At 40.1% G+C, this 72089-nt stretch overlaps 1 protein-coding gene and 5 long non-coding RNA genes across 6 annotated transcripts in view; 1 reads left to right on the top strand and 5 right to left on the bottom strand.

The window, feature by feature from the left end:
* LOC134062530 (organic cation/carnitine transporter 2-like) overlaps nucleotides 1–19328 on the bottom strand; it is a 49979-nt gene extending 30651 nt beyond the window's left edge. Inside the window, exon 1 of the mRNA XM_062518560.1 lies at nucleotides 18936–19328. Coding sequence (XP_062374544.1) covers nucleotides 18936–19328 — 393 coding nt within the window. The remainder of the gene's footprint in view (nucleotides 1–18935) is intronic.
* A 10349-nt stretch (nucleotides 19329–29677) lies between these two features.
* LOC134061740 (uncharacterized) lies at nucleotides 29678–32675 on the bottom strand. Its single transcript, XR_009935384.1, has 4 exons — nucleotides 32632–32675; nucleotides 31716–31889; nucleotides 31265–31453; nucleotides 29678–29732 (listed from the first exon to the last, which is right to left on the bottom strand). It is a non-coding gene; the product is annotated as an uncharacterized LOC134061740 (long non-coding RNA).
* Nucleotides 32676–45333: 12658 nt separating this feature from the next.
* Nucleotides 45334–45791, top strand: LOC134062388 (uncharacterized). Its single transcript, XR_009935450.1, has 3 exons — nucleotides 45334–45431; nucleotides 45540–45597; nucleotides 45724–45791. It is a non-coding gene; the product is annotated as an uncharacterized LOC134062388 (long non-coding RNA).
* Nucleotides 45792–53383: 7592 nt separating this feature from the next.
* LOC134062249 (uncharacterized) lies at nucleotides 53384–54073 on the bottom strand. The gene is made up of 3 exons (XR_009935421.1): nucleotides 54003–54073; nucleotides 53719–53789; nucleotides 53384–53505 (listed from the first exon to the last, which is right to left on the bottom strand). It is a non-coding gene; the product is annotated as an uncharacterized LOC134062249 (long non-coding RNA).
* Nucleotides 54074–55374: 1301 nt separating this feature from the next.
* On the bottom strand, nucleotides 55375–57143 carry LOC134062248 (uncharacterized). Its single transcript, XR_009935420.1, has 3 exons — nucleotides 56984–57143; nucleotides 55721–55772; nucleotides 55375–55516 (listed from the first exon to the last, which is right to left on the bottom strand). It is a non-coding gene; the product is annotated as an uncharacterized LOC134062248 (long non-coding RNA).
* An 8979-nt stretch (nucleotides 57144–66122) lies between these two features.
* Nucleotides 66123–71553, bottom strand: LOC134062420 (uncharacterized). The gene is made up of 3 exons (XR_009935456.1): nucleotides 71444–71553; nucleotides 70750–70854; nucleotides 66123–66270 (listed from the first exon to the last, which is right to left on the bottom strand). It is a non-coding gene; the product is annotated as an uncharacterized LOC134062420 (long non-coding RNA).
* Between the last annotated feature and the right edge of the window lie 536 nt (nucleotides 71554–72089).

The raw sequence follows: 72089 nt of genomic DNA, 5'->3' as shown, positions 1-72089 counted from the left end.
GGTTGCTGATACAATTAAATCTGATACAATGAATGTGAAATCCAGGTATATTGCTGTCATTAGTGTCAAAATTCAACATTTTCAATATTAATGAAATGCTGACAGCCTACTAAATTTTTACTTCAGCGGACCTCCTTGTCTTCAAGTAAATCAGAAAAGAAGTTATTTAGACAAGTGTGTGCTAGACTGCTCCTGTAGCCAACAATCCCCTCTCTACCCTTTGGGAATTGAACTGTTATATGATCCTTGGTGATGTAAATTATGAAAGCCCCTTTCTTTGGTTGGTCTTGATGCGGCCTTGACTCCTTTAAGACTCAGACTTGCTTCCTAAAAGACTCGGTTGTTGTCACTCGGTCTCGGCTGCAGTTAAAACAACGGTCTCGACTCGACCCCCCCCCCGCCCCCCCTCCCCATCGTAGGGCAGTGGCGGCGATACAGCGGGGACGCTACGGCGACGCCCCCTTCCCCTGGACAGACACCACCTTAACTAACAAATTTTCTGGGGGAAACCCTGGAATGTTACCCCAGCTGGTCAGCCACCTGGGCACCAACTGTCAGTTTCTCTCAGGCTCCTCTCTGAAGACTACATATTCTTTTCCCCTGTATCCTCTGCGCACAACAGTATCAAAATAAGTCCTCCTAATTCCATCCAACTTTATATCCATTCATCTTCTTCAAACCATTCACTCATCCACCCATTCTAAACAGTCTGCCTATCAACAACATCAATTAGACGCTCTACATTGAACTTTTAAACAATCTACTCTGTCTCAGGCTGGCTCTCTTAAGACTAGCCAGTTAAATTGATTACACCTGTATCTGTATCCACTACTCTCAGTAGAGAGCTGTGTCTCTCCATTCTACAAGAATATAAGGCACATTCCATCCAACATTCTATCCATTCATCTTCTTCAGACCATTCACTCATCCACCCATTAAACTGTCTATCAACATCTATTAAACAATCTGTCTATCAACATCCATTAAACTCTCTGTCTATCAACATTAATTAGACTATCTACATTCAACTTTTAAATTATTTACTCTGTCTCAGGCTTTAAGATACTCTGGCTCTCTTAAGACTAGCCAGTTAAATTGATTACACCTGTGTCAACTACTCTCAGAGAGCTGTATCAGTGTCTCTCTTAACAAGAATATAAGGCACATTCCATCCAACCTTCTATCCATTCATCTTCTTCAGACCATTCACTCATCCACCCATTAAACTGTCAATCAATATCTATTAAACAATCTGCCTATCAACATCCATTAAACATTCTATCTATCAACATTAATTAGACTATCTACATACAACTTTTAAAGTATTTACTGTGGGTCCCTCTCAAGCAGCGTTTATATGTCCTCCCTCGCTCCTCGATCCTCAATGATCTACATAAAGAAAGATAGAAGAAGGGCTAGACTATCCCATTGTTGCCGCTCCATCATTCTTTATGTAGATCAGTGAGGAGCGAGAGAGGACGCGTAAACGCTATGAGAAGCACCTTCTGTCTCAGGCTTTAAGCACACAATCTCATTAAGACTACAGATCCTGTTTTACTACTTCCTCTGTCCACAACTGTTTGAAAATAAAGGTCCTCACTGCAATAATACACTATTAAATCATTTAACCATTGAAACTACTCAACTATTGAACTGTTCAACCATTCCAACTGTCAGTTATCATCCACTATGCCTCCAGTCAACTACATGAAACCTCCATGTACCTAGCAACCAACATAGCAACCATTAAAACGTGTTTATGACCGTTTCCATAGCAACCAACATGATTATACTGCAGTAACTTCTTGTTTCCTGATAGTGGCCACCATGGATACCCTAGCAACAAATGTTTCAAAATAAAAGTCCTCACTAGCAAGTTAGCTAGTTACCATGGTTAGCATAGTTAGCATTGTTAGCATAGTTAGCATTTTTAGCATTTTTAGCATAACTGCAAAAAATCATCAACTAAGTTAGATAATCAACCTGGTTAGCATTGTTAGCAAATTTAGCATTGTTAGCATAGTTAGCATTTTTAGCATTACTGCTAGAAATCATCGGTTAAGTTAGCTAATCAACCTGGTTAGCATTGTTAGCATTGCTAGCATAGTAAGCATTTTTAGCGTAACTGCTAGAAATCATTAGCTAAGTTAGCTAATCAACATTTTAACATGAATAGAAATCATTAGTTAAGTTAGAACTGGAACGTTTCATCCTTAAACTGTCTACCTTCACACTATCAACTCTCTGTAAACTATGCAACCACCATGTTTACCCTAGCTACACCTTAGTAACCATATCTACATTATCTATCTATTTTTGCATTTTCATGCACTGGTAATTCCTTGGAATTGCATTTCTAGTTCTTCTTCTAACGCACGCAATTCAGCTTGAACCGTTTAACGTAGAAACTTCATTCAAACTGTGTTACGTAGATCTTACTTACGCGATGTGGGCTTTGTATATGTCAACTTTGTAACTTTTATACTTTTTAAACTATTAGTTAAAAACTATTACAATTTCCCCCATAGACTTAACATTGCTCATTATGACATCACAGCAGCAATTAGAATCTTACGCCAGGTGGCCGGCCACCTGGGCACCAACTGTCAGTTTCTCTGACTTTAAGCATACAGTCTCTCAGAAGACTACATATCCTGTTAACTGTTTCCTCTGTCCACAACTGTTTCAAAATAAAAGTCCTCACTGCAATAATACACTATTAAATCATTTAACCATTGAAACTACTCAACTATTGAACTGTTCAACCATTCCAACTGTCAGTTATCATCCACTATGCCTCCAGTCAACTACATGAAACCTCCATGTACCTAGCAACCAACATACCAACCATTAAAATTAAGCGTTTATGACCGTTTCCATAGCAACCAACATGATTATGCTGCAGTAACTTCTTGTTTCCTGATAGTGGCCACCATGGATACCCTAGCAACAAATGTTTCAAAATAAAAGTCCTCACTAGCAAGTTAGCTAGTTAGCATAGTTAGCATTGTTAGCATAGTTAGCATTGCTAGCATAGTTGCCATTTTTAGCATAACTGCAAAAACATCAACTAAGTTAGCTAATCAACCTGGTTAGCATTGTTAGCAATTTTAGCATTTTTAGCATTATTGCTAGAAATCATCAGTTAAGTTAGCTAATCAACCTGGTTAGCATTGTTAGTTTAAGTTAGCATTGTTACCATAGTTAGCACTGCTAGCATAGTTAGCAATTTTAGCACAACTGCTAGAAATCATTCGCTAAGTTAGCGAATCAACCTGGTTAGCACTGTGAGCATAGTTAGCATAGTTAACATTTTTACCATTACTGCATCAAATCAGTAGCTAAGTTAACCAATCAACCTGGTTATCATTGTTACCATAGTTAACATTTTAACATGAATAGAAATCATTAGTTAAGTTAGAACTGGAATGTTTCAGCTTTAAACTGTCTACCTTCACACTATCAACTCTCTGTAAACTATGCAACCACCATGTTTACCCTAGCTACACTTTAGTAACCATATCTACATTATCTATCTATTTTTGCATTTCATGCACTGGTAATTCCTTGGAATTGCATTTCTAGTTATTCTTCTAACGCACGCAAATCAGCTTGAACCGTTTAACATAGAAACTTCATTCAAACTGCGTTACGTAGGTCTTACTTAGGACATGTGTGCTATGACTTTTCAACTTTGTAACTTTTATACTTTTTAAACTATTAATTAAAAAACGATTTCCCCATAGATTTAACATTGAGCTATTTCCCCATAGACTTAACATTACCCTTTATGACATCACGGCAGCAATTAGAATGTTACGCCAGGTGGCCAGTCCAGGTGCAGCAGCTCTCTCTCAGGCATACACTGACTCTCTTGAGACTACATTTTCTGTTCCCCTGTATCAACTGTATCAACATAAGTCTTCCTAATTCCATCCAACTTTCTATCCATTCATCTTCTTCAAACCATTCACTCATCCACCCATTCTAAACAGTCTGCCTATCAACATCAATTAGACGATCTACATTCAACTTTTAAACAATCTACTCTGTCTCAGGCTTTAAGAGCACACCCTGGCTCTCTTAAGACTAGCCAGTTAAATTGATTACACCTGTATCTGTATCCACTACTCTCAGTAGAGCTGTGTCTCTCCATTCTAGAAGAATATAAGGCACATTCCATCCAACTTTCTATCCATTCATCTTCTTCAGACCATTCACTCATCCACCCATTAAACTGTCTATCAACATCCATTAAACTCTCTGTCTATCAACATTAATTAGACTACATTCAACTTTTAAATTATTTACTCTGTCTCAGGCTTCAAGCATATACACTCTGGCTCTTAAATTAAATTGATTACACCTGTATCAACTGTCAGTTTCTCTGGCTATAAGCATACAATCTCTCTGAAGACTACATATCCTGTTAACTGTTTCCTCTGTCCACAACTGTTTCAAAATAAAAGTCCTCACTGCAATAATACACCATTAAATCATTTAACCATTGAAACTACTCAACTATTTAACTGTTCAACCATTCCAACTGTCAGTTATCATCCACTATGCCTCCAGTCAACTACATGAAACCTCCATGTACCTAGCAACCAACATACCAACCATTAAAATTAAGCGTTTATGACCGTTTCCATAGCAACCAACATGATTACACTGCAGTAACTTCTTGTTTCCTGATAGTGGCCACAATGAATACCCTTGCAACAAATGTTTAAAAATAAAATCCGCACTAGCAAGTTAGCTAGTTAGCATGGTTAGCATAGTTAGCATTTTTAGCATAACTGCTAGAAATGATTGGCTAAGTTAGCTAATCAACCTGGTTAGCATGTTTAGCATAGTTAGCATTTTTAGCATAACTGCAAAAAATCATCAACTAAGTTAGCTAATCAACCTGGTTAGCATTGTTAGCATATTTAACATTGTTAGCATAGTTAGCATTTTTAGCATTATTGCTAGAAATCATCAGTTAAGTTAGCTAATCAACCTGGTAAGCAATGTTAGTTTAAGTTAAAATTGTTACCATAGTTAGCATTGCTAGCATAGTTAGCATTTTTAGCATAACAGTTAGAAATCATTAGCTAAGTTAGCTAATCAACCTGGTTAGAACTGTGAGCATAGTTAGCATAGTTAACATTTTTACCATAACTGCATGAAATCAGTAGCTAAGTTAACCAATCAACCTGGTTATCATTGTTACCATAGTTAACATTTTAACATGAATAGAAATCATTAGTTAAATTAGAACTGGAATGTTTCAGCTTTAAACTGTCTACCTTCACACTATCAACTCTCTGTAAACTATGCAACTACCATGTTTACCCTAGCTACACCTTAGTAACCATATCTACATTATCTATGTATTTTTGCATTTTCATGCACTGGTAATTCCTTGGAATTGCATTTCTAGTTCTTCTTCTAACGTACGCAATTCAGCTTGAACCGTTTAACGTAGAAACTTCATTCAACCTTTGTTGCGTAGGTCTCGCTTATGCCATGTGTGCTTTGTATTTTTCAACTTTGTAACTTTTATACTTTTTAAACTATGAATTAAAAAACGATTTCCCCATAGATTTAACATTGAGCTATTTCCCCATAGACTTAACATTGCTCATTATGACATCACGGCAGCAATTAGAATGTTACGCCAGGTGGCCAGTCCAGGTGCAGCAGCGCTCTCTCTCTCTCTCAGGCTTTAAACATTGCTCTCTTGAGACTACATTTTCTGTTCCCCTGTATCAACTGTATCAGCATAAGTCTTCCTAATTCCATCCAACTTTCTATCCATTCATCTTCTTCAAACCATTCACTCATCCACCCATTCTAAACAGTCTGCCTATCAACATCAATTAGACGATCTACATTCAACTTTTAAACAATCTACTCTGTCTCAGGCTTTAAGGACACACTCTGGGTCTCTTAAGACTAGCCAGTTAAATTGATTACACCTGTATCTGTATCCACTACTCTCAGTAGAGAGCTGTGTCTCTCCATTCTACAAGAATATAAGGCACATTCCATCCAACTTTCTATCCATTCATCTTCTTCAGACCATTCACTCATCCACCCATTAAACTGTCTATCAACATCCATTAAACTCTCTGTCTATCAACATTAATTAGACTACATTCAACTTTTAAATTATTTACTCTGTCTCAGTCTTCAAGCACTCTGGCTATCTTAAGACTAGCCAGTTAAATTGATTACACCTGTATCAACTGTCAGTTTCTCTGGCTATAAGCATACAATCTCTGAAGACTACATATCCTGTTAACTGTTCCCTCTGTCCACAACTGTTTCAAAATAAAAGTCCTCACTGCAATAATACACCATTAAATCATTTAACCATTGAAACTACTCAACTATTTAACTGTTCAACCATTCCAACTGTCAGTTATCATCAACTATGCCTCCAGTCAACTACATGAAACCTCCGTGTACCTAGCAACCAACATAGCAACCATTAAAATTAAGCGTTTATGACCGTTTCCATAGCAACCAACATGATTATACTGCAGTAACTTCTTGTTTCCTGATAGTGGCCACAATGGATACCCTTGCAACAAATGTTTAAAAATAAAAGTCCTCACTAGCAAGTTATCTAGTTAGCATGGTTAGCATAGTTAGCATTTTTAGCATAACTGCTAGAAATGATTGGCTAAGTTAGCTAATCAACCTGGTTAGCATGTTTAGCATAGTTAGCGTTTTTAGCATAACTGTAAAAAATCATCAACTAAGTTAGCTAATCAACCTGGTTAGCATTTTTAACATTGTTAGCATAGTTAGCATTTTTAGCATTATTACTAGAAATCATCAGTTAAGTTAGCTAATCAACCTGGTTAGCAATGTTAGTTTAAGTTAGCATTGTTACCATAGTTAGCATTGCTAGCATAGTTAGCTAATCAACCTGGTTAGAACTGTGAGCATAGTTAGCATAGTTAACATTTTTACCATAACTGCATGAAATCAGTAGCTAACTTAACCAATCAACCTGGTTATCATTGTTACCATAGACATTTTAACATGAATAGAAATCATTAGTTAAGTTAGAACTGGAATGTTTCAGCTTTAAACTGTCTACCTTCACACTATGAACTCTCTGTAAACTATGCAACCACCATGTTTACCCTAGCTACACCTTAGTAACCATATCTACATTATCTATCTATTTTTGCATTTTCATGCACTGGTAATTCCTTGGAATTGCATTTCTAGTTATTCTTCTTCTAACGCACGCAAATCAGCTAGAACCGTTTAACGTAGAAACTTCATTCAAACTGCGTTACGTAGGTCTTACTTAGGACATGTGTGCTATGACTTTTCAACTTTGTAACTTTTATACTTTTTAAACTATTAGTTAAAAACTATTACAATTTCCCCCATAGACTTAACATTGCTCATTATGACATCACGGCAGCAATTAGAATCTTACTCCAGCTGGTCAGCCACCTGGGCACCAACTGTCAGTTTCTCTCAGGCTTTACAATCTCTATGAAGACTACATATTCTGTTCCCCTGTATCCTCTGCGCACAACAGTATCAAAATAAGTCCTCCTAATTCCATCCAACTTTATATCCATTCATCTTCTTCAAACCATTCACTCATCCACCCATTCTAAACAGTCTGCCTATCAACATCAATTAGACGCTCTACATTCAACTTTTAAACAATCTACTCTGTCTCAGGCTGGCTCTCTTAAGACTAGCCAGTTAAATTGATTACACCTGTATCTGTATCCACTACTCTCAGTAGAGAGCTGTCTCTCCATTCTACAAGAATATAAGGCACATTCCATCCAACATTCTATCCATTCATTTTCTTCAGACCATTCACTCATCCACCCATTAAACTGTCTATCAACATCTATTAAACAATCTGTCTATCAACATCCATTAAACTCTCTGTCTATCAAAATTAATTAGACTATCTACATTCAACTTTTAAATTATTTACTCTGTCTCAGGCTTTAAGAGTACACTCTGGCTCTCTTAAGACTAGCCAGTTAAATTGATTACACCTGTATCTGTATCCACTACTCTCAGTAGAGAGCTGTCTCTCCATTCTACAAGAATATAAGGCACATTCCATCCAACATTCTATCCATTCATTTTCTTCAGACCATTCACTCATCCACCCATTAAACTGTCTATCAACATCTATTAAACAATCTGTCTATCAACATCCATTAAACTCTCTGTCTATCAAAATTAATTAGACTATCTACATTCAACTTTTAAATTATTTACTCTGTCTCAGGCTTTAAGAGTACACTCTGGCTCTCTTAAGACTAGCCAGTTAAATTGATTACACCTGTATCAACTACTCTCAGATAGCTGTATCAGTGTCTCTCTTAACAAGAATATAAGGCACATTCCATCCAACCTTCTATCCATTCATCTTCTTCAGACCATTCACTCATCCACCCATTAAACTGTCAATCAATATCTATTAAACAATCTGCCTATCAACATCCATTAAACATTCTGTCTATCAACATTAATTAGACTATCTACATACAACTTTTAAAGTATTTACTGTGGGTCCCTCTCAAGCAGCGTTTATATGTCCTCCCTCGCTCCTCGATCCTCAATGATCTACATAAAGAAAGATAGAAGAAGGGCTAGACTATCCCATTGTTGCCGCTCCATCATTCTTTATGTAGATCAGTGAGGAGCGAGAGAGGACGCGTAAACGCTATATGAGAGGCACCTTCTGTCTCAGGCTTTAAGCATACAATCTCATTAAGACTACAGATCCTGTTTCACTACTTCCTCTGTCCACAACTGTTTCAAAATAAAGGTCCTCACTGCAATAATACACTATTAAATCATTTAACCACTGAAACTACTCAACTATTGAACTGTTCAACCATTCCAACTGTCAGTTATCATCCACTATGCCTCCAGTCAACTACATGAAACCTCCATGTACCTAGCAACCAACATAGCCACCATTAAAATTAAGTGTTTATGACCGTTTCCATAGCAACCAACATGATTATACTGCAGTAACTTCTTGTTTCCTGATAGTGGCCACCATGGATACCCTAGCAACAAATGTTTCAAAATAAAAGTCCTCACTAGCAAGTTAGCTAGTTAGCATGGTTAGCATTGTTAGCATAGTTAGCATTTTTAGCATAACTGCAAAAAATCATCAACTAAGTTAGCTAATCAACCTGGTTAGCATTGTTAGCAAATTTAGCATCGTTAGCATAGTTGGCATTTTTAGCATTACTGCTAGAAATCATCGGTTAAGTTAGCTAATCAACCTGGTTAGCATTGTTAGTAAAGTTAGCATTGCTAGCATAATAAACATTTTTAGCGTAACTGCTAGAAATCATTAGCTAATTTAGCTAATCAACATTTTAACATGAATAGAAATCATTAGTTAAGTTAGAACTGGAACGTTTCATCTTTAAACTGTCTACCTTCACACTATCAACTCTCTGTAAACTATGCAACCACCATGTTTACCCTAGCTACACCTTATAGACAGGGAAAAATCCAGAACGATCTAATAAAGGTCACTACCAAACTTTTCTCAACTGATTCTATAGTACTTTTCCGCGTAGAATCCATTTCTGCTTGGGACATTTTTATATCACGCATAGTTAATGAGATAATTTGCATATTTGAATACATTAGGGCAATTCCATATCAGTTGGAACAGGTCCGACACCATGGTCCTCAGTTTTTCCTGATTTTTGGTCCAAATGTTCCTCCATGTCTCATTAGAAGAAAACCAAAATTTTAGCTGGGTATCTTGTTTAGTTTCTGAGATATGGCTCTTCAAATGTGGTTAGACGTGTCCTAAAAAAAAGGCTGAAAATTCCTGTATTTAATGAGCACCACTTTTTTTTAAACCCCTCTCCTCTCTTAAGGCTACCATATTATTTTCTAAAAATTTGAACACTGGGGCAGTACCCTGTGTTGTTGTCCAAAATCACAAAGGAATTACAGTCCTTCCCACCATTGGAGACTTATTCATCGAAACAAACCCATATTTTTTTTGAAAGCAATGAAAAAAAAGCCTGTTTTTGTTCTCTTATGGTCATGAATGCCTAGCACTCACATTTTTAAAACTCTGCATATATATAGTCCATGAGTAAGAGAACATGTTGACAAAAAAATGAGATGTTTTTTTTTTCTTATTTCGAGGCTATGAGCCTTCAAAGTTGGCCAAAATGGCGTTTTTCCTAAAAATGCCACTTTTATTGCCTTTTTCCAAGGACAAGATGAAATGCAAATCCAACATTTCTTTTTTTCTGCAATAGTGTGGCACTTTGTAGATCATGTGAATGTGGTAGATCCGACCTGTCCATTTTAATATCCCCACAGCACATGTCTGAAGCTAGAAAAAATGAAAAAATGTCTTGGCTGAAGGAGGTGTTGGATTGATTTGTATGAACCTCTTAGAAGGACAATATGGGATGTAAACCCATTTTATCTTTTTGAGGGATCAGAATGCCATCCTGTAAACAGGATAAAAATGTTATATCCCATTTTTACTCTTTAGTGATCCCTTAAAATATGTCCAAAAGTTGTCATAAATGGGGGAAAAAAAGGTGACTAAATTGAGGGGCTTAAATGGCCAAGTGGATCAAGTCACAAGGCTAAAAATGAAATATAAGACAGAAGAGATACTGAGGGAGAACACTGTTAAATGTATAATCCCTGCTATGATGGCCTTTGAACCCACTGTGTCCCTAACTGAGGTTCATTCTCATTAAACAAATTTCTTCTGCATGAAGCATATTGTCTCCTGGTTGCTGTTGGAGTTACCGTTGGATGCAGCATGCATTGTGATTTGTTCTAATGGTATCCCTGGACAGTTAACCTGAGATCCACTTAAGCCTACCTTACATTGCCAGACTTTGCAAAGATTTGGAAAAGATTTTTGAAAAACTACAGTCTCAGACCCTCTCACATCTAAAGACAATTCATTGAGGTTTTAGTCACAGTCTAGTCACAGGCCAGTCTCAGATTAGGATTTTGCAAAGACTGTGGGTCACTATTTACAAGACTGCTGCTAGATTCCTTCAAATTATTTCCATCGTGCAATAGGCTACACGTCATCATTCACAGGAAATCACATGATAGCCTACTCATATCAAAGTATTTTTTTCGCGTTTCTGCAGCATTGTTTGATGTGTGACATCACTAACAGATATAGAGCTGTTCTGTCACGTAGAACAACCGACTAATAAATTATAAGAAATGAAATAACAAATAATCATAAAGGCTACAGCTGTCGCCTATTTTGCCCCTTCCTGTTTCATGTTCGCGCAAGGTTACTATTGGTTTTTAATGTTCACGTCACTATTTGCATGAGCCACGACTGAAAAGACTTCCGATAATATCAAACATGTTTGATATTGTCGTAACGGCAAAACTAGAAAAAGACTGCCTCCGACGGACTTAAAACCGCTAAGATTGGCACCTTACACTAAACGATTTAGATGACGGGAGCGCGCTGCGATTTCAGTACAACTCCCAAGATTTCCGCCCGATTTTGGAAATTTAGTCGCCGACTGTTAAAACAGACCAAAATCGTGCAATGTAAGCCAGCCTTTAGATAAACATAACCTAGGACCAGTGAAAATCCTACACTTTTTGGTCATCCATATCCATCCATAAGTTAAATTAATAATATTTTTTTTATGTCACACAAAGTGGGTACCGATCAACTCCAAATGGTCTGAAACATACTCCTACACAGTATCTCAACTGCCCATGATTTTGGCCTCAACACTTACAGTTTTTTGTTTTTTTTCCCCATTCATTTCAATGGGAAATAGTTTTTTGCGAACAACTATTGAACGGAAGGTCGTAGACTCAATCTGATTTGCTCCATCAGACATAATTCGCCCATGAGGATCAAGCAAGAAGTGAGTGTTTATTTCTATGACCTTCCGTTCTCTAGATATAGCCTTTTTAAAGTTTATTTCCTGTTTTAAACCAACTTCCGGTTATCACAGGATATTAGGGACACAGTGGGTTCAAAGGCCATCGTAACAGGGTTAAACATTTCACAGTGTTCTCCCTCAGTTTCTCATCTGTCTTATATTACATTTTTAACCTTGTGTGACTTGATCCACTTGGCCATTTTTGACAACTTTTGGACATATTTTAAGGGATCATTAAAGAGTAGAAATGGGATACAACATTTTTATCCTATTTACAAGATGCCATTCTGATCCCTCAAACAGAAAAAATGGGTTTACACCCCATATTGTCCTTCTAAGAGGTTCATACAAATCAAACCAACACCTCCTTCAGCCAAGACTATTTTTCATTTTTTTCTAACTTCAGACATGTGCTGTGGGGATATTAGAATGGACAGGTCGGATCTACCACATTCACATGGTCTACGAAGTGCCACACTATTGCAGAAAAAAAGAAATGTTGGATTTGCATTTCATCTTGTCCTTGGAAAAAGGCAATAAAAGTGGCATTTTTAGGAAAAAACGCCATTTTGGCCAACTTTGAAGGCTCATAGCCTCGAAATAAGAAAAAAAAACATCTCAATTTTCTCATCTCAAACCATCTCAACATGTTCTCTTACTCATGGACTATATATATGCAGAGTTTTAAAAATGTGAGTGCTAGGCATTCATGACCATAAGAGAACAAAAACAGGCTTTTTTTTCATTGCTTTCAAAAAAAATATGGGTTTGTTTCGATGAATAAGTCTCCAATGGTGGGAAGGACTGTAATTCCTTTGTGATTTTGGACAACAACACAGGGTACTGCCCCAGTGTTCAAATTTTTAGAAAATAATATGGTAGCCTTAAGAGAGGAGAGGGGTTTTAGGACACGTCTAACCACATTTGAAGAGCCATATCTCAGAAACTAAACAAGATACCCAGCTAAAATTTTGGTTTTCTTCCAATGAGACATGGAGGAACATTTGGACCAAAAATCAGGAAAAACTGAGGACCATGGTGTCGGACCTGTTCCAACTGATATGGAATTGCCCTAATGTATTCAAATATGCAAATTATCTCATTAACTATGCGTGATATAAAAATGTCCCAAGCAGAAATGGATTCTACGCGGAAAAGTACTATAGAATCAATTGAGAAAAGTTTGGTAGTGACCTTTATTAGATCGTTCTGGATTTTTCCCTGTCTATTAGTAACCATATCTACATTATCTATCTATTTTTGCATTTTCATGCACTGGTAATTCCTTGGAATTGCATTTCTAGTTAAACTTCTTCTTCTAACGCTCGCAATTCAGCTTCAACCGTTTAACGTAGAAACTTCATTCAAACTTTGTTGCGTAGGTCTTGCTTATGCCATATGTGCTTTGTATTTTTCAACTTTGTAACTTTTATACTTTTTAAACTATTAGTTAAAAACTATTACCATTTCCCCCATAGACTTAACATTAATCATTATGACATCACGGCAGCAATTAGAATGTTACCCCAGCTGGTTAGCCACCTGGGCACCAACTGTCAGTTTCTCTCAGGCTTTAAGCATACAATCTCTCTGAAGACTACACATATCATGTTAAACTGTTTCCTCTGTCCACAACTGTTTCAAAATAAAAGTCCTCACTGCAATAATACACTATTAAATCATTTAACCATTGAAACTATTCAACTATTGAACTGTTCAACCATTCCAACTGTCAGTTATCATCCACTATGCCTCCAGTCAACTACATGAAACCTCCATGTACCTAGCAACCAACATAGCAACCATTAAAATTAAGTGTTTATGACCGTTTCCATAGCAACCAACATGATTATACTGCAGTAACTTCTTGTTTCCTGATAGTGGCCACCATGGATACCCTAGCAACAAATGTTTCAAAATAAAAGTTCTCACTAGCAAGTTAGCTAGTTAGCATATTTAGCATTGTTAGCATTTTTAGCATAACTGCAAAAAATCATCAACTAAGTTAGCTAATCAACCTGGTTAGCATTGTTAGCAAATTTAGCATTGTTAGCATAGTTAGCATTTTTAGCATTACTGCTAGAAATCATCGGTTAAGTTAGCTTATCAACCTGGTTAGCATTGTTAGTAAAGTAAGCATTGCTAGCATAATTAGTTATTTTTAGCGTAACTGTTAGAAATCATCAGCTAAGTTAGCTAATCAACATTTTAACATGAATAGAAATCATTAGTTAAGTTAGAACTGGAATGTTTCATCTTTAAACTGTCTACCTTCACACTATCAACTCTCTGTAAACTATGCAACCACCATGTTTACCCTAGCTACACCTTAGTAACCATATCTACATTATCTACCTATTTTTGCATTTTCATGCACTGGTAATTCCTTGGAATTGCATTTCTAGTTCTTCTTCTAACGCACGCAATTCAGCTTGAACCGTTTAACGTAGAAACTTCATTCAAACTTTGTTGCGTAGGTCTCGCTTATGCCATGTGTGCTTTGTATTTTTCAACTTTGTAACTTTTATACTTTTTAAACTATGAATTAAAAAACGATTTCCCCATAGATTTAACATTGAGCTATTTCCCCATAGACTTAACATTGCTCATTATGACATCATGGCAGCAATTAGAATGTTACGCCAGGTGGCCAGTCCAGGTGCAGCAGCTCTCTCTCTCTCTCAGGCACACTGGCTCTCTTGAGACTACATTTTCTGTTCCCCTGTCAACTGTATCAATAAGTCTTCCTAATTCCATCCAACTTTCTATCCATTCATCTTCTTCAAACCATTCACTCACCCACCCATTCTAAACAGTCTGCCTATCAACATCAATTATACGATCTACATTCAACTTTTAAACAATCTACTCTGTCTCAGGCTTTAAGGACACACTCTGGCTCTTAAGACTAGCCAGTTAAATTGATTTCACCTGTATCTCTATCCACTACTCTCAGTAGAGAGCTGTGTCTCTCCACTCTACAAGAATATAAGGCACATTCCATCCAACATTCTATCCATTCATCTTCTTCAGACCATTCACTCATCCACCCATTAAACTGTCTATCAACATCTATTAAACAATCTGTCTATCAACATCCATTAAACTCTCTGTCTATCAACATTAATTAGACTATCTACATTCAACTTTTAAATTATTTACTCTGTCTCAGGCTTTAAGAGTACACTCTGGCTCTCTTAAGACTAGCCAGTTAAATTGATTACACCTGTGTCAACTACTCTCAGAGAGCTGTATCAGTGTCTCTCTTAACAAGAATATAAGGCACATTCCATCCAACCTTCTATCCATTCATCTTCTTCAGACCATTCACTCATCCACCCATTAAACTGTCAATCAATATCTATTAAACAATCTGCCTATCAACATCCATTAAACATTCTGTCTAACATTAATTAGACTATATACAACTTTTAAAGTATTTACTGTGGGTCCCTCTCAAGCAGTGTTTATATGTCCTGTTTCACTACTTCCTCTGTCCACAACTGTTTCAAAATAAAGGTCCTCACTGCAATAATACACTATTAAATCATTTAACCACTGAAACTACTCAACTATTGAACTGTTCAACCATTCTAACTGTCAGTTATCATCCACTATGCCTCCAGTCAACTACATGAAACCTCCATGTACCTAACAACCAACATAGCAACTATTAAAATTAAGTGTTTATGACCGTTTCCATAGCAACCAACATGATTATACTGCAGTAACTTCTTGTTTCCTGATAGTGGCCACCAAGGATACCCTAGCAACAAATGTTTCAAAATAAAAGTCCTCACTAGCAAGTTAGCATGGTTAGCATAGTTAGCATTGTTAGCATTTTTAGCATAACTGCAAAAAATCATCAACTAAGTTAGCTAATCAACCTGGTTAGCATTGTTAGCAAATTTAGCATTGTTAGCATAGTTAGCATTTTTAGCATTACTGCTAGAAATCATTGGTTAAGTTAGCTAATCAACCTGGTTACCATTGTTAGTAAAGTTAGCATTGCTAGCATAATAAGCATTTTTAACGTAACTGCTAGAAATCATTAGCTAAGTTAGCTAATCAACATTTTAACATGAATAGAAATCATTAGTTAAGTTAGAACTGGAACGTTTCATCTTTAAACTGTCTACCTTCACACTATCAACTCTCTGTAAACTATGCAACCACCATGTTTACCCTAGCTACACCTTAGTAACCATATCTACATTATCTATCTATTTTTGCATTTTCATGCACTGGTAATTCCTTGGAATTGCATTTCTAGTTCTATTTGTGGTGGTAGTGTGTTTGTGCGCAAATTTTAAACAAATTTGCGCAACGTACTTATAATGCTAGCTCTCATGACTAACTGAAGGTTTAACACTCTGTAAAGCGCCATGAGACATGTGTAATGTTTTGGCGCTCTATAGATAAAATAAAAAAGTGGATTGAAACTGGATTTAATTGCGATTTAGCCAGTCTTCAACAACAGTCAACAACAACAATCCTTGCCGGATTTTTTTTAATGTAATCTTTAAACATGCATGCTTGTTTGTTGAGGGACAGAGAGGCTGCACAAAGGTGTACATAGCTCTACAATGAAAGGAGTTCATCTAGTTTAAGTAGTACAACATAAAATCATTGTGTGGTGGTCAGTGTTGATATTGTGGTGGGCCGCCACAAATAAGTCAATGTATGGGAAACACTGGGAGTGATCTGTGTCACCGCCTGGATCCAGGAGGCGGTTATGTTTTCGCTTGGCAGAGGTTTGCGCTCTCTGTGTGCTTTTCATTTGTTAAATGTGAATACAGACTGCGACAACACATTGCCCCCTAGGAACAATACAGTATGAGTCTGAAACAAAAAGTATTTGTAATTGTAAAGAATGGGTGTTTGTGCAGTGTAATAATAGTGTAGTAGCCTACACTATTCGCCTGTGATGAGGCTGAATATAGTTCCAAGTAAATATCTGCCCAGGTAATAGCCTCGTTCGATTTTACATTATGATTTGTACTCGTTCTGAACACACGTCTCACAAGATATATTTAGAAAAAAAATGAGATGTCTCGGTCACTTTTTTGGAGGACGGGCTAACTGACACCCTTCATTTACAGCAACTGTGCTAAGCTAAAGCTAAAAACGCTGCTCCCAAAGCAGGACAATGCCCGGACGGATTTTAGCCGTTTTTTTTCCACTGTTCTAACTCTGGGGGTGACCGAGACTGGCTTAATTTCATTTTTGGGTGGCGTATTCCTTTAAAAGTAGTGTTTTCATCCAATCCAGAGGATATTCAAGCCAGGCTTGGCCAGGCACAGTTTTGCTGCATTCATATTGGCAGAGGTGGAACAATCCAGTTTCAAAAAGTAAAAGTCCTACCACATATCTGTGCCAACCATTCATATAGACCATCTGATTCTAATTAGCACAACTCTTCAGCCAGGTAGAGCAGCTAATTGATGAGATCACCTGCGCTAAGTGCACAGTTAGAACCAATAAATGATATGCACAACAGGCGAAGGAACTGACAATTTCACTGCATTCTTTACTTTACCCTTAGATGCATAGGCTACCAATACCTACACTCTTCCATGAGTGGGGTCAAAAATGACCCCAATTAGAATGCATGCGTTTTTTGCTTTAAACTCAAATAATGTCTTTCATTTTGGTTAAAGATGATGATTTTTATTATATATTTGTCAAAAAAATTATTATTTCATGTTGGAAATATGATGTATCACTTTTTATTAACATTTTATTACAAAACAGCTTTTAGAAAGGCAAAAAAGGTAAACATCCTTAAATGATCTCAACATAGGTGAATAGGGTAACATTTTTAACTTAGAGATATCTTCATGAAACTTTACCAGTTGAATACTCACATAAATAGGAGAAAAAAACGTATTGCAAGTTTTCTGTATTTATGTTTAAATATGCTAATTAGGTCATGTCTAATTAAATATGCGCTAATTTGCATATGCTTTGATGCGAAGAATCTGACCATTGGAAAAAGCAAGGTTGAAAATTGTTTTTTTGTAGTGTTAATATATCAAATAAAAAAACATTTACAGAGGTGATTATGAATATCTTCTTTTGTTATCCAGTAAATCAGAAAATACTGCCAATTGGCTTAAAAAGTGAATTTTCGGCCTATTTTTAGGCATAACAAGTCATACAAATCAGGCCAAGAACGCTATATCAACAAATCCCTCTGTAAATATCGCTTGGTGAATTCTGCTTCACAATGATAGGAAGAGTGGACATTGAAGGATCAAAAAGCGACGTCGCTATGAACGCTTGGCCGCCACATTATATGATGATACTTAGATTTATGTTGTTGTGTAAAAATAGCCTTCAGGATGGTGAGACTGCTGACATGAGATGTGATAATCAACAGTAAATGTATACCTTACTACCACACTTGATAAGAATCAAAAGATCCTAGGGTTAACTTTTGAAATTCCATAGAAAATGCTTGGGGTCATTTTTGACCCCACGTATGCGGATCGGTGGTATTGATACAAAACATGAAATTACTTTAAAAATATAATAATTAGACACAAATCCAAATGGCCTCATGTCAAAGACAACCTATTTGAGGAATACATGGAAGGTTAAATGAAAAAAAAATAAAATTAAGAAGATACTGCAAGAAAACAACCTCTGGGGTCATTTTTGACCCCACTTATGCATCTAAGGGTTTAGCAATCATATACGATGATCACACTTTTACTCACTGAAGCTGGAGTTTTCCACCTCTACTAATTGGAGCCCCAACATACGTCATAGTCCGTTTCCGACAATAAGTGGCACAGATAAACACAATATTTGCAGGTTGTAAATTGTCGTTACCCGCCAAAAATTAGAGAGGTTTACGAGAGTTTACAGGGATGGAGATCCCACTGTTCACACTTCTGATGCCTGAATAAAATGAACAGAACCAAAGTCCAGTTGACTTCCTTTATTGCAGTCATCAGTGTCATTAGTGTGTGTGTGTGTGTGTGTGTGTGTGTGTGTGTGCATGCTCACCTCAGTGACGATAGTGGACTGGTAGATCTCCTTACTGTACTTCCATCCATCCAGACAGCTCTCCTGCTGAATCTGGCTGACGTTGACGTCCACGTCGGGGACGTAGTTGAGCAGGGAGAAGTTCCTCAGGTGCTCCAGGCTGTACCTGCTGCAGGAGCTGCGCTTCACCTGTCCGTCCTGCTCCACCAGAGGAATGCTCACATTCCTCCAGCTCTCACTGATGTTGCTCTCCTCCGGGATCAAACACTCGTGGGGCGGCGTGTCGGCCACAAACACAATGTAAATACCAACCAGACCATTAGGTAGGATGCTGAAGGCCAGCGAGAAGAAGACCATCTGCTGGAAACGTCCCCATGTTCCCAGGAAGGAGGTGATCTCATCATACTCTCTCATACTCTCTCCTGTCTTCAAACTGTCACGTTTACACTTGGAGGAGCTGCTTTTGGCCCCACTCTACACCCAGGCCTACTTTCTTGTAAGATTATAGGCTATATGGCTGATCATTTACCACCCTGCCCCCACCCTCTCCCTATGAGTGGGTGGAGCATTTGAGAGGGTGAGTGAACACACAGCATGCATAACCAGGCGCACCAGCCGCTCAGTTTTGACCTCTGCCCCATCTTTTTTTCCTGTTCTTTTCTCTTTTTTTGTTGACAACCACCGGTTTTTGGTATGGCAGGCATGTAAAATTGAGGAATTCACTTGGTCACTTACTTGGTCGACGTCATACCATTGAAAATCCCTGATCATTTTGATGTCTCTGGATAGGAGGAGTGTGGTCTAGTTGTTGGTGATGTTGTGGATGCTCTGAAAAATGGCTTTAGAGGTCTCGTGATTATTGGATTTGCTTTTGATCTAATTTCTTGATAAGGATCAGCGCGTTGAACATAACTGGTTTAAGCTGTTGGCATGTGGCACTTTTTGGCAAAAAGGTCCAAAGTGCATAAATTCACCAAGGTCATGTCTGGTTTTATTACACCTCTTTGTGCATATGTTTTATTATTTGCTTGTGTTGATTATCTTGTTGACTTCCTGGAAAAGTATGCAGACAAGATGCTAATGTTCCAACTGATCCAGATAGCCTATACACTTTACTGAAGAGTTGTCTTCAACAAAGACTAAATAACAAAAGAGAATCCCTGTTGAGTAGAAAAGTACAGGGCAGAACATTAAAATGGGGGTTCAAACTGTGCTTACATACTTTTGCGTTTCTTTTCAGAGGTAACTGCAAGAGGTTCTTGAAAATCTGAAAGGGTGGCATCCTTGCTGTGGCAATTCTGAAAGGTTTAGAATCCCCCCACCCCCCCAAAAAAAAAAAAAAATGCCTTAGCATACAAGCTGCAATGGTTGCTTAAGATTCAGACCAAGCCCTTGTGGGCCCCTAAGCAGAATTTGAGTTGTGTGTGTGTGTGTGTGTGTGTGTGTGTGTGTGTGTGTGTGTGTGTGTGTGTGTGTGTGTGTGTGTGTGTGTGTGTGTGTGTGTGTGTGTGTGTGTGTGTGTGTGTGTGTGTCGTACATAAGCAACCTTGAGGTCGGGCTTGGCTAGGCATTGGTAATTCATCCCCGAACCCCTATTGTTGAAAAACAATGTGTTGTGTATGTGCGGGTTGGAGTTTGGGTAGGGGGCCCTGGCTTGTCTTAGACAAGCTAATAAAGTTAAGGTAATTAATTCATTCCTGTGTAACCGGTTGAGTCAGAATGTAGTTATCGCAGTATTATTTTAATGAACGTTACGATTGGTTTAGGCTACTTTACATTATGGTAAAGTTAACGCCATGTCAACATTGATAGTTTTGTAGCACAACCATTGAAACAAATGGTAATTCAGAGTAAAGTGAACAAATGTAGAACCATTAAGGCGATAACCTAACCTACATTTAAATGTATTTGAAGCACATAACTTTTCTGATTAATAACATGTATTTTTGTTTAGGGACTGATGAGGACGTTAGTCGCCTCATCAATTTGAAGAGGAGTAAGGAGAGGCTCTTCTCTGGAAAGAGAAATGCTGCCCAGCATGGACGGGAGTAAGTTGTTGTAGATACATCAAATACATAATTAAACCCACACAAAAAAGACAAGAATTTTAATCAAGTGATATTGACATTATGGTAAATTTGTTCTTGAAGGGTTATCCTGAAGGAGATGGGTCTGGAGGCAGTGGTCTCCCAGCTAGCAAAAAATTTGATGACGGTAAAAACGTCATGTTGTGAAATCGGGTCTTTGTTAGAGACAGAATTAATTATTTTATTTGAAATTAATGTATTCCTTAATTTAATTGCTTACATTCGGTTTTACGATGCTTTGAAGATGGTAAAAATGTGTAAAACAAGGTAATTTGTAAGTTATCACAAAACTTTTAAGTAGTAGTGTATATTCTGGCGCATTTCAACCTAAAGCCTTGTCGTTCGTCTTAAATCAAAGAGCGGATTTAAGATTGGGTCAGGGGACTGATTGGGTCAGGGGAAAATGGGTCATTCCACGTCAGTTCAACCAAAGCGCACGCACTTGCGTCTCAAAAACATTTTTTTCAGATTTCTTTTGAGACGCAAGTGCGTGCGCTCTGGTTGAACTGACCTGGAATGACCCAAAGGCGTCCTTGCCCCAACTGGTTGGCTTCAACTGTCATTTCGTTATTTGGTGCAGTACCAAACTGTATTGTTCTTGAGGACCATGATCTCTGTTCAGAGGAGGGAGATAACAGATTTCCTCCAGCTAGAGCTATATTGACATTTTAAAGGAACACTTCACCGTTTTTTCAAATTAGACTACGTTATTCCCTTAAACGGACACTGTGTAAGCCTGAGGAAATTTCATTGTGAAATTCTCCCATCTAGCGGTTAGGGATTATATCGCAGTCTATAGAGACTACGGTAGCCATCTCAAGTCAAACACATAACTCAAAGATGTGCGACGAGACAAAACTGTTGCAGAGGTGTGAATTAAATGAAATGATCTTTTACTGTCTATGATTAAACGTTGCACATCGTTGCCAGCATTTGCAAGCCGTTGCAAAGCATTCAGGTAGTAGCCATCTCGTGAATCTACCAAGACAATTTCCCCTTGGGGATCAATAAAGTATCTATCTATCAATGGCCCTAGTTCCAGTCTCCTAGTTTTCTCCTACTTTTCTCTATTGTCGTTGCTTGTGTGTGATGCCAATAAAGCACACTTTCGGACACGTAAATTATTTCACTTTGCCTGTTGCTAACCGAGCTATAGCTAGCTAGCAGTAGCACAGTACATAGAAAGTTAATGTGAAGGGCTAGTCAGGCTGGCTAGCTAGGTAGCTAAGGACTGTGGTTAAACTTGTTGTTGCAAACTAACCTGAAATAACATAAAATCGAAACTTCCCCATTGTCGTTACTTGTGTGTGATACCAATAAAACACACTTTCAGACACAATAAACCATTTTATTTAGCCTGTTAACCGAGCTAGCTAGCTAACGTTTGCACCAAAGGCGTTAGCAGCTAATGGGTAGGGATGTTCGCCAGCTAAGCTAGCGGTTTTGTACACGCAACCTTACAAGTTGGTTACAGCTCCTCGAGTCACGGTAAAATGTCATGTTTGATACATAGCTAATTTAGATACACTTATGATGTGGGTGCTTGCGTTTCTTTACGAATCTGCAGTCTTAATTTGTATAGAAATGGCCGTCTTCACGCTGCTTCTCTGTGCAACGTGAAACGCGTTTTTCCCAGCGGTATTAACAGGTAGTGTGTCCCTCTCGGCCGTTCATACACCGGAAAGACATGGAAGTCTTCCGGTAACGTCCCTTTCAATGTAAATGCCGGGAAGTGATTCTTCGGCCAGGAGGACAAGTCAGATCATTGGCATATATTATTTTACACCAAAGAGGATCTATTTATGAATGAAGACGTTGATTTCAGGTACTAAAACACTTAAAATCCTACATAATGTACCTTTAACTACGGGAAAACATGGAGATGCTTGGTCGCTTCTAACTTCGTCTCTGTTTGGATCCTAATGAATGAACTGGGCTAGCTAGGTAAGTGCTATCAAAGTAGCACAGCGCACGAGAACCAGTGAGTGCACGCATTGAGACGTGAGAGGTATGCATCAACTCGTCTTAGTTAAGGGAATAACATAGTTCAATATGAAAAAAAAAAAACGGTGAAGTATTCCTTTAACATTACTTTCATTCATTCAGACACCTTTGCAAAGATGAATGAAAGTAATTGTGCAAAAATGACTGCAGTCCAATAAGTCCAGTAATTTTCCCAAGAATTCACAGTGTAAGCACAGGTGTTATTAATGACTTCCAATAATATTCTGATTCAGTTTAGCAGAATCAGGTGCTTATTGGATGTCATCAATAACACTTGAGCCTCTTAAGAAAAACGGCTGCTGTGAAATAGGCCCTTGACAAGATTTTATAATGTTAGTCCTTACCTTCAGGGGTTGTGATCAGGGGAGCATTCGTTAGTTGCGTGTAAGTCTTTTTGCTGGTTGAAACGTTGCGTGCCGGGGCTTCTTCTTCTTCGTCACTGCTTTGTGGTCTTATTAAAAACACCTATGCAAAAGTGGCACATATGGTTATTCTAGAGCAGGGGTCTCAAACTCGCGGCCCGTGGGCCAACTGCGGCCCGCGAGATGATATTTTGCGGCCCCCGGCCTGAAGTCGAAGCTTAATGTTAGTGCGGCCCGCGCATGCATCTGGCCATTTTATATTTTGTAACAATCGTGGGCTGGGCTCTATGGCTGCGCTACCATAGCTCAGGCTCGTGACAACAACACGAATTAGCAATTGTTTACTTGCAACATGTTCCAGCCCGCAACTTTCTGTCAAAATAATAATGCCTAAGTCGCCCCATGAGGGTATTTTTTATGCGATAAACGAGACGGGTGAAAACAGACGGGAGGTACGGTGACAAGTCTCATTTGTAGCCTAGACTCCACCTGCTAGACATCAAGTGTTTCTATTCAATCAACGTTTTCACGAACTAGCCCCCTCATTAAACTACACGCAGGAGACGTGCGGTTTGTAATGACGCGAAAGCGATGCATGCAGGACATAGTTTTGCACAAACTGAAGCAGAAATACATCAAATGTTGAAACAAAAAATCACGTTTCATGAGGTCTTGGGTCTGTTATTCACATATCTGATTCTGGAGTATGTCTGCCTTTTGGAGATTATGATCGATCGTAATTGACAGTGATCTGGGTGCGTCTGTGTGAAGGTGCGTCTTTTGAGTGAACAACAGTGTTTTCTAGCGGCTACCATGCTTCGACCCTCTGCCCAACATAATGGAGGTGCCAGTGGTAATTGAGATGATAGTGTCCTGGACCCCGTACAGACAGCTGAAAAACTACAAAGTCACTTGACAGGCACTGATTTGACCAGGCTACTTCATTGTATACAAAAGCGTTGTGTTAGTAGCCATAGTTTAGGCTACTGTTGTTACATTTTACTGTTTTGCTGTTAATTTCTTATGTAGGGGAAAGGACAAAAAAAGTAAAGTAAAACTGCTCAAACATGTTCAACATTCAGTATTTACTGAGAGGTGCATAATTCGAGGTAGTTGTCATCCAGACATCATATGCTGATTAGATAGGTAGGCTATACAGTATTTACACCTTCGTAAACCACAGACTGGGGGGGGGGGGGGGGGCAACCTATGCGGGGCAACCTATGCGGCCCCCCAACCAGTTGATGTTGGTTACAGTGGCCCCCAGCTCATTTGAGTTTGAGACCCCTGTTCTAGAAGAAAATATTTCCAACAATTAGTGTGAATAGGAAATATAGCAAATGAACCAAGACCCAGGGTCTTTGTTAGAGACAGAATTAATTATTTTATTTGAAATTAATGTATTCCTTCATTTAATTGCTTACATTCGGTTTTACATGCTTTGAAGATGGTAAAAATGTGTTAAAATGTAAAACAAGGTAATTTGTAAGTTATCCCAAAACTTTTAAGTAGTAGTGTATATTCTGGAGCATTTCAACCTAAAGCCTTGTCGTTCGTCTTAAATCAAAGAGCGGACCAGCAGCTAAAGCTAACTGATTGGGTCAGGGGAAAATGGGTCATTCCAGGTCAGTTCAACCAGACGCAAGTGCGTGCGCTCTGGTTGAACTGACCTGGAATGACCCAAAGGCGTCCTTCATTCATTCATTCATTCAACCTTTATCTATTCTCGGAGAGTCATTGAGGGTAGCCCTCATTTTCAATGAAGCCGAGATTACAGAAACAATGCATGGAGGAACAAGAGATGTTCAAATAAGATAATAATATGAAAATATACATTACATTATAGAGGAGGAAGGGTAAATAAAAAAAATACATGAAATAATAATAATAAAATAATAACAACAAAAAGAATAATAATAAAATAATAATAACAATAATAATAAAGACATTTACTTAAAGCAGGTACAAATTGGCATAGGAAGGTTTGTGATTACAGATTTTAATTGATTATAAGGAATTATAGAGTTCATTTTTAAATTGCACTGAAGATTATTCCAGGAAGTAGGGGCACCATAACAAAAGGCTGACTTGCCCAACTCAGAATGGATACGAGGAAATTTAAGCTTCAAAGAGTCATTTAATCTAGTCTGATAGGCACCAGAATTCCACATAAGCATGTCTGAAATATAACCTGGTAATTTTTCAACAATACCCTTGTAAATAAACAGATACCACCCTGCTGAAAAAAACAGCAAGAAACCAGCTTATGTTGGTAGCCAGGGGCGGAGTGGGACACTAAAATCCACCGGGAATATTCTGACCACACCGGCCCCCTACCCGCCGCCAGCCCACTGCCGGCCCAACCCTCCCATGCCTTGAGCACTACCACCTTCCGTATATTATAAACACAAACAAAATGTTGGCTAAATGTAATATAGTCAATCTATGAAGGTCCAGGTCCAGACTTTCATGTTTCAGACGGGAATTTGCATGCAAAACATGCAATACACAATTTTTACACTAAATGTATTGGTTGGGAACTGTATGTCCACATATACTGTAATGTTCACATTCAAAAGCATTTTACATCTCTACCTTGCCCTCTCCTTGGGCCTGCTCCTCTCACTGCTCCTGCACCTCTCACTGCTTCACTGCTCCTGCACCTCCTACTGCACCTTTCACTGCTCTTCTCCCTGGGCCCATTGTTCTTACTCTTCCTCATCCAGACATTACAGTATTTGTCTTTTTATGTTTCTGTTTCCAAAAACATCACCTCCTCCTTTTACTGTGTAAGTGTAATGTAAATGTAAAAAGTAACCCCTGCCACTGAGTCTAAGACAAACTGGAATCAGCTGTGGTTGGCCCAATTTACCCAACATCATCTGTGTGCCAGTTATTCAATTGTTTGTTTATTATCAGCTGATATATATTGTTTTTGAACTGATACCATTGCAGAAGCAGAGGTTAGGCTAGGTTTAGAATGGTTTAACTATTGTGGGATGTCATATGCTAACATCTGTAAAATAATAGAAAAACGATCCATCATTTTGTTGAGAGGTATAACTTGTTTGTTAAGAAAATGTAAGCATTGTGGAAATGTGTTCACTGCATGCATTGTGCGAAAACGACATGACATGTGAATGGTATGGCCACAATGTGTTTAGAGTTTTGGAAACGTGACAACTGTTTGGACAAACGCTATAGTCACTGAAAAAAACTGTAAGCCATTGATTCGTTTGAAATGTAGCCTACATGAGTTAACTAGCTTGTGATATTTTCCGTCTAGCAAGTAGCCAACGTAGTTGAGCTTTGCGTCAATGTTTTTCATTCTGTCAAATTTACCTGCACTCGTAATGGCCGTGGACTCAAGGGGGCAGCGAACGTTCTGAGGGCCAGATGTACTAACACAGTAGCCTGATAAACCAGCCTAAATGGATTGGATGTCTAATTTAGTCTGGCCTCGATGAATGGATACAACGGAACATTGTTGATGAGCACAACCCGTTGTCTTTCAAACCGTGTCTGTGCCTATAGGCCAACGCTCCCTTAAAACCCCGCCCCAGAGCCCTCTGCCCCGCCCGCGTTGATTCAAAACACATCTCTGCGTTGTGATTGGTTTAGTTGCCATCTGCCAGATTCAGGGCAGTGTTTTCAAAATGTTCAATGGTCCGAGGCCAGACCCAAATGCAGGCAAAACATTTTGCCGTCCAGCAGTTGGCGCTGGTTTTCCAGGCTACTAACACAGCGCTAACAGCGAGTTTTTGTATACGCAGACTGCGTACGCTGTGCTTTGCTATATTGCGCGGAATTTACAAAGCTGTCACTTCGTTACGTTAACAGCGGTCATCCCCGCCCGTTCACGCCCCCACAACGCTAACTGCGTGTGTAGAGCTGAACTACGAGCGCAGTTGAATATTGCAACATTAAAAAGAATCAAAGTTTAGCGATCATACATGACACAAAGAGATGTCAACGAGCTGCGACAAACAGAGTGGGCCTAGTAGTTCTACTAATCCACTGAAAAAAATAGTCTACTTGTGAACTATTTACTGCATGTAGACTAAGGATATGACTTAATGCTTGTCTAACAGATTGGGAAGTGTAGGCTATGTCGTGAAAGAGAAAATACGATTTTAGAGAGGCAAACAAAAGTTAAGGTTGCTTTTGACATAGTACTGTACAATGAAGAAAACTGATGCTCTGAATATTGATTCAGCTGTCTCTAAACGTTTTAGACGCATTTAACCGCAATATGGATTACACCTGCTTTCAGAAGGCGGAAGTTTTTCAACGCAAAATAGACGTGCGCTGTTTTCATACATATGGCGGAATACTTAATCAATCGCTATTAGCACCTCTCCTCCCCTGTACTTGCGCGTTACACCCATTTTCAGCTGATCCGCCCAGGAATTAATATGCATGACACGGAAAAGCACAAATAGCCATTCTCAGCTCCCATGGCAGGCAGTCTGCGCGTTTCTCTCATTGCGGCCCGTTTATACATATCCTCCCCATGTTTATACGCGCACGTTACGTCTGAAATGGGCGCAAAACGTTAGTACATCTGGCCCTGAGAGTGTAGACAGTATGGCGGCCGCCATGCTAAAAAGAAGACCGTGGCTAGCTGGCCATTCCATTGAATCCTATGGGGCGTAAGCGCCACTTTGACATCAAATTACGTTAGAGCTGAAGCGTTTTAAGCCTTTATATGGACATTTTCTATTGTCGGAGTACATACTACATTGTGAAATTGACATCATAATCTCGTAACTGTCTTATCGGCTGAGTAATAAACGTTTTTCCGAAATCAATGCTAAAGTGTCCAGCGAGAGTAAAGCGTCGCCATAGGTCAGACCATAGATATATATAGAACCCTAGATACCACAATGGGGTCCAGAACGTACGTCTACGTCGCCGCCATATTTGACAGTGTTGGTAGTTTTTAGGGTGTAACTCGAAGACAGATCACATTAAGTAATCTAAATCATATATTTTTGGAATGCTTGTGATGAGCACTTGTCATTTAAGGTACAATAAGCTATATTCCACCCTTCTGTGTGCTTGATAACACCATCTGCCAGGAGGACACGACCGTTTGCATTGACTGACACTTTTGACAGTGTTGGTAGTTTTTAGGGTGTAACTCGAAGACAGATCACATTAAGTAATTTAAATCATATATTTTCGGAATGCTTGTGATGAGTACTTGTCATTTAAGGTACAATAAGCTATATTCCACCCTTCTGTGTGCTTGATAACACCATCTGCCAGGAGGATGCCACCGTTTGCATTGACGGACACTTTTGACAGTGTTGGTAGTTTTTACGGTGTAACTCGAAGACAGATCACATTAAGTAATTTAAATCATATATCTTTGGAATGCTTGTGATGAGTACTTGTCATTTAAGGTACAATAAGCTATATTCCACCCTTCTGTGTGCTTGATAACACCATCTGCCAGGAGGACGCGACCGTTTGCATTGACGGACACTTTTGACAGTGTTGGTAGTTTTTAGGGTATAACTCGAAGACAGATCACATTAAGTAGCCTAAATCATATATTTTTGGAATGCTTGTGATGAGTACTTGTCATTTAAGCTATAATAAGCTATATTCCACCCTTCTGTGTGCTTGATAACACCATCTGCCAGGAGGATGCCACCGTTTGCATTGACGGACGCTTTTGACAGTGTTGGTAGTTTTTAGGGTGTAACTCGAAGACAGATCACATTAAGTAATCTAAATCATATATTTTCGGAATGCTTGTGATGAGTACTTGTCATTTAAGGTACAATAAGCTATATTCCACCCTTCTGTGTGCTTGATAACACCATCTGCCAGGAGGATGCCACCGTTTGCATTGACGGACACTTTTGACAGTGTTGGTAGTTTTTAGGGTGTAACTCGAAGACAGATCACATTAAGTAATTTAAATCATATATCTTTGGAATGGTTGTGATGAGTACTTGTCATTTAAGGTACAATAAGCTATATTCCACCCTTCTGTGTGCTTGATAACACCATCTGCCAGGAGGACGCGACCGTTTGCATTGACGGACACTTTTGACAGTGTTGGTAGTTTTTAGGGTGTAACTCGAAGACAGATCACATTAAGTAGCCTAAATCATATATTTTTGGAATGCTTGTGATGAGTACTTGTCATTTACGGTACAATAAGCTATATTCCACCCTTCTGTGTGCTTGATTACACCATCTGCCAGGAGGACGCGACCGTTTTCGTGTCACAGCATATCCTGGCTTTGAGCGCAACATAGCTCGTTAAACCTCGCTAATAAGTGAGTAAACTTACTTGCGGGCTTGGTTCTTCCGTATGAATCAGGGCAGCAGTCCTCACAGCACACTGCCTGCAAACAGAGGGAAACAAAACACACAGAACGTGAAAAGACCATCACTGAAGCACTACTACAGCAACGATCACACAACAACAACAATCACACAACAACAACGATCACACAACAATGATCACACAACAGAAACAACGATCACACAACAACAACGATCACACAACAATGATCACACAACAACAACAATCACACAACAACAATGTTCACACATCACACAACAACAACAATCACACAACAACAATGTTCACACATCACACAACAACAACAACAACAATCACACAACAACAACAACGTTCACACAACAATGATCACACAACAACAACAACAACAACAACAACAATGTTCACACAACAATGATCACACAACAACAACAACAACAACAACAACAATGTTCACACAACAATGATCACACAACAACAACAACAAGGATCACACTACAACAACAATAACAACAACAATGATCACACAATAACAACAACAATCACACAACAACAACAACAACAATCACACAACAACATCACACAAGAACAATCACACAATAACAACAACGATCACACAACAACAACGATCACACAACAACAACGATCACACAACAATGATCACACAACAACAACAATCAGACAACAACAACAACAACAATGATAACACATCACACAACAACAACAACAATCACACAACAACGATCACAAAACAACAACAACAATCACACAACAACAACAATGTTCGCACAACAACATCAACAACAACTTTCACACAAAAATGATCACACAACAACAACAACGTTCACACAACAACAAGGATCACACTACAACAACAATAACAACAATGATCACACAACAACAACAATCACACAATAACAACGATCACACAATAACAACAATCACACTACAACAACGATCACACAATAACAACAACAATCACACAACAACAACACGATCACACAACAACAACAACAATCACACAACAACATCACACAAGAACAATCACACAACAACAACAACGATCACACAACAACAACAACAATCCTACATATCACACAACAAAAACAACAATGATCACACATCACACAACAACAACAATCACACAACAATGATCACACAACAACAACAACGATCACACAACAACAACAACGATCACACAACAACAACAACAAAAATCCCCATCCAAGAGCATTGATATGCCTACAGTTACTGTTCTTTTTCAAAAACAGTCTACAACAACCATCAGCCCACCAAAAACAACACATAACAACGTCACTACCAGCGCACACAACAATAACACATACACCACAGAACAACAACAACAACAGACAACAACAGCAGTGGGGTTTCACAAAAGCAGAATTAAGACATCCAAGATAAGTGATAAAGCGAATAGCGTTGTCTGGTCATCCTTGCGCTACTCGTTTCACTAACGCCAATCCAACTATGTCAAGCCAGGTGTAAGTTTTGAAATCAAAAAAGTAAAGTTTTACCTTTTTGAGTATTTTCTAAATATGACAGTAAAAGTAATGTAAAAGTGATGTAAAATACCTGCCATTTGCCCTCCTTATCCACCCGTTGCAGTAGACCATAACACAGCTGTTAATGGAAGCAAGGACTGAGGTGTCAAGGCCAGCATGCTTCAGCCTCTTCAGGAAGTAGAAGAGTGGTGAGTAGCCAAACAAGGACAAACAAGGCCTTGTTTACATGCTGGCAGTCTTGTAGTTTGACACCACTCTCCTGTAACATGAAGACAGATCACATTAAGTTTGCATTGACGGACACTTTTGAGTAGTGGTAGTTTTTAGGGTGTAACAAGACAGATCACATTAAGTAGCCTAAATCATATATTTTTGGAATGCTTGTGAGGAGCAGGTGTCATTTATGGCATAATAAGATATATTCCACCCTTCTGTGTGCTTTACATTGACAGATACTTTTGAATAAAATTGAAAAGAGAGCCTTCTGGCAGCATTTGAGGATTAGTGACCCCATATCATACCACTTCAAAGCCTTAGACAGCCGGGAATTCAACACAGAGAGGAGTCCCCTCATCCAGTTGGTGCTAAGGCTCCAGCAGGAAGCAAGTGGCGGAACCGGTGGCACTGGTCAGCATCAGGACACTGGCACCCCTCTTGGGGGAATAGGTACCAAACAAATGATCAACACTCACCTACTGGACAGAAACAACAGGAAAAACAAGGCAAAATTATTTGACCCTTAACAGATAATACCAATTAGCAAAATACTTAACAATAGTTAAGAGCCACCAATTTAAGAAAAAACATGACAAGATACAGGCTCAGCAATCACATTAATCAATTAATCAATTAATAAATCACAAAAACACCCCCCAGTATCAGTATTCCACTGATTTATAGCAGAGACATTTAAAGGACTTTGTTTATAGCTATAAAGTAGATTTTGCATGTTGCAGTAGGCTATTTTGCACGTCTTTTTACATGAGACAAATTTCAAATGCAAACATATTGAATAGTCATTGCATTTAGCCATTAATTTCCCATGTATCTACAATTTGAGAGTTTACATTTCGGTGTGTTACACAGTTTTTTCATATGTTGTTAGAGCCAAGAGTTGGATATAACATATAACCAACGAGAACAATAATGTATTAAGCTAATTACCACGTAGGATAACGTAGGATAACGTGGGATAACGTTATCGTTAACATATAACCAACGAGAACAATAATTTATTAAGCTATTACCACGTAGGATAACGTTATTGTTGGCTAACCTACTTACACCTATGTCATTTTACTTTGAATTGGGCTAAAGATCGCCCTTTCCAGCATTTACACATGTGAAAGTCTGTTGACCAGTAAATATTATTTTGATCGACATAAAAAAACAAACTATTATTAAATTTGAGGGACGAGAAAAAACGATGTTTCCTACCTTTCTCCATATGGCTATGTGCAGCGTGTTTCACGTATCTGCTCCTTCATGAGCCAATCACGATGTGTTTCATAGATATAGAGAGCCGAAGTCACGCCCTTCTACTTCCGGTCTATGGGACCTATTTTACGATTTTTTATGCATGGGAGTCAATGGAGAGATAACAATTATTTTTTGGTCCCGTTCGAGTTGGACCGTGCATTTCACATATGATGTGTGGGAATTTAAAAGATATTTTTTCACATTAATAAAGTTCTGTTTTTCATTAGACTTTAAAAGTTATCTAAGTTTTGTGCGAATCCGTTCAGTGGACTACATTTCTCGTCTCAAACGATGCACATCACCAACTGAGCCACCAACTAGCAAACGAGAGGCTGGCTAGTTAGCTAGCTATTATGCTAGTTAACGGTTACATCTTGCTGCCAGCTAAGTCACTTAACAGTAGTGTTTGTACAGTCTATGAATGAAATACAACTTATCTGATGTGTTTAATCCTCTGACTCATGATATTTTCATCGGCAAGGGGGAAGCTCAAATAAGACCTGTTGCTAGCGCCCGTGGCTGTGAATTGGTCTAACGTCACTAACGCGACTGATGTGTTTGTAGTCGTTGGAAACACGATCTTTCACAATGTTGTAATTCACTAGTTACGACATACTTTTCAAATGTCTTTACATGAAAAATTGTCATTAAAATCGACAAACATCATATGGGTAATTCAAGGCACAAGACAATCGGGACCAGAAAATAATTTATATTTCTCCATTGACTGCCATTGAAAAAAAATCCAAAGATAGATCCCATGGAGGCAATCGGAAGGGGCGCATTGTCCGTTGAGTTCTATTAGAACGAACGTGGAATACGGCCGCCATATTGGTAGGGGCAACATTCCCCCGTAAATGAATGGAGACCTATTCTCGATGTCAGGTTCCTACGTCACAGTCCTCCGCCATATTGGAATTGGGGAAAGAACATCGTCTCCGCCATAGGAACCCATTCAATTTAGCGTCAAAAGGTAGTAGTCAAACTTTTAATTAACGTGTCATTTTTATAATTTGAGTCATTAGCTGGAGAGACTAAGGCCTGATATATACACAAATCGAATTAGGTAGGTTTGGATTATACGAGATGCCGGTACGAGGTACGCGAAGACCGGTGGATCTTCACTAAAAAATTAATGGGTTCCTATGGCGCTGCATGGCGGAGATGTTTTGTTTCCCCCATTTCAATTTGGCTGCGGCCATGAACCTGACATCGATTTTTGTATATATCAGGCCTTATAGTCTCTCCAGATAATGACTCAAAGTTAAAAAATGACACGTTAATTAAAAGTTTGACTACTACCTTTTGACGCTAAATTGAATGGGTTCCTATGGCGGAGACGATGTTCTTTCCCCAATTCCAATATGGCGGAGGACTGTGACGTAGGAACCTGACATCGAGAATAGTGAGCTGAAGGAGTTTTGGGCTATAAAGTCCTCAAAACTCATAAATATTTCAATCGATAGGCATAAATTATATGTCATGGTTACAAGTAGCTAAACTAAGTTAAGAAAACTAAAAAATAACACTATTTACGTGGAGAAAAAATAAACATTTTCATGAGATCAATTCAAAACACACCCAAACTCATTAAAATATATTGTCGGATTTATTTAAATATTTGACATATAATCGTTTCATAAAAAACTATGACTTTTGGCCGTTTTGATGGTTTAAAATAGGAGATGCCGTCAGTTCTGCCACTTCGAACGTTACCATTTCACTACTACTGCAAGCTGTCTGACAACCAACATTCAAATGACGGCATTGGACAACAGTAACAGGACACAGATCATACGGATATCGTTTGACAAGTGGAAACGTTTGCCTTTACATTACCCCAGAAAACGTAAGGTTTAACAATTCAACTGGGCAAAGAAATGGACACTTTTCTGAAGTTATCCTTCCCTGGCTGCTTACGTTACGTTATGCTATGGCAGCAACGAGCTAACAGGTAGGCTAACTTACTTTCATAAAATTAGACAGGTTAAGACTGTATGAATACTATTATAATAAAGTGACTACATGAGTAACGTTACGTTTCAGAATTAATTTGCCTTCAATTCACAACAAAACCATAGTTAACTGACGTGAAATTAGCCTTGCCACAATAGTCAGTACTATTAGCCAACTCAAAACCTGTTCTCTACAAGCCTTTATAAGACTGTCAAATACAACAACAGAAAACATAAACGTGCGATTTTACATGTACAAGGCCATTCCCATATGTTTAGAAGGCGCTACGATTTGTACAAAGCCCACAGGGTCTGTTATCCTATCATTTCCACTCAGAGACACCTGTTGCTCCATAGGCTTCCATTGATCTATCGGTCGACATTGCCCCTAGCAATATGGCGGCGCTCTTGCCGTACGTTCTAGAGTCCAATGCGGTGTCTATAGAGAGCCGAAGTCCCGCCCCTTCCGTTTGCCTCCATGGGACCTATCTTTGGATTTTTTTTTAATGGCAGTCAATGAATAAATATAAATTATTTTCTGGTCCCGATTGTCTTGTGCCTTGAATTACCCATATGATGTTTGTCAATTTTAATGACAATTTTTCATGTAAAGACATTTGAAAAGTATGTCGTAACTAGTGAATTACAACATTGTGAAAGATCGTGTTTCCAATGACTACAAACACATCAGTCGCGTTAGTGACGTTAGACCAATTCACAGCCACGGGCGCCAGCAACAGGTCTTATTTGAGCTTCCCCCTTGCCGATGAAAATATCATGAGTCAGAGGATTAAACACATCAGATAAGTTGTATTTCATTCATAGACTATACAAACACTACTGTTAAGTGACTTAGCTGGCAGCAAGATGTAACCGTTAACTAGCATAATAGCTAGCTAACTAGCCAGCCTCTCGTTAGCTAGTTGGTGACGTGCATCGTTTGAGACGAGAGATGTAGTCCACTGAACGGATTCGCAGAAAACTTACATAACTTTTAAAATCTAACGAAAAACAGAACTTTATTAATGTGAAAAATTATCTTGTAAATTCCCACACATCATATGTGAAATGCACGGTCCAACTCGAACGGGACCAAAAAATAATTGTTATCTCTCCATTGACTCCCATGCATAAAAAATCGTGAAATAGGTCCCATAGACCGGAAGTAGAAGGGCGGGACTTCGGCTCTCTATGTATTATGTCTATGATGTGTTTGACATAAACGTAGGCACGTAAATTCCATGTTGCTTCCGCGTTTTGGCTGTGGTTGATGCCCAACCACCAGGACTGCGTGATACCTCATAGCAACCATCCATTTACAGGGTGCTTGCTCAAGTCTTGAAAGTCTTAAAAAGTATGGAATTTTAAAGTGCCTTTTTCCAGACCTTGAAAAGTTTGGAAATTTGTAGAAAAGTCTTGGAAAGTCTTGAAGAGTAGCTCATGAAGAACTGATGCAAGCACTCAGACTGAACATGACTGATACACCCTCCACAATTTTGCGACTTTTGTGATTTCATTCTTTTTTCATTTGCAATCAAAATCCATAATTTCATGGCAGCAATGTCTTAAGGTGCCTTACAGCAAAGAGCACCCAAGAGCACCAGAGGCAAGTGAGTTGGCTAGTGATAGGAAGAAACCTTGGGCAGTTCCACAATTCAAGGGGCTGACCCAACTGCCTGGGGTCATGCAGTAAAAGACAAATCAGTAGTTAGGGTAGGCTACAGGATGGCCATAATTCTCACAAAGGCAATATGATATGCAACATGATGGTCCAAAATACACAATGGTGATTAGTTCCAAAATAATAGACTTTACCATTATGTAAGGGATAACGACCGACGAGGTGACTGATTCGATGGGAATAATGGCGAGGTAGAGGTGCACGTCGCCGGGATCCTCCGCCGGGACGTTACCCAGCTAGCAATTACACGCGGGCCGCTTCCGTAAAACCTCCGGCGCTGTCGGCTGAGTTGCGGCATCGGCGCCCTTCTAGAAATTAGGAGCGGGCCGCTTCCATAAAACCTGCGGCGCTGTCGTCCTCGGCTGAGTCGTGGCAACCACAATTGGGCCAGGTCATTTTGCCACCTGCAGGGAGCTGCGCGACAGCTGTTAACTGGACGCTCGGCTCAGACCCTTTTTACCAGTGTGAAGCCGATTTCAACGGCTACTGCAGCAATCGTCAAGCACGCAGCAGTTCAAATCACTGGACTGTGCAACTTTGGATGAGAGAAGACGCCTGACTTCTGCTGGTTCTGCGAAATTACGGTGAATTTGAGGTAAGTCTTGTTTAACATTTCCTAAAAAGCATTAACAATTGGGTTCCCTTAACATTTTACATAAACTCTACATTCGAGTTATTACTAATGAAATGTTGACCAACTTTGTTCGCGAAGTTCCTTCGTCCTCCCTCCAGATGAAACGAAAATAATCTTTCTTCATTCAGAAATGTAATTCAATTAACAATCATTATTTAAGTCGAGACAACAACCGGAAATTCTTTATCAAGCCTGCATTAAGTAGCCTATAGCCTAGTAGTGCAAGGTGGGGATAAGGTGTAGCTAACGATAGATATTAGCTCAAAGGTAAACATTGGCTAAGGGGCTAAAACTAGCTGGGGTGTTAGCTCATGGTTTCTTTGCAGCTTGGATGCAATTTATGGGTAGGCTAGGCTTATTATTTACGAGCTCAGTCTTCGACTTGTGGAAGAAAATACATTGGAACAAAATCTTGGGCTATTTCATTTTTATTCTGTAAACTGGTATGTCTCGTGTCTCTTTCCCATACTTTAGTACTGGTCCAGTAGGCTAGTATATTACGGTTACAGAGACGTGCTACACTGAGTCGACTGACATGCTGCCCTCTTCTTGTGTTTTTTTCTCAGATGCAGTTCGCCGGAATTCCCTGACAAAAGACTCCACAGAAAAGCTCTTCATCACCAGGTGGATAGGCTACCGACCTCCGACAGAGATGGTGAAGCCAGAGCAAACCGGTAGACATCGTAGATAAGTTTCAAACTCAAATGCAGTGGACTAAAATTAAATGTTTCAAAGTATTAACCCTTGTTGGTTTTACATGAATGCTGTGATGTATGGTCCAATAAAAATGCTTTAAACTTGAAAACTGCCTATGATTTATATGCAGATTAGGCCTATATCTTAAAGAACTGCTTAGCAATTCTAGTATTGACTTGACACGAATGGAAATCAATAAAACCCAGGCAATGAACTGGACGGGGGCTTTACATCGGGGTTCCACAATAGGGCCGCATTACAACCGAGCGCTCGGAGAGCAATCGGACCTAGATTCATGCCGAGGATTGGCCGAGTGTTAATCGGGCCGCGTTACAGCCGAGCGCTCGGAGAGCAATCGGACCTAGGGGCTTTACATCGGGGTTCCACAATAGGGCCGCATTACAACCGAGCGCTCGGAGAGCAATCGGACCTAGATTCACGCCCGAGGATTGGCCGAGTGTTTTCGTTTTTAATCGGGCCGCGTTCGGCCCGCACAATTTTTGCTAGCTGGGTATTTCCATAGAACCGGTCACTTCGGAGGTCGTTATCCCTCTTATCTGCAGTGACTAGTTAGGTTATAATTTTTTATTCACTACTTTCTTTGAAATGCAGAAAATAACCCACTATAGCTACCGTTATGGAGGAAGAAGTAGCCTGAAATAGTTCCTTCCAGTTTCAACTGCTACTATGGTTTTTATGGATACCAGTCATAAGCGCATTGGTATGGAACAGTGCTAGAAATGTTTTTCTAAAACGGATAGTTCTGGTCCTTGATTGTGATTGGCTGAATTGCGTTCGATGCCGTTGTAAATATCAGATAAACTCACACCTTGACCGCGTTTCGTTCTAATGCGCTACCACAAAACTTGATCACTGGGCATCTGGTGGTAGGTCGATCCTGCCAAGGGCATCTGAGAGGGCCTTTTGGAGAAAGATGGTCCTGCCATGGGGGTCTCAGTATGGTTGCAATCTGCATTACATCTCATTATACTGCTATTGGAGAGTAAAATTCTTGTGTGTTGGTAGCCTGACTCTCAAAGCTACAAAATGTTGAGGTCTTGAAGAAAAGATTATAAGTTTGGAAAAAGGTTGGAAAAAGTCTGGAATTTTTAGATGACAAAAGAGCAAGCACCCTGATTTAGAACTAGTAACCGCAGTTTGAGAAATTAGTTGAAATGTGTCTGGGAAAAGTAGTTCTACAAACAATACCGTTCTAGCAATTAAAACAATTAAATTAGCACCGGAAACGAACACAACGCAAGTGGCAACAGTGGAATAAGCGGGATAATGGACTTCACGCCGTACGGTTATGTAAGGGATAACGGCCGACGAGGTGACCGGTTCGATGGAAATAATGGCTAGGTGGAGGTCTAGAACTCCGGCGACGTGCGAAGCACGGAGACGGAGTTACCTCCGCCGTGCCATTATTTCCATCGAACCGGTCGACCTCGAAGGCCGTTATCCCGCTTATCTCCCGTTTGTATTCATAACCTGTATATTTAGAACATAGTTTTATTCCACCGTTGCGTCCGTTAACATCGCTAAAACTGTCTTGACTGTGGGACTACTTTTCCGCCACATATCAACTTTCTACTTGCAGGACAAAACTGTTGTTACTAGTTCTAAATGGATGGTTGCTATGGCCAAAAGCCAGTCGTTAGTTCTAAATGGCTGGTTGTTACGGCCAAGAGCCAGTCGTTAGTTCTATCTCTCCCGTTGTCAAGCCGGCATATCCCAGGATTCTGATTAACTTTATCTTTGAAAGATCGCTACTTTTATAGCCTAAATGGCATCCAACTAGCTACAATCCACCTCCGTCATATGCTACAATTAGGGTGACCACCTGTCCCGCTTTACGTTGTACTGTACAGCAATTTTACCCTTTGTCCCGCCTCACGCAAATTGAGCATCTGTCCCGCTTTTTCGTTCGACCCTGGCCAATTGAAAATAAATACACAGATACGCCCGCAGGCGTAGTGTTAACTTATGTCCAATAGTTCAAAGGAGAGCAATAAAATCGGTAGTCGATAGGCTGAGTCGTACGTCAATCAAACTGTTGCCTGGTGCACGTACGCATCCGCAACGTTGTCAAAGATCTCAAATTGGTGAGCGCGCTCCTCGGTCAGGTTAAGCAGCCATGGCCAGTGTGGCCACGAGAAAGAGAAGATGCACTTACAGCGAATGGACCGCAACATATACTCTTGGCAAAGACGGCGAAGCAGAGAGGGCATTTATTTGCGTTTTTCTCTGGGGCATGGTGAAGAATTCGATGTGAAGCGGCATGGTGCAAGTGAGTCCTACAAAACTAAAAAAAACACTCCGAGAGCACAGACCTAGGCCAACCGAAAACACAACCGCCTCCTGGATAACTCCCATTTAATCGTTTGTTCCGTGGGTCATTTCAGACCTTTCCTGAAAATCCCACCCTTAACTTTTTGAGTTATCTTGCGAACTTACAGACAGACAAACAAACAGACAAACAAGCCCCGATGAAAATAACCTCCTTGGCAGATAATAAAAACACATCAAAGAAACATGCAAATCATAAAAGATTCTGGTTTACCTATTTGCACTGAAATAGTTCAACTTTCTATGCAAGCCTCAGCTATAGACTATAGGCCTTATAGTTGGTTGAACTTAGGCTAGGTGGGTCTAATATTTTTTTTGTGTGTTTTAAGAATTTGATTCACTGAGTGCATTCTTTCAGCTGCATAATGCCTGGTCCCTTGGACAGCTGACAATTTTGATAGTCCCAATAAAGATGAGATGTTGCGAAATTAATGTTTTGTCTTTTAGCCTAGGTAGTGTCTTAATCTTATGTCGGTAGATAAAAAAAAATGTTGCTTAGTAAATTGGCAATATATCTTAAGTTTAAAGTTATTACGTCTGTCCCACATTGTCCCTCTTTACCATGCTACTTGTCCCACATTTTGTCTGACTAGAGGTGGTCACCCTAGCTACAATGTTACTATGGTTCTGCACGTCTGTATTTCAGCTTGGATGCAACGTGACAGTTCATTTAAACTTCGCAACGAGTTTGGCGAATTAATATTCAAGTGTGATACGGGAACTACTTCAAAGGTAGCAGGTTATACGAAGTTAATGGCCACCCCATCAGCCAATCAGAGAAGAGAATTCCATTGTTGAGGGAGATAATCAAAGTTAATGCACTTTTCTAGACGGAACGTCCCTCCGCTTCGCGTCGGGCTTTATCACCGTCTAGAACGTGCATTAAAGGTAGGGTATGGAATGAGCTTTTTTGGTCATTTTTGCAAAATCACTTGAAATCCTATTCCTAACCCACTTACAGCCACTGAGTTGGAAGTACTGAAATGGAAATTAAACATGTCAATCATCTGCAGAACGGGCAGGGCTCGAAAAACTCCAGCCAATAGAATTCTAAACCTCATACCATCATTTCACAGCTCATTTGTCAATCTAACGGTCTTCCTCTTCCTCCTCCCCCTCCCCCCCCGCACGCGCGACCCGTTCGTGCACATAGCACGAAAGCTGACCGCGAGTCAGTGCTGAAAGTGAAACGAAACTAACTAGGCCTGCTACACGTCCCACAATGTTCCCCTCAAATTGTATGTGTCACTTCATTTCTATACATAGTAAGGCAGCGGATACCTACGGAAACTCAATCACCCACGCAATAAATAAGCTATGTAGCAAAAATTACATTTTACCGTGACTCGAAGAGTGTTGTAAACATGAAATCGAAACTTAACCGCTTGGAGCTACAGTGGAATAGGCGAACCAGCGGGCCAGCACTAAACTCGGATATTTCAGAAGATAAACGCCCTGGTAAGAACCAAACCATTCTATTCAAATATACACACCTATGGCTACTGAAAGATGTAAGGTAGCCTATATCAAATGTTATTTTGGTGTATTAAAATGCATCGTTGTTTTAGAATTTCCGAACGAAAGGGCTGGTAGACTAAGGTGCTTTTACCATAATGGCTATAAAATCATCTACCTTGTCTGATTTGTGGAACTATTACCTACAACCCTTTGGAGGTGAATAAAGAATGTAATTGGGGAAGTTGATGTGGGCGATTGTATGGAGACTAGAGCTCATAGTGCTGTAGACGCCAGGCTGGCATTTCATTTAGCCTGGCTCGCTCTCGCGCATAATTTTCGTTGGTGCATGGAGGGCGGGACTTGAGGTTGTATGTATTCAAAATCTGCCGGCCGTTTTGCGAATTCCGTACCCAACCTTTAACTTTGAATAACCGCACGGCGTGTCGTCCATTATCCCGTAGGCTACATATTTACCTCTGTTACAACAAGTCATGATTTATGCCCATTAAACTTTTATCTTACCATCAGCATCCGTGTCACCTGAAGCATGCGATAGAAATATCTATTGAAAAGCACAGTTGACCTGTGCATGCACCATCTTTTGATTATTTGATTTAGAAAGCAAGTTCATTATTTTGAGCTGCTATTAGAATGGAAGCTTAATATAATAATTTAGCCCGAAGTTAGATAACATAGGCTATTTGCTGCAATTTCAAAACCGGATCAGCGTATTGTACAGAGGAATGCTTCATATCCTCGGGTCCGATAAGGTCTGCTGTTTATTTTGATATATGGTTAGCTATATGTTGACTGGAGTTTGGGAGATATAGGCTACCACCGAGAGTAATGGGTGTGGGGGTGGATGAAGCTCTGTGTGCACAGTGGAAATAGCCTATGATTAAACTGAATGTAGGCTAAGTAGGCTAATGTTAATTTTCGTTAGGTTTCGTTAAGTTTATCACAGCACCTGCTAATATCGTTTGAAAGCTCAAGTCCAGCTCTTCGCTGCTCGGGTGAAAGCATACATTTCTTTCATAAGTTTTCATTGCAGATGTGGCATTGTGGAATTTGTAGGTTGCAGACTACGCCACGATGGGACTTGCACCCAAAGATATAATTCAACTCTGTATCCTTAATTTAAGGCACTAAGGTTCGATATGACTGACAGAGACATGGTTCCATAAAAACAAAATAATTTATTAAACACACACACGTATTCACAAACACATAAAACGCTAAGACTGTGCTGAGGCTTACCGATGGGAGGGCAGTGGCTAAGGTACAAGGACACGAAGTAGGCACCCCAATCACACGTGCAGTTACACACAATTCACAGGCAAGGATACACTCAGTGAGAAAGTCACGGCACACAGAACCCAGCACCACGGAGACTGCTCCCACTTTCGGCTAATAGCAACATAGAGGGGGGAGGGGAAAGACGGACAATAGTTACAGACAGCACGCTCACAAAAGTGTAACAAAGTAAATCAAACAAGACACAACAAACGGGCATACTAAGGATCAGCAGCTTCACAGCCTCCCCTTGAGCAGACAAAACATATTAACATAGGTCAGTGCAAACAGAAAGACATATCACAACACAAGATGTCAACACGTTGGCGATCAACAGCACTGGGAAAAAGGCCTCCAGTCAAACGTGTCAGAAACAAAGAAACACACGGAACGTACAAAACACAACGACACAATCTTCGCATAAGCGACGCGACACAGGGAGGACAAGTAGGCTACGGAGGTGGGCTCAGTTCGTCCAGCACATAATGGGAGATCACACACAGTCCAATGCACTAGCGTGCGACCAGCTAGCTGCAAGCCGCGTTAGCCGTGAGACGGAGACCAGTGATGTTTGGCTGAACACATGAGTTGTCAAGACGGACGTATAGGCAAAGCAGCAGAGTTCATGTAGCCTATTGCCAGCCGCCCCCCCTAAGTAGCAATCCCCAGGAACTGCACTGGACGTGCATCCAGCCGGCGGGCGGCCGATGCAGCACGGGGAAGGGGGACTCTATGACAAAAACACTAGATAAGTAACAATATTAAAACCACACTCGTTACCAATAAAATAGCACCGGAAACGCCATCATACCTGTGGCGATGGCAATCGACAGGGACGTAGGGCATAGGACGTAATCAACATGGAGAGAATTTAAATAGAGCCGCTGTTGTGCTGATTGGCTCTTGGTAGCCAGATCTGGGCCACTCACAAAGCAGCCAGCGGCTCGGATGAAACGTGGCCACTACACAAGTTCATCCTGCTACACAGACATGTGTGCAACTTTACCAAACTGTATAGAAGTAAACCCCCTCCTTGGCCCGCTCTCTCTCTCTCCCCCTCTCCCTCTCGTGCGCGCTCAATGGACACCCACCCCTCGACTGAAATCCGGTTAGCATCATCCCAGACAGCACACATGAATCTGGACGACGTCGGCATTAAATCAGCGGCGATATTCGCAAATATTAGTGTCTCAGGGGTATCGGCCGGTATCGGCCCTTAGTCGGAGTTAATGTTTTAACTCTGGCTACGGCTCAGGCTTCCACGCATGTAGGCTTTTGATCGGTTCCTCTGGCTCCCACTACCCAAAGCCGATCCCGCTAGAACTAACGGCTTTATTTTTTTAATGTGTGACGTGTGTACTGTTTAGCTACAGTAGTACAACAACTCAACAACAGTCTGGAGCAGCGATTTTCAGGTGGGTAAATTCACTCATGTAAATGGTCAGAAAGTGTTGTGTCAATTGTATGGCTGTTGTATATTTACCTGCTAAGCTAAGTCATAACTTTGTGTAAACGAGCTGTTTTGGAGTAATAACAACTTCGATGAACTAATTCACGTTGATTGAGCTAATTCACGTTAGCTATAGCTAACACTGGAAAATATTTTAAACCTACTGTAGCAACAAAATGTTAACAGCATCGATTATCTCCGTAGGACAGCTGTGTAGGTGTAAGAATATTTGACCCAAAGCCTTGAGATATCGATGGCTTTGATTTGACCGTGAGACTTTACGAGCTGTTTTGGAGTAATAACAATAAAGCTGTCATTTGACTGAAAGCATTTTAAAAGAGTAGCTAGTTTGAATTAAACCGCTCATTACAACAGCAAGCCTGGCCGAACATTACCTATTAACATTGACCAGTGATTCGTCTGAAAAGGCGAAGGCTAGGCAAATATAAAAGGGAGATGTAAGACAAATAGGATACGTGGGTCCTTGATATCAACAGATGTTATTAATCAACACCACCCCACTCTGAGGGTAGCCTAGGTTACGAGCAAAGATTCTAGAACAGAGCAAGATGGATCAGTTGCGTCAAAAGATATATATCTATGATGAAGTACGGTACAGGGCGCCATTTTGGTAAGCTCAGCAACATTTCTGACACAGTTCCAATCATATAAACCCACCTAAACAGCTGTTTTTGCCGTTGCCAGCTGTTTTTTGTTTTGTTTTGTTACTCGGTAATGATCTGGCCGTGTGAAAGGCACGATTTATTACTTTTCGGCTTACCAAAATGGCGCCCATGGAGCGTTAGAATGTACTTCAAAAAATCCAACGTATTCTCCGGCCAGTGATCCATCTTGCTCTGTTCTAGAATCTTTGGTTACGAGTCAGCTATGCAGTGCACCCAGCACAACTGCGCGATTGTTATGAGCGCATCAATAATGGAAATAGACATATACGGCAAATAACTAACTAAAGCGGGGGAAAAAACTAGGCTTCAGAACAGTATGCATCTACTGTTTTGACCAGTATGTCATGCATTTGCACCTAAGGGAAGCGTTAGAAAGGTTTTGTGTGCATTTTAGGTTGCTAGTCGGTTACTTGTAGGCCTACTGTACATCAAAACTCATTAGTCTTGTTTTGCAATGTGTGGACTATGTTTATTAAGTGTCTGTTTTGCTGTATATTTTAAGGAAATACTACCAGGCCTCAATCTCCTTCAGGCAACCATCTGGTCACTCAAAATGGTGAGACATCTTATTTGTATATTTTCAATGATATGGGTTGCAAACTCAGTGTCTCAATTCACTTTTAAACTTAGAAATGTTTTCTTTACTTCATAATTCAATATACAGACCAGGCCAACTGGAAACGGTGGAGGTCCTGTTGCCTGGCAAGATGTTGACATAAAGTGTAAGTATTGTATTTGTGCACGTATGCATAATTTTAGTATCTCAGCTATCTTTATTAATATGTCTTGTAAGAGTTGTATGGCAAACATTATTATTTCAAATCTCTTTTTGTATATCTTCATAACAGTGAATTGGCCTGGAGACTACCTGACAACTGTGAAAGCCCTGCTGGCTGATGAGATGTGGTCATAGACTCTTCAGTGTAAAAGAGATTAGACAGTGATCATTTGACATAGAATATCCAGTGTTTCAACCATTTCTACTTAAGAAAAAAAATGTGTGACCAACATATGTGCATGTATTTCAACCCGCAGTGCCATATCCAGACCAGACCATCATCAGGGGCACACTTTCGGTGAACGTAAGTGTATTTTAGATATTTAGCCTTTTAAAGTAGGTTATGCAAGAATGTTAAGTTAATTTGCCTGCGTCATACTCACTGGGCTCTTCTCAACCCTCTATTTGCATACGGCCTCTCTCATCAAGCCCTCAGCTTGCGCCCCGAAAAGTTCAAAGCCCGAAGTCATCGAGGACATCTCATGTGGAGGGTGGAGGGAAGTGGAAGGCCCGATACGCGAGGAAACACGAGTGTATCCTACGCGATCATTGCTGCAAGCTGCCAAGGTAAAAAGTTCCCTCCCACGTCTGAACTTTTGGTTTTAAGTTCGTAGGGAATACTTTGCATCAATAAAGTACCAAATAGACCAAAAGTAAGTAAGTAAGTAAGTAATATTTATTTATAAAGCACGTTTACAACAGTTCACACTGACCAAAGTGCTGTACATAGTGTAATAAAAATAGGTAAAGAAATAAAGAAATAACATGAAATAATATAGGCCTACAATAAACAATGAAATACAATAAAATAAGATAATAATAATAATAATGATAAGTAAAAATAATAAGTACAAATAAATAAATAACAAAACTAAATAAAAGTACACTTAAAACACAAAACCATCAAATTAAGGGGGATGGAAAGCAAGGGTGTAAAGGTGGGTTTTGAGCCTTGATTTAAAAGTAGAGATGGAGGGGGCATCACGTATGTGTGGTGGCAATTGGTTCCACAAACGTGGAGCCGCAACAGCAAAGGCCCTGTCACCTTTTTGTTTTAGTCTGGAGTGGTGGATATGTAGAAGACCCTGATTGCAAGATCTCAGGGATCTAGTGGCTGAGTGGGGTATTAGGAGATCTGAAATGTAAGATGGGGCCTGGCCGTTGAGGGCTTTGAACACCATTAGTAGTATTTTAAAGTGGATCCTTTGATGCACTGGCAGCCAATGAAGGGATGCAAGAACAGGTGTGATGTGATCCCACTTTTTTGACCCAGTTAAGAGTCTTGCTGCTGCATTCTGGACCATTTGTAGGCGTTGTATGAGGGACTGGGGGAGACCAAGGTAAAGGGAGTTACAATAATCCAGCCGTGATGTTATAAAGGCATGAATAATTGTTTCCAGATTATGATATGACAGGGAGTGTTTAATTTTGGCTATAATTCTAAGCTGGTAGAAGCTGTTTTTAACCACGGCAGAGATTTGCTTATGAAAGCAGAGCTCAGAATCAAAAATGACACCTAGATTTCTTGCAGATGGTTTAACAAAAGATGTCAGACTACCCAGGTCAGTTACTGTGGGGGTTTTTGTTTTGGAGGGGTTAAAATGATTACTTCTGTTTTGTCATTGTTTAACTGAAGGAAATTTTCTCCCATCCAAACATTAATCTCCTTGAGACACTCTAAGAGAGTCTGAAGGGAGTCACTGGATCTCAATGGGAGATATAGTTGGGAGTCGTCAGCATAAAAGTGGAATGAAAGGTTGTATTTTCTAATTATATTTCCTAATGGGAGCATGTATAAACAGAATAGGACTGGACCCAGAATGGACCCCTGGGGGACACCACAGGAAAGAGGGGCTGAGGATGAAGAGTGCTGCCCTATAGATACTGAAAAGGATCTATGGGTGAGGTAGGAGGAGAACCACTGCAGAGCAGAGTCCCTAATACCAACCCACTGATGGAGACGGCCTAAAAGAGTGGGGTGGTCTACGGTGTCAAATGCAGCACTGAGGTCTAGTAGGACTAGGATAGCATTATCACCTGTGTCAAGTGTGAGGAGCAAGTCATTTGAAACTTTCAGCAAAGCTGTTTCAGTGCTGTGGCGTGCTTTAAAGCCAGACTGAAATGGCTCCATGATATCTGCAGAATTAAGAAAAGGCAGTAATTGAGAGAGGACTACTTTTTCTAGTATTTTGGAGATGACTGGTAATTTAGAAATGGGGCGATAGTTTTTTGGGTAATTGACATCAAGGTTATGTTTTTTAAGCAGCGGTTGGACAACTGCATGCTTGAAGCATGAGGGAACAGTGCCAGAGACAAGGCATGTGTTTATAATGACCAAAATGCTAGGACCAATGGTTTCAAAGGCATCTTTGATCATTTGAGCAGGGATAGCATCATTGGGGGATGTAGAGGGTTTCATGTGCATGACAATATCATTCAGCTCATTTAGGGTCATGGGTGAAAAATGGTCAAAGAACACAGCACCAGGTAAAGGACACAGTGGAGTGGGGGAAACAGAGGGGGTAGAAGACAGTTTGATAAGTTCTATTTTATCAATAAAAAATTTCAAAAAAGTTTCACATAAGACTGTGGAAGTTTCGACCTCAGGGGAGACTTGGGGGTTAATGATTGAGTTAATGGTACTAAAAAGGATTTGGGGTCTGTGGGAGTATTTGTCAATAATGTCAGAGAAATATTTGGCCCTGGCTTGCTTAGCCGCTCTCTGGAAGGTTGCTAATGAATTCCTGAAGATGTCAAGAGAAACTGTAAGCCTATCTTTCTTCCACTTCCGCTCAGCTCTCCGACAGACCTGCCTGAGAGTGCGCGTTGTGTCATCAAGCCAGGGTTGAGGCTTAGGTTTGGGATGTTTGAGTTTAAGGGGAGCAATAGAATCTAGAATGTTACAGCAAGATGTGTTAAATAGAGACACTATGTCATCAATGTTGTCATGGAGCTCAACAGCAGTAGAGATGGAGCTAGCAACATCATTACTCAGAAAGCAATCAGAGAAATGGCAGGCAGTGAGAGAATTTACATGACGTGAAAAGCGACCAGGGGGTTTAGCTACAGGCAGAGGGTTAGGTAGGTTAACATTAAACAGAATGGGTTTATGGTCAGAGATGGAGGCCTCCTCAGTATGCACATTATCAACAGAAAACCCATGAGACAGAATCAAATCGAGAGTGTGACCAAGTATATGTGTGGGCTGATTAATGTGTTGCACCAGATCAAACGAATCCATAAGATGACAGAAATCCTTAACCAAGGGTTTATCTGGACAACAAAGGTGGATATTAAAGTCACCTAAAATCAACAAACGGTCATAAGATGTAATAAAATCAGATAAAAAGTCCGAGAACTCTTTCATGAAGTCTTTGTTTGGTTTAGGAGGCCTGTAAACCAGGGCACACACTAAGGGTGAAGCAGATTCCACTTTTACGCATTGAATTTCAAAAGTTGAAAAAGACCCAACAGATATACTCCTTAGTTTGAAATTGTTCTTAAAAATCATAGCAATACCGCCACCCCGTCCAGTAGCCCTGGGCGTGCTGATAAATGAACAGTTCGTTGGACAGAGTTCGCCGAACACTGATGACTCACCCGATCCCGCACCTATCCAGGTCTCGGTTAAAAACAGAATATCCAGATGTCGTTGGATAAAGAAGTCTTTCAGAATGAACGTTTTGGAAAACACAGACCTTGCGTTGAGCAGTGCAAACTTTGCCGGTGACAGTTCGAGAGATTGTGGAGGTCGCACATATTCTAATGGGCGGATGTTCAGGAAGTTCACTCCGCCGCCTCGGACCCGCAGTTTTGGAGAGGCTGTGCTGACGGTCATAGGAGTGAGGTGTTGATGGGGGACTTCCTTGGACCGTCCAGGAGAGTCGCGCCGAGACTGCAGAGTCGGGATGGCATCCTTCGTCGCTCGATGGATGGTGAAGGAGCGGCGTGACCCTCTGTGCACGTAGCGCTTCCTCCGAAGGATCTCTTCAGCCTGGCAAAGGTGGAGCACATCCTCATCGATGGAGGTGGTGAAGGATGCATGCTGACGAAGTTGCTCTGCGGTATAACGAAATCCGCCCATGTAGCCTGGTGTGGAGCTGCAGATGTGTTCACGCGCAACAGCGCAGGCAGACACAGCACAAAGCCTCGATCTCCCTAGGCTAGTCCGGGGCCGGACCATTGGTCCGACATCCCATTAGTCCGACATCCCATTCGTCCGAAAATGAACCATTCAATAGAGATACCATTAGTCCGACATCTCATTACTCCGAAAAAAAGAGAACCATTGGTCCGACGTCCCATTAGTCCGACCATACACAGTAGCCTAGAGATGCATGGATGACTTGAAACTGAAAGATGCAAAATTCGCGGAAAAGAGGAGACATCTTTTTTTGCAGCATTGTGTGTCTAACAACAGGTGGAAATGTGCTAGCCTGTTGTAACAATCAACCGTTTACCTTCGGCTGTGTTAATTAAACGCAGAAGGGTTTTTTTGAATGACTAAATATGAATGGCAATAAACAGATCATTCTGAGAATGAGTAGGCTACAACGTAGACTACACATCTGAGTGCGTCTCTTGATTATAACAATGAAACAATGTCGCTTTCTTCGGTTTAACAGTAAAGGAAGACACACACCAAACAATAACCCATGTCGTGCACAGCGGCGCTTTATATTCACACACAATTAAATGTCCCAAACAATCCCAAGCGTTGCAATCCCCCCTTTCATTCAGTCCCGAAAATAAACCTACAAGTCCAAACTAAACGAAAGATGTCCTGTATTTTGCCAGGACCGCGCACAAGAGTCAATAATCCAATCCAGGAAAACTAAAAGGGCCGCTGCCGACAAAACGTCCCGCAGCAATCAAAAAATATAATGGTCAGAAAAAAGGGAAAATGCGATTGCTGTCTCTCTGCTAGACCAAGCAATATGAAAACACAGAAAAGCAATCGATCTCACCAAATCTGGTGAATGCACCAGCAGTCCCCGAAGGCTTTTTCTCTTCGTGCGTCCTCTGTTTGGTAACGCAACGGTCCAAACTGCGCACAGCGTTTACCTAATGTGAAAGTACGTTTCCTCGGTATTGTTGTTAGTTTCAAACTCGAAGGACAACATTTACAAACACTCGTTGCCGCAGCACTGAGTAGGCTAGGCCTACTGGCGCCACAGATTCAAAATCTCACACGCACTTGCTACCCTCTTCAGACCGCCCCCATCATAGCGCATTCGGGTAAGGTGCGCAGGTGCGCGTGCATATAAAAAAATACATAGAAATAAGTAGGCTACATATAATGATATTACATGAGAACAGAGTTATTATATGCAATTAAACAATGTAATATTTAAGAAATGGCACCTAAACCAATGTGGCAGTGTGTTGTGCGACATTTTGGGAAGCCAGGACTATGCACAAATTAAAACGAGTTTCTGGAGTGAAACTTTGAATTTAGTCAGACCTGTGTGATAGAAGAATATGGCAAGGCTCTATTTCTAGCTCATATCGAGAAGAACGCACGATGGAAATAACTGGACTAACTGTGGATAACTTGTAGAACATAAAGGTAAGAGTTCATTGTCCTATAGCTATGTTGGAATATGCTAATTTGTGGTTTTGTCGTATGAAAGTTTATACGACTGAAACACGTTTGCTTCGATGTTCGTTTGCAAAAATATAAAACACATCTCATGCTAGGTGAAGTTCATCGCGGGATGTGAGCCTGGGTCACCTGCATGACAGTCACGCACCCATCCACTAGCCCAGGGGTCGGCAACCTGCGGCTCCAGAGCCGCATGCGGCTCTTTAGCGCCATCCTGGTGGCTCCCTGGAGCGTCTTCAAAAATGTATGAAAATGAATGGGGGGATTTTTGTTCGTTTGTTTTAATATGGTTTCTGTATGAGGACAAACATTCTTAACGTTTTCCAATGTTGTAAAAATGTGCATAATAAATATTAGAGTTCAACATTCTGTCAACGAAGATTTGATAGCCTGCGACACACGTTTCAGGGCGGCGCTGTGCCAGGCAGGTGGCTGTAAACCTATGGTTGTAAACAAACCGGCCGGTGTGTTAGCATGAGCCATGCCATGGATCCCAAAGGGAAAAAGAGAAAGATAGCCGATGAGATCAGAGAATTTAAGGCAGAATGGACCGAATCATTTGCTTTCATTGCCATTGCGGAAGGATTGCCAGCATGTTTGCTTTGTAATGAGAAGTTGGCGAACAACAAAAAGAGAACGACATTTAGAAAGACATATTCAGGGAAGGCAGGCTACATTTGCAGCCGACTACCGAGAGAAAAAGTGCGATTGCAGTAGCCTACTTCTGGAGAAATTTTGTTGCAACCTGATAGATATTAAAACGTGGAAAACAACGGTTCACGGATGGTGATTACACGAAGTTGAACTTAAAGCACCAGCGGAGTAGTCACGTGGTGTGTCATTCTCTCCAAGATGCGCTGCCTGCATGGGAAAACATTTAATCATGAAAGCTCATTATGTAGCCTTGTTGTAGACTTAGTCATTTTGATAATAGGCTAATATAGATAATATACACTTACAGCCTGTGTTGCCTTCATATAAGGCTTACATAAGGCTTTTCATTTTTTGCGGCTCCAGATAGATTAATTTTTTGTTTTATTGGTCCAAAATGGCTCTTTGAACATTTTGGGTTGCCGACCCCTGCACTAGCCTATGTCCCTGCTATTGAATTCATACTACAAATAGCGTCACATCACTCTAACTGTAAACAGTGGTAGACGGAGTTTTTAGGAAATAGACCAAAGTCTGGATTTGTTAATGTATTGTATGGTCGGACTAATGAGATGTCGGACCAATGGGCTTCTTTTTTTCGGACCAATGGGATGTCGGACTAATGGGATCTCTGGTCAATGATTCATTTTCGGACTAATGAGATGTCGGACTTATGGGATGTCGGACCAATGATACGGAACCGGCTAGTCCACCGACTAACAAGGCAATCTCAGCCGACAGGATGGGGAGGGAGAGAGGCACTGTGTAGCCAAAATTCGAGAAAACTGCCACAAGCTCAATCATGCAGCACAACTCGCAGTGAGAAGCCTTCAACTCTTTCCAGGCCAGGCTAGATGTTATTCCTCCTAGGCCAGGACGTGCAGGATCCACCAAACACAACGACCGGGCAGGCAGAGAGACGGGCAGTCAGGCAGGCAAGCGGCGCAGCAAGTATAGGCCAGCTGGTTCGCCGATGACCGTTCTTCTGGTCCCAGTGGGCATTTGATATCAATTTGACATCAATATGACATCGAACATTGATGTCAAAATTACGTCACGAAATAGGTCTAGAATGAAAGTCATATTGACGTCAATGTACTGATGTCAATTTGATGTCAAGATTTTGACCTCTGCTGATGTCATTTTGATGTTATTTTGATGTCATGTTTTGTCGGGATTTGATGTCAATTCAACATGTATTTGATGTCATGATGGTTGATTACGTTTTGATGCTATTTTGATATCATTCAATATCAGGCTTTGATGTCAATTCAACATTTATTTGACATCAAGATGTCATGATGTTGATGTCATTTCACTGTCAAGTTTTGTTGGCATTTGATGTCAATTCAACATTTATTTGATGTCAAGATGTCATGATGTTGATGCATAGGAAGACAATGTTTTAATGCTATTTTGCTATCATTCAATATCAAGCTTCGCTGTCAATTCAACATAAATCCGAAATCAAACATTAATGACAAAAGTATGAACATTTATTGACAAATTTTGATATAATTTCAATGTCAAGAATCACTCAGGACAGGATGAGAAAGCGTAGACCCCCAAACCAGACTGGAGCCACTTGTGAATAACCTGTAACACAGATACATAAATGTACATTTCATTAGAGAGCTTTTCGGTAGAGGGTAGGTTTTATTACAGCAGACAAAGGCATTTAAGCATGTTGACATTTACCTTCACTTCGTCCTGAACTAGTAACACCAGTTACAGAGGCATATGGTTATTTTTATTATTAATGTTTAGACCAAAAGTCAAATAAATCAAATGTAAAACTGTATAGCTTACTTCACTTAGGTGGCAGGACAGGATGAGAAAGCGTAGACCCCCAAACCAAACTGGAGCCACTTGTGAATAACCTGTAACGCAGATACATAAATGTACATTTCATTAGAGAGCTTTGAGGTAGAGGGTAGGTTTTATTACAGCAGACAAAGGAATTTAAGCATGTTGACATTTACCTTCACTTCGTCCTGAACTAGTAACACCAGTTACAGAGGCATATGGTTATTTTTATTATTAATGTTTAGACCAAAAGTCAAATAAATCAAATGTAAAACTGTATAGCTTACTTCACTTGGGTGGCAGGACAGGATGAGAAAGCGTAGACCCCCAAACCAGACTGGAGCCACTTGTGAATAACCTGTAACGCAGATACATACAGTGAGGAGAAAATGTATTTGATACCATGCTAAAGTTGCCTAAAAAGAGGAATATAAAATCATCATTTGACAATTGATCTTATTGCCTTAATTCAAAAAATGAGTAAAAATAAAACCGCTAAGGACACCAATTTTCTTTGTGATTGAAGAACGTATCGTAAATAAATAAATGTTCTTCCTAAATGCTAGGGGGAAGGAAGTATTTGACCCCCTATGTAACCCTATGGGAATTAAGCACATAGGGTTAACATAGGGGCAGGCAGTTTTTTATTTTTAAAGGCCAGCTATTTCATGGATCCAGGATATTATGCATCCTGATAAAGTTCCCTTGGCTTTTGGAATTAAAATAGCCCCACATCATCACATACCCTTCACCATATCTAGAGATTGGCATGGAGCTTTTTCCAGTAGGCCTATTAGCCTGTTTGATGCTCATTGAGCTCAATGCAAATCAAACAGGCTAATAGGCCTATTGGAAAAAGGACCATGCCAATCTCTAGCTATGGTGAAGGGTATATGATGATGTGGGGCTATTTTAATTCCAAAGGCCAAGGGAACTTTATCAGGATGCATAATATCCTGGGTCCATGAAATAGCTGGCCTTTAAAAAATAAAAATCTGCCTGGCTATGTTAACCCTATGTGTTAAATTCCCATAGGGTTACATAGGGGGTCAAATACTTCCTTCCCTTAGCATTTAAGGAAAACATTTATTTATTTACGAAACATTCTTCAATCACAAAGAAAATTGGTGTCCTTGGCGGTTTTATTTTTACTCATTTTTTTTAATTAAGGCATTAAGATCAATTGTCAAATGATGATTTTATATTCCTGTTTTAGCATGGTATCAAATACATATGCTCCTCACTGTAAATGTACATTTCATTAGAGAGCTTTTGAGGTAGAGGGTAGGTTTTATTACAGCAGACAAAGGCATTTAAGCATGTTGACATTTACCTTCACTTCGTCCTGAACTAGTAACACCAGTTACAGAGGCATATGGTTATTTTTTATTATTGATGTTTAGACCAAAAGTCAAATAAATCAAATGTAAAACTGTATAGCTTACTTCACTTGGGTGGCAGGACAGGATGAGAAAGCTTAGACCCCCAAACCAGACTGGAGCCACTTGTGAATAACCTGTAACGCAGATACATAAATGTACATTTCATTAGAGAGCTTTTGAGGTAGAGGGTAGGTTTTATTACAGCAGACAAAGGCATTTAAGCATGTTGACATTTACCTTCACTTCGTCCTGAACTAGTAACACCAGTTACAGAGGCATATAGTTATTTTTATTATTGATGTTTAGACCAAAAGTCAAATAAATCAAATGTAAAACTGTATAGCTTACTTCACTTGGGTGGCAGGACAGGATGAGAAAGCGTAGACCCCCAAACCAGACTGGAGCCACTTGTGAATAACCTGTAACGCAGATATATAAATGTACATTTCATTAGAGAGCTTTTGAGGTAGAGGGTGGGTTTTATTACAGCAGACAAAGGCATTTAAGCATGTTGACATTTACCTTCACTTCGTCCTGAACTAGTAACAGGCATATGGTTATTTTTTATTATTAATGTTTAGACCAAAAGTCAAATAAATCAAATGTAAAACTGTAAAGCTTACTTTACTTGGATGGCAGAACCCCCAAACCAGACTGGAGCCACTTGTGAATGACCTGCAACACAGATACATAAATATGCATTACTTTTATCATCAGAAAGAAATGGCCAAATATTTATCATAACCAATAATACACCCCATTAAAATGCATTATATTGGGATCCACAGAATATGGTGCTGATCATTTTAGCTCCTCTTCCCATATATTCTAAACATTCACAACAAAGTGTCTGGTCTGTGCCAAGGCAAAGCAAGGACATACATGAAGTCAACAACTGCCTCTTCTATTTTGCCTCTGCTCAGTTAAATCTTACTCCAAGGAACGTTCAATGTCATTAAATGAACTCGTAGACGACAGTATTTCTACATGAAAATTTAAAACAAATAGCCTCGTGCCCTTTGTGCATTTATATTTCGTAAAAGTTAGAGAGTAATCTCTAGCAGCTACAGTTCAATCTAAAAAGTCACCAGGAAACACGTCTGGAAACCGGACTTTTTAGATTGAATAGTAGGCCTGTTTGCTGGTTTCTAACGTGTACAAAATATAAACACGAGTCCCAAAGCTATTTGTTGCTGCCAGCAGAGAATGTCGAGCTATGACGTATGTGTTTGAGCATGCGGCAGCTGGTTAGCGCTACCCATGGCTCTGGCGCTACCTTATTAGAACTAGCAGGCTACTGCTAACGTCATTCATAATTTAAAACCATTAGCTAGCAGCTAACGTTATCCCGGACTGGTGAACAATGTGAAATCAGCCTCCCTCCCAGAAAGAAATGATGTTTAGACACATCCGAATTGGCCTACGTTTTCTTAAAGACTCCCGAGTCCAACATCTAAGCTTTCATAACGTTAACAAAAACTAGTTTTCCTGTTGCTAACTTTAATGCTATCGTTAGCTAACAAGCTAACGCTAGCTAACGCAAGCCAACTTTTGTTGTTCACAAACACAAAGTTAGCGTTAAACCAAATTAAACGTTGCTCATTTTAAACTCAGTTCTGAGTTTAGCTTTCATTAAAAGGGTAACAAAGCCCTAGTTGGACAGGATTTAGCCCTGTCTAAAGTGGGCTAAATTAGCTTGCGAAAGCTAGCAGCTAGACCGTAGCAGCTAGCTGGTGTGTAAATATGAGCAATATCTGCAGACCAGCAAATCTTCGGATAATATCAGCAAATAAAGCTAGATAAGTAGGTTACTTGTGTTATGGAAGTACTTTTTCAGTGGATAGACTCGGTAGCTGCATAAATAAAGCATATAGGAGCATACTTACAGTGAGCCTTCAGACGCCGCTGTTTCGTCTTCCACTTCATCAACGAGAAATTTGAAAACTGAAGGAGCCGTTAGGACTGGAAAGGGCGCGTTCGATGTGCGAATCCGCACGGAGTCCGCCGCAGAGGGTCCGTTTTGGAACCCTCTGCTGTGTGGGTCAGGATGTTGAAAAACTCGTGTCGATTTACAATGAGTAGGCTAATAATATACCTTTTCAGACATTTTAACAGACGTTGTTTTGACATAAATTTCACATCAATTTGACGTCTTATTTCCTGACATCAAATCAACGTTGATTTAATGTCAATAATATAGACCTGAGATGTAGGGACCAGAAAAAACATGTTAGATTGATACCTTTGTTGGGCCTCTTTACAACCACAAGGAAATCATTACAAAATATAATGAAATTATGCATATTTATGCACGTCATACATGTTGGTCAAAATCTTGACTACTTGTTGATGTCAAATTGACGTCAGGATGCCAGCTGGGGTATGACAGCCAAAAAAGCAATTTCTTCGGATATTCCGTTACCACGGCGGAAAATGCAATAAAAATAACGAAAATAAAGAGCGAAATATGTACACTAAATAATACTATATACTGATTGGGAAAATATTGACATGAAATTATAAAACTTTTAAAAGTGTCAAACAATAACATGCCAGTTAGAGCGGCGTCAGTCTCGCCAGCGTTCCCGTAACCTAGCAACCTGATTTAAACCAAGACATGGACCTTTATATGCTGACATTACCATGAACTACCATGCAAACTCTTTTTAAAGTTCATGCCTGTTTTGTTTATGCATTGTATAATTCATTCATGTCTTGAGAACTATCAAACATTACCTCATTATCAGGGTCAATAAGTGGGAAGAGTCCATGCTCATGACATTTTTAGGCTTTGGTATGAACTCCTCTTTGCGTGTCTGTTTATTTTAGTCTAAGAGGTGATGCACTGCATCACCAGTAATTCACGTCTCTTAAGTGATATGTGAATAAGCAGAACATCTCTATTACAATATCAGTCAACACAATTCTTATTCTTAAAAATGTCATCATCACTGGTTCCTATCATTTGGCTTGAGAACATTTCATTGAGGGAAAACGCAGGTCCCACGTAGGCTACCTAAATGTTTTGGCCAGAGTTAGCTATAGCTTGCCAAATACTCATAGCTCGTCTGTGCCATAGGTCTGTGCTTGACTGAATTATCAGCTGGATTGATAACGCGAATGGGGTTGAAATCTCCGAGCTCGGTCTGTTATGATCTATACATGTTTGATCCCGTGAGGGAAATTCGGCCTCTGCATATCCCATTCGTGAAAATTCAGTAACAGCAATCACGTTCGTAAGCTAGACAATAAAAGTGTTGAATTAAGCGGTGTATTAATTTGTTGTTTTTGTCTCTTGCAGGAGAGGAGCTGGTTTTCGGGAGCTGTTCTAACAGCCTTTTTGTTAATATCAACATTCAATAAAATGAAACGAAAATGCCTTTCTTGCTTCTTTCTTGTCTCTTACTAGCTTAGATCTAATTCATTTTTAGTCTATATTGTAAATCTAGGTCCGACCTCAATAAAGGTCGCATAAGCCCCCGGGGGTGGAGGTGGGGGGATAGCTTTGCTGAGTCGTTGAAACATCGGCTAATTATCGTGGGGCATTTTGATGAGTCGTTGAAACATCGGCTCATTGTCGTTCTCGATGAACTGCCGACATCTCGAAGATGTCTTGCCAATGAGCAAACGCTCCGTGAGCGATGTCTGACAGATTATAACGGAATGCGTCGGCCCAATATTGTTAAGATTCATGCGTGCTGTCTGGGATAGTATACTGCACAAAATGAATTAAAACTCTTGCATTCAAGTTGACTGATCATCTCAATGTTTTCCAACTCCAAGACTCAAAAGGGCCTGTCCCAAGGAGAAAAAGTATTAGCCTACCTTGAAACGTAAACACACGTGGGGAAACTGAACAGTCCAACCAGTAGACTAAGCTAGTCAACTTTGTTTACAATATTTTGAGGCTTCCAGTCAGCTGAATTAAAAAGGCGGAGTTGTAATATGAATAGTCATGATGAATGTCATGAATATCAGATATTTCAGTATATAGAATATATAAAGAATTATATAGTCTACTATACATACATATTATATACAGTATATATCTTAATTCTTCACTCTCAAAAATAGGGGTACTGTTGGGGTACATTTTCGTTCTTTCAAGTACAATTTTGACCCTGTACCTTGTATTGGTACTAATAGGTAACATTTCGGGTACATAAATAATGTACCTTTTCACCAAGGGACCATATTGAACCTATGGGTACAAAAAGCCCATGGACTGTCACTCAGAAGTTGATAGGGGAGGAGATTCGGGCAGTGTTGCCAACTTAGCGACTTTGTCGCTAGATTTAGCGACTTTTGGCCGTCTCTGGCGACTGAAAATCTTATCTAGCGACTGACAACAAATCTGGCGACTTTTTCGTGTGTCTGGCGACTTTTCCCTCTCCTTGTCCGAGTCGTCACTACATATGCACTTCACGCAGCTCTGAGCTCTCGTCATGGCTCTCGTCCTCCCTCCCTCTCCCGAGTCCCGACCCCGGCCGCCTCTCCCTCCCGCTCCATACCCAGCTGTGTGCACCACCACGTTCGGTTCGACTGACGTTCTACAGGCAGCCGCGTGCTTTAAACGAGTGTGGCTGCTCTGCTCAGCTGCAAATGCAAGACAGCGGTCTGGATTCTGGACGCTCGAAAACGGCAGGCAGTAGTTGAGCTCGGACAAAAGTATAGCTTCCAAAAACGACAAGCAAGCATTAGGCTACAGAGCTGTCAGCTAATCCTGGCCATCCCCTGCCATTTTATTAAATTATTGACGCCTTCACTGGCGTGATAACAGTGATCACGCAACTTCTGTTTTCAGTGATGGGCTGACCGTGTTATAGAGCCACAATTAAACATTGTATCCATAAATGAAGCGGGAACCATAACCTTCTGAGATTCACATAATGTGATAAAGTCATCAGGCTTCAATCAGTGAAAAGCATGCAGGGAATAGGTAGGAAATTACTGCTTTTCAGCCACGTAGCTAGCCTATTTCATTCTGATATGACAAGATAGTAAAGTAGGCCTAGCCTATACAGAAGTGTGAAGTGTATCAATTAACATACAAGTAGGCTATATTAAATGAAATATATTTGAATTGGGCTCTAAAGTTGCCTATACTTATAGCCTGAGTTATTAAAGGGCCCTCAACGTTTTTTTTTTTTGTTTTTTTTTTTGGGGGGGGGGGGGGGGGTGGTTGCACGACGTAATGACGTAATTTATATGCAAATTAGCGTGTGACGTCATCTAGCGACATTTGGCGACTTTTGGAGCTGGCTTTAGCTACTTTCCATTGGAAATAGTTGGCAACACTGGATTCGGGAGCAACCGTTATTTTTTCGTCTCACTCAAAGTAATGGAGGAGCAGTTTTCAGCAGAGGAGCTTGGTGTGGGGAAACGTGCTGTGGTGCTGGCATAATCTTTATGGAACAGGAGGCAACGCTATTCAGAGGTAAGATGTAGTTGCAATTTATCGAAATTCAGTTTGTAAATGTTGAATACTGTTAACGGAATCGAATTGTTCGCTTAAAGGCTAACATATTAGCATTCGCTAGCTACGTAGCCCATGTCATGTTAGCTATATTCAGATATTTTGAAACGGTGTTCAAATGCCTTCAGTAATGCATGAGGTAAGGTATAGTTGCAATTTGTCGAAATTCGGGTTTGTAAATATTGAATACTGTTAACTGAGTCAAATTGTTGGCATAATAGGCTGACATTAGCATTCGCTAGCAACGTAGCCTATGTTAGCTATGAATATTTTTAAACGGTGTTCAAACGCCTTCGGTAATGCATGACTATCATGATAGATGTTAAAGGGATAGTTCGGATTTTAAGACACGAAGTTGTATGGGTTCCCTGTCAGCAACGTAGTGCATCAGCACTGACTTACCCCCGACAGCGTCCTGTGAGCCGAGATCCAGCCGGTTTTAGATCGTTTTTGATGCTGAAGAAAGTAGTCCGGCAAGTTTCTGGGGTCACGAAAGTAAAGTGTTTTTCTTCTCAAAACCATATGCGTTCAACAGAGTGATATATTTGCACCACAAAAACGTTGTCCAGGAAAAATTCAAACCTCGTTATCACTTACTTATTTTTCGCGATTCCTATCACTGCGCGCTACTGACAGCTGGACAACGTTTTTGTGGTGCAAATATATCACTCTGTTGAACGCATATGGTTTTGAGAAGAAAAACACTTTACTTTCGTGACCCCAGAAACTTGCTGAAGAAAATAGTCCGGCATCAAAAACGATCAAAAACCGGCTGGATCTCGGCTCACAGGACGCTGTCGGGGGTAAGTCAGTGCTGATGCACTACGTTGCTGACAGGGAACCCATCCCAGCAAGCAAGCCCGCGCGGGCCCCTTGTAGGCTCACTGTGGGCTGCCGCTGGGGCCCCTAGCGGGCTGCCCACGGTGGGCCCCTGAGGGCTTGCTCATCGGCAAAGCGCTGGGCCCGCAGTGCTGGCCCCGCAGGGGCAGCCCTCACTTAGCCCTAATAGCCCTAACTAGGCCCGCACAGGCCCCTATGGGCTGCCCTCATCTAGCCCTAAGCCCTCTCTAGGCCCACGCTCAAAAGCGTGGGCCCTGTAATGGCCACGCATGGGCAGCCCACATTGCCCTCTCTAGGCCCATACTCAGCATTGTTATTGTTTTTCCCCTCCATGTTTGTATTTTATTTCTTTTAAAGTTTATTCATTCATCTTTGTTAAACACATTGAACTGCCTCTGTGTATGAAATGTGCTATATAAGTAAACTTGCCTTGCATAACTGTTCAAAAGAAAATTACAATAGTCCAGAATTCAAAGAAATGTAAGTTTATTGTGTTAATATACACACTATATCTCTAAACATTTAATATGAAAATCACCTGAGACAAGTATTAGCTTTAAAATATAAATAAATACATATGAAACCTTCAATATTAAATCACTTTAATGGTCATGAAATATATACAGTGCCCTCCATAAGTATTTGAACATATGCTAAAGTTGCCTAAAAAGAGGAAAATAAAATCATCTTTTGGAAATTGATCTTAAAGGGATATTCCGCCATTTTTGGAAATACGCTCATTTTCCACCTCCCCTCGAGCAAAACAATCGATATTTACCTTGTTCCCGTTCATCCAGCCATTCTGTGAGTCTGGCGATACAACTTTTAGCTTCAGCCTAGCATAGATCATTGAATCGGATTAGACCATTAGCTTCTCGCCTGCTACAGGGCCGGCCCTAGCCCATTGGCTGCCCAATAGGCCAGTCAATCTAGTGTTTGACCCATGACTAATAGCAATAGTAATCATTCCAAGATTTTTGTGATCCCTAGGTATATCTAATTAACATATAAAAAATCTACCCATTTATATTTAGTGGAACATACTTTTTTCAAGGTCAAAGGTAGCAATTTCCAATGCATTTTGCCATTGGGATTTACTAGTGAAATGGGTAAAATTTTAAACTATAGATATCAAATTGAAACTTTCACAGTTGTTTACTCACATTATGACAAAGATTTTTTGTATTGCAAATTGTCTGAAATGTGATGTTTAGATATGCAAATGAGACCAGTTTTACCTAAATATGCAATAATTTGCATATATTTCTAGTAAACTAAATCTGAACAATAGGTACAGTCAGCTTCAAAATAATTGCTGCATTTTGCTACTATATTGGATACCAAAAGCCTATGCAAAGGGAATATTAGATATTACTTCATATCACCTCAGAAATGAGGAAATCAAGTCAAGCCAAAATCAATGTGTTTCAATGGAAGTACATTATACAAATGATTGTCAATGATATGGTATGATGGAAGTATCTCAGTGCATGCAACTCACTTGATATGTTGTCTAAAGGTCAATATCTTCCTTATGTGACTTGGCATGCATTGAGATACTTCCATCATACCATATCATTGACAATCATTTGTTCTATAATGTACTTCCATTGAAACGCATTGATTTTGACTTGACTTGATTTCCTCATTTCTGAGGTGATATGAAGTAATATCTAATATTCCCTTTGCATAGGCTTTTGGTATCCAATATAGAAGCAAAATGCAGCAATTATTTTGAAGCTGACTGTTGTTCAGATTTAGTTTTCTAGAAATATATGCAAATTATTGCATATTTAGGTAAAACTGGTCTCATTTGCATATATAAACATCACATTTCAGAAAACTTGCAATACAAAAAATATTAGCCTTAATGTGAGTAAACAACTGTGAAAGTTTCAATTTGATATCTATAGTTTAACATTTTACCCATTTCACCTGTAGTAAATCCCAATAGCAAAATGCATGGGAAATTGCTACCTTTGACCTTGAATAAAAGTATGTTCCACTAACTATAAATGGGTAGATTTTTAATATGTGATGCAGGAGGGTTTAAGGATCAATAAAAAGTATGAACCATTACTAATGCAATTAGTTTAAGTTTTGGCCCTTTTTTGAGCTAGATTGACTGGCCTATTACAGTAAAGGAGATTCAATAAGTCAAAACACAAGAGGGTCATTCCACGTCAAATCAACCAGAGCGCACGCACTTGCGTCTCAAAAAAATCTGAAAAAAAAATACCATGTGTACCTATGTTACCCAGGAGACACTCTGTAAAATGTTTTTGTGCTAAGATCAATACTTTCCAAGTTAGACAGTTTTACGGGGGGAGGGGGGTGTCAATTTTGCTCTGCCTCTTTTGTTTGTCAAAGTTCATAAGCTCATTGCTCAAGAACTAGAATTTGTAGGAGGCTCAAATTTTGGAGGCTGGTGCATAAATTGGAATAGCATGCAGTAAAATCACCACGAGTGGTCTGGATCATCCTGGATGGTCATAGCAGTCCCTCAAAGTTGATCAACATTTTATTGGAGTTCTTGGCTGGGCTCTGTTTAGACTTACAGAAGACATATTTTTACTCAACATAGGCTGTTGATTTTTTCCCCCTTTTTGAGATCAGTAGAAACACTCTCAGAAAAAGAAGAAAGAAATTCCATCAGGGACTGAACAGCAGACCTCACAAGTTTGAAAAATAATGTTGGATCTCATATTCAGAGCACCCTAACACTTGGTGGGAATATACAACGATTTTTTAAATATTTTTTTCTTTAATCTGCATTACCTCTTCTTTTTAAAAACACCAATTTGACTTGTCTTATGCAAATGTTTCTTTTTCATTTCCCACCCTGAGCATGGACAAAATGCAAAATGCAATCTGTGACAATGAGATCCGAAAGTGTCCTGATTTGACACGGAATCAACCATGTGTTAAATTCTCATGAGGCAGACAGCCCCACATCATCACATACCCTTCACTTAACCTAAAGATTGGTATGGTGCTTCTTTTTTTTGTTTGTTTTCAATTAGCCTACTACCTGGTTTGATTTGCATTGAGCTCAATGAGCATGAAACCAGCTAATAGACTAACTGAAAAAACACCATGCCAATCTCTAGGGATGGTGAAGGGTATGTAAGGATGTGGGGTTATTTTAATTGCAAAGGCCAAGGGAACTTTTTTAGGGTGCATAGTATCCTGGATCCATGAAATAATAAAAACCTGCCTGCCTCTATGGCAGTGGTTCTCAAACTTTTTCTTTCATTCCCCACTTTGATCAAGGGGGCTTTCTCGAGCCCCACCTGTCCATCATCGCTCTATAGAAGGTATAGGTCAAGCTCAAAAGTGTCATATTTATAACGTCACTTGCTAAATATACATCAGTAGGCCTAACAAATAACAGTTAGGCTACTAAAGATAAATATCAGTTCAAAAATAGAGAAAATAAAAATCTAAATCAATGACCAATAACGTCAGTTTTTTGTTTCTTGTTGCTTCAAAAAAAAAAAACTGATTTCCAATAATACAGCAAAAGGGCCAACTATATGCTACCATTGTGTTATAAATGAAGTTCAACACTCTCACAACCTCGTTCAAAATCTTATTCAGGTCAAGCCTTGACGCGAGCGCTTCCCTGAATGAAACAGTCCGTCTGTTGCGCATCGGGCACTACCCTCTTTATCACGACGATAGCATTTTTTTTACCTGCTATCGTCTGTGCGCCAACCGAGCAAAGTCCCTCACAGTTTTCCCATTTGATGTCCTGTTCTGCGAGGTAGACTAATTGTTGAGATCAATGTTGAATAGTTCATCTGCAGTGGGCCTACTTTTGGCATACTCGCAGAATAGAATATCTTCGCCCGCTGTCAAGTTAACAATGCGGACATAAGCAATAACTAAACCACCTTTGTAACTGGGTGGCCTTGTCCACTTGCAAGGCAAAACATGGGTGTTTGCGTTTGTCAAGCAGTTGTTCTTCGAGATCGCAGAACAGCAATTGTGTCGTCGGACAGATAGCCAAGATATCCTTCAATTTTACTGCGCTCGTCTCGAACATAGACGGTTTTTTTTTGTTTCCGCGGCAATTAAAATTCCGACATCAATAATTTTTTTCGGACTATGATTCCAGGACAGACAAACATTTTCATCTGGTCAATGATAGGCCTACAAGAGTCTAGATTACCTTGTTTGTGTTTGTTTTGTGAGATGGAGGTGCATTCTCGTAATTATCAATAAAGGAAGGCACAGGCTTTAAAAAGAAATCTCCGGTTTTTCACGTCAGCTCGCGCCCCACCTGGCATGTCTCTGCGCCCCACTAGTGGGGCGCGCCCCACAGTTTGAGAAACGCTGCTCTATGGGAATTTAACACATAGGGGTTCAAATACTTATGACGCCTGTATTTTAAGGAAAACATTTATCTATTTACGATACATTATTCATTAACATAGAAAATTGGTGTCCTTAAATGTTGGATATTTCCTCATTTTTGTATTTACAGTAAGACATTAAGATCAATTTCCAAAAGATGATTTTATATTCCTCTTTATACTCAACTTTAGCATGTGTTCAAATACTTATGGAGGGCACTGTATATGAAATAAATAAATAAATAAATAACAAAGGTATAACATGTGTTCCCCCCAGCAATAACAAATAACAAATACAGTACACCTCCGCAATACATTTGTTACATTTGCCCCCCCCCCCCTTAGCTCACGTTAGCATCAGGGTTTCTGTTTTGCTGTAGTAACCTCTGCCGTCGTCCGCCACCCTGGTCTCTCGCGTTTCGTAGCCATGACTTAATTTCTTTTTCAACATTAGATGCCTGTGGCATCTCACCAACAAATCCAACTCTCCTCACAGCATCTGAATGGGTGTTAAAAAATAGCAACGCTTTACTTGAGGTTTTCGACAGAGTGACATGAACCTGTCACTAACATGACACATCATCATGAACATGTAATAACACTTGATGACCACACATTGGCATTACATGGTTTCTACATTCTTATACTACTTTTATAGTAAGCACCACTGGGGTCGTTATCTGCACGTTGGAGGAACATCATTCCACTGTCAACTGGACAACTACAGAATTTCTTGATGGTTTCAAGTTGTATTCATTTATTTATTTTTAAATCATGTACTCCTGTCCTGCAGAATGTCAGAGCAGTATTCCAAGCCATTTTCATAAAATTATGAAATATATCTAAAGGCAAATTTGGCTGTCTATGTTAAAAGAGAATGCCGGTGTAGCTATAGACTATTCTGGAAAATGAACAAAGACTGCATATGCATAATAATTTGGAATGCAGTTTGCCGGGGAGCAGAATTTCAAGCAGACGTTCAGGCAGGCCGGAGAAGACCGCCTCCTAGTTGTAGCTAAATAGCCAAATCGCTGTTTTAAACCACAGAAAGGCTCAAAGTTAGCCTGATTACCATCGACTTTCAAAGGCTCTGCGAGACTTTAGTCTGACCAAGGGCCTGTGCTAACACGGTTTCTCCAAGCGCTGGTTGACCCGCCTCCTTTAAGTGCCTCGATTTGCTACTGGTCGATGTCAGAAAGCGGTTTGCCGAGTTTAAACCAACAACAACACTCTTTCCTCTGCCTTGAACACGCCTCTACCCAGAGCCACTGCTCAAAGTTGATTGGTTCTCGACCAAAGGGGACAGTTCCGCAGATTTCGGGAACTCAGAAATCCTTCCCGATTAGCAGTTGACCAGACCAGCGACAGCAAAAGCCGAAGGTGTTACGTCACTGGGACGGCGTGCCAGGCTAGCTCAAAGTAGTCCCACTCTTCGTTGACAGTATAATGACATTTCCAACATTTAAAAAGAGGGCTGAGGCAAAACAACGTATAATCACGTTTTAACACACCTGGGGCCTCATGTACAAAGCTTGCGTACGCACAAAAATGCTGCGTACTCTAAGTCTCACGCTCACGTCCGGATGTACAAAGACTGACTTGAATGTGAGAATGTGCGGTCCTCCACGCAAGCTTCATGCCTGGCGTACGCACATTTCCAGTGTGTATCGTCAGTTGGCGACACATAGAGGCAATGCAGCGCAACAACATTAGTTGATCACGAATCAAGGCCTTTATTTGCACAGCATATTAAAAATAGCACTTCGAAATAGGCATATGTTTCTAGATAATTGGCCATGCAACATGCGTTAATAGTACCAAACTATGCAACAGCCTATATCTGCAATTAAAACTGTAGTCTTATCAGAGGATATCAAGAATTAGGTAGCCTAATGTGAAACGTATAGAGATAATGCCTATATTTAGTTCCATACATGATTATTCACTTGCTTATCAAACATTTCAGATTTCGAAGAGCTTTCCTTCCTCGAAATCTGTGATGAATGTGGTCGGCTTCACGCATATGTCCATGTCTAAAACATTTTCCGGGTGTTTTAACATATTTCCGACAGTTTTCAGTAAAACAAAAAACAAATGGGACAAGATGATCCGCGTGAATAGCTTAGTGCGAATTGAAGCAATTTCCCTGACTGACTGCATAGGCTACTTTGACTTTCCTCGAGTAAGCATTCACATTATTGTTGTAACACTTGTGCAAAATATAGGAATATGATCCAGAAATCGTCGTGGCAAAGCGTGGATAAACTTACTATGGGTGCGCGATGCGTGTTCTTACTCGGACACGTGTGATTTAATTACCTTTTAATTATTGCAGTTATTTTGTAATGCTTGAAATGCCCAACAAACCGCGTTATGTGAACCTTGTCACTTGCAGACTGACCAATGAATCTGCCACGGTCTCTGACCCTTGTAGCCACTGCCACGCTCTGCCTCTACTGTTTTTTTTTTGTTATTAATTACAGATGATAAAGACGTAGGCTACTGTCTTTACCATGTTGTCTGATAAGAGCACTTCTACCTCGCAATCGCTGGTAATAAACGTTTAATACTTTTTCGATTTGATTATATAAATTATTACATTTTGTAGCAGGTTCAAGAACGGATGGATCCACAAATGATTTTTTTCTCTTATTAATATTGTGGGATAAGGCGTTTTGCCTTCGCGGAGGTCTGAGTTTTCGAGTGGCCTTCTAGTTAGCATATTAAAATGAGTGTGATTGAGGGAGGAGAGGGGGTGGAGTATAATGCTCATGCATGTGCGCTTAATTTCACGTTATTTGGGATGTACAAAGGAAAGCTGCGTGGATTGCTGCGTACGCATGGTTTCATACATCTGAATTTTTTTGTGCGTACGCTTCTTTCCAGATTTTCGCGTACGCAATGTTGTAGTAAGAATTCCATGCAAGTCTTTGTACATGAGGCCCCAGATCTCTCATTTACTCAAGAATTTAGAAAATTAAATAATAATAATAAAAATAATACCACCGAATGACAAGGTGTATAAGGTATACAAGAAATACACTATATTGGCAAAAGCATTCGCTCACCTGTCTTGACTCACATATGAACTTCGGTCACATCCCATCCTTAAAGGAATATTCCGCCATTTTTGGAAATATTTTCCACCTCCCCTTGAGCAAAACGATCGATATTTCCCTTTTTCCCATTCATCCAGCCATTCTGTGAGTCTGGCGATACAACTTTTAGCTTCAGCCTGGCATAGATCATTGAATCGGATTAGACCATTAGCTTCTCGCCTGCTAGCATCATGCTTAAAAGTAACTAAGATTTCCGGTAATTTTCCCATTTAAAACGTGTCTCTTCTCAAGTTAGAGTGCAATAAGACCAACTGAAAATGAAACCTGGCATTTTTCTAGGCTGATTTGACATGGAACTACACTCTCATCTGGAGTAATAATCAAGGGAAGTTGCAAACGTACCATGGGCACAGTGATATCACGCACTACTACTGCTTGTTGCCTATGGGGACTATTTTCAGATATCACTGCGCCCATGGTACGTTTGCAACTTCCCTTGATTATTACGCCAGATGAGAGTGTAGTTCCATGTAGTTCCAAGCTATGCTAGGCTGAAGCTAAAAGTTGTATCGCCAGACTCACAGAATGGCTGGATGAACGGGAAAAAGGTAAATATTAATTGTTTTGCTCGAGGGGAGGTGAAAAATTAGCTTATTTCCAAAAATGGTGGAATATCCCTTTAATCCATAGGGTTTATGATGACATCAGTCCACCCTTTGCAGTTATAACAGCTTCAACTGTTCTGTGAAGTCTTCCCATAAGGTTAGGAGTGTGTTTCTGGGATTTGTTGACCATTCTTTCAGAAGTGCATTTGTGAGGTCACACATTGATGTTGGATGAGGTGACTGGCTCTCAGTATTCATCCTAATTCATCCCGAAGGTGTTCTATTGGGTTGAGGTCAGAACTTTATGCAGGCCAGTCAAGTTTATCCACACCAAACTCTGTCATCCATGTATTTATGGACCTTGCACTGGTGCACGGGCATGTTGGAACAAGTAGTGGCCATCCCCAAATTTCCCACAAAGTTAGGAGCATGGAATTGTCCAAAATCTCTTGGTTAATGCTGAAGCATTCAGAGTTCCTTTCACTGGAACTAAGGGACCAAGCCCAGCTCAGGGACGGCCCCTTCCTGTTCCAACATGACTGTGCATCAGTGCACAAAGCAAGGTCCATAAAGATAGATAGATAGATAAAGGCATGAATGACAGAGTTTGGTGGGGATGAACTTGACTGTCCTGCACAGAGTCCTGACCTCAACCCGATAGAACACTTTTGGGATGAATTAATGTGGATACTAAGAGCCAGTCGCCTCGTCCAACATCAGTGTGTGACCTCACAAATGTGCCACTGAAAGAATTGTCAAAAAATCCCAGAAACACACACCTAAACTTTGTGGAAAGTCTAAGAGTTGAAGCTGTTATAGCTGCAAAGAGTGGACTGACATCATAATAAACCCTATGGATTAAGGATGGGATGTGACTGAAGTTCATATGTGAGTCAAGACAGGTGAGCGTCAGGGTCCGGTTCGCCCTGTCGGTCCTTATTTTCCCGATAATGACCAGCGTTCTATACATTATCCCTTACGTATATACAGCAGTGAAAATAAGTATTGTACATGTCACATTTTTTTCAACAGTTATGTCTGACTGGACTACTGACATGAAATGTATTAACTTAAAAAAATCTACACAAGTAAAGAAATCAGAACTTTAAACCCCCAAGTAACGATTACCGGTGTAACGGTAAACAATGATTAAAAATGTTGACGATAACAATTACCGCTTTCATTTCAAATATCATAATTATCACGGTTGATTACCACGGTGTGGAAACCGTGTGTTTAATCTTTCCCAGCTTTACCCAAGGCTGCTTTTGACATAGGCCTGGTAGGCCACAATGAAACAAAACTAGCATTTACCAGGCATTTCCTGAAAAGGCATGTAGACTCTTCCCTGAAGAAAAGCGGCAGTCCTTCCAGGGCTATCCTTCTCCTATGTGCTGTGATATCTGCCACCTGCACATACTGTAGATGGAGATACAGAAAGAATGACAATATTTGACACAATTCCCAATCGTTGTTTAATTTAGCTATAGACTGCATCAGTTACAGGAAATTTCCCACGGGAAATTTGTTGGTTTAGGTTGAGATGGTCACTGTACTATCAGCAGGAAAAAGAACAAGAACACTTGGTACAACATATACTAAATAGCAGACCAACTGCTAAAGTATTACAAAGCCATTGTAATTTTTACTCTTAATTCATACATGATGCAGTTTACAGCCTATGCTTGTGGACAGCCGTGGCCTACTGGTTAGGGCTTCGAGCTTGTGACCGGAGGGTTGCGGTTCCATCCCCGACCAGTCCACGGCTGAAGTGCCCTTGAGCAAGGCACCTAACCCACCTCGCTGTGCTATGTGTGTTCACTAATTCGGTTAAATTGGGTTAAATGCAGAGAACGAATTTCCCTCACGGGATCAAAAAAGGATATATACTTATATACTTCATGAGACTCAATTACAGCATACAGTTGTGGGTTCTGTTCTGTTTATGCCGATGAAACGGCAGTAAGTCTAGAGGGGAAAAATTGGGCATACACTGACTGCCAAATACCTGACTTGTGTTGAATGATGATGGCTCGGTGATGCAATATGGCATCTTTGCTTCCTCTGGAAAACATGCAGCATGTGTAGGGGAAGATGGATTCATTAAAATACTTAGGGAGTCCTAAGAGAGGATTGGAGGCCATTGCCCATTAGGAATGAGCTAAGATGCATTTGCAACAGGTTAAAACACATATGTGCTCTTCCAAATATGAAAGACACTTGTTATGAAGGTGTTGAATAAGTGTGAGACTGCACTAGTTCTTTTTTGGTGTCAACTTGTGTCAAATTGAGAGAAAACACTTGTTGAGCTATTTAAATTGTGCTGGTTTGATTTGCTTACTGAAAACATTGAAAGTATATGAATTTTGTAACATTTGCAGATAACCTGATCAAATGTTCCTGTTCTATTGCCTATGCACTTGACCATGACCAGATATTTCCTTTAAGCTTATAAACAATGTGCAAAAAATACATAGATAGACAAATAGATATACACAGACATGCAGAGAAATACATTAATACTTGCCTCATCATTGAGAAACAGAGCAGGCCATATTTGACTAATTTCTCTGATATGGGAATCAACCTCCACAACATCTTGATGGCAAAGAGAAAGGTGGACTGCATCACTCTAGGACTGAGACAAGAGGACA

Source organism: Sardina pilchardus, chromosome 17 (genome assembly GCF_963854185.1).
Source record: "Sardina pilchardus chromosome 17, fSarPil1.1, whole genome shotgun sequence".
NCBI lineage: Eukaryota > Metazoa > Chordata > Actinopteri > Clupeiformes > Clupeidae > Sardina > Sardina pilchardus.
This window is presented reverse-complemented; position numbering and strand designations above follow the sequence as displayed.